This window comes from Peromyscus californicus, unplaced genomic scaffold (assembly GCF_007827085.1).
Source record: "Peromyscus californicus insignis strain IS unplaced genomic scaffold, ASM782708v3 Scaffold_10__1_contigs__length_136768540, whole genome shotgun sequence".
NCBI classification, from domain to species: Eukaryota; Metazoa; Chordata; class Mammalia; order Rodentia; family Cricetidae; genus Peromyscus; species Peromyscus californicus.
The window spans coordinates 132,176,213-132,248,301 of NW_026294391.1; the positions used below are offsets into that span (position 1 = coordinate 132,176,213).

A 72,089-nucleotide genomic window follows, 5' to 3' on the forward strand; every position below is an offset into this window, starting at 1 on the left:
CTGGCTGGCCAGTGTGCTCCAGGGATCATCTCCCCAGCACTGCAGCCTAAAAGCTGATCTTGTTCATTGGTCTAGCACCAAGGAGAATATATCCCCTACTGTCTTCACAGTGGTAGAAGTGGTAGGGGTCAGGGGCATGGTTAGTCCTGCCAGAAATCATCCCATGTCTTTTGGAAGGCAATGAACTATAATAAGAAAGCAAAGGAAACAATGAAGAGTGCTATGACATATCTCAGGCCACATGATTTATACCAGGGTCTTATAAAAGGAAAGTTTGTGTGCTCCCTAAATTCATCAGAAGCCATAACCTCCAGTGTGATGGATTTGGAAATGAGGTCTTTCAGGGGTGATTATGGTCCTGAGGACAGAAGGAGGATGGTAGTGGCATGTGGGCTTTTGATAGCTACTCAACTGCCCTGGTGCCAATGTGACTTTGAAGTTTACTCAGTGGCTTTCTGGACAGCATTCATAGTTATCACAATCATAGGTAAAGACTTGCATTTGGAAAGTCATTTTAGTTCTTTAGTCTTCAGCTGGAGAATAGGATGTTGGAGAAAAGAACACTTTCTTCACAGAACTTAGGACCGCTGGATGAAGCTGTAAGATTGAACAAATCTTAGGGGGAGGCACAAGAAGCCCAGGAGCCTGGAGGACACCTGTGCAGATGACTGATTAACATCACTGTTTAGGATGTGGCTGTTCTTGATGGTAACCTTCTTGAGCAGCCCTGGAATGGCTGAGCACAGTGGCCTTCACACTGTTAGGTAGCTGAGTAATGCAGACACAGTAGAGTTTCCTGGTTTGGCTGTTTTCCTCACTTCATATGCTCAGCCCATACCAGTTGAGGGGAAGTAGAAGCACAGAAAAGTTCTCTAGAGCTTGTGAGCACAGGATTTCACAGCTGGAGCTGACCTGACATGGTGATCCAGGAGCCCCACTGCCCCACCTCTGACACACACCACAGGAATGGCTGCCAAAGCCTCTAAATTGGAGCACTGAAAAGGAAACCCCAGACCCCAGCCTTCCTGAACTCCCCACAAAACAGTAGTCAGTAGCCTGCTGTGGGATGGTCTGTATGTCAAATGTGTTGCTGATTGGTCAATGAATGAATCACTGATTGGTCAGTGGCCAGGCAGGAAGTATAGGCGGGACTAAGAGAGAGGAGAATTGAGAGAACAGGAAGCTGGGTGAGGGAGACACTGCCAGCCGCCATCAGGACAAGGAAGATGTAAAGTACCAGTAAGCCACAAGCCACGTGACAAGGTATAGCTTAATAGAAATGGATTAATTTAAGCTGTAAGAACAGTTAGCAAGAAGCCTGCCATGGCCATACAGTTTGTAACCAATATAAGTCTCTGTGTTTATTTGGTTGGGTCTGAATGGCTGTGGGACTGGCGGGTGAGAGAGATTTGTCCTGACTGTGGGCCAGGCAGGAAAACTCTAGCTACAAATGGCGCCCAACGTGGGGCAAGAGTTTCCACCTAAAACCTGAGAAAAAAGATTCTAAAACGGAGCTAAAAACAGTTCCTAGTTGTCTCTTTCAAGTTAGCAGCAGCCTGCCGGTTTGAGCTACTGGCGGGTTCCTAGCATGCGTGCATGCTCGACCTGCAGTATGGCGGGAATGAGGCCTCTACAAGTGGCACATTAAGCTGTGTGGTGGATTTAGCCTTTGCTAGTACAAAAAAAAAGAGGTTTCTGGGCTACACGCTGCTTGGCTAGAAGCATAGACCCACTATTTCTGAGAGTTGATGGCTCCCAGAGCTGGCGGAAAACATATCACCGCCATGTTGGGAAGCTGAAGTGGGCAGAGCCAGCAGCGCCAGCGCCGTTTCAGGCTTAGAAGGCTGCAGTTTAAAGCAATAGGCTCAAGCTAATATAAAAAAATAAGCCACGTAAAGATGGCTACCACACAGAGAATCTGGATTATGTTCTCTTTGATATTCGTAACTAAAGAAAAACATTTGATTACAAAAGCTGTGAGTTATGCCAAAATGTATATTTTAAAGGTACCTTGACTTCAAAATTTGGATGTAAAGATATGTTACTTTGGAAAGGAGATTCTGCTTTTCTTCCCACAGAAAGCCAGAGGCTATGGATTTGTTTCAGAATAAGATACATCAGGTTTGACCAGCCAAGACCACCTGAAAGGTGACATCAAGGCCCAGATGATCCAACATCCAGAATGGTTTCAAGGCAACTGGCTCAGACGATACAGCCTCACGGACTACTCCATGATTCTAAAATTTTCTTTGTTTCCCTAGAAGATACAGCGCCCCCCTCCAGCAGGAAGTAGTAAGAGAAGCTACGCCCAAATTCCCAAATATACCAAGCTGACTTTGGAGATGTGTAAAGGTTAAAACCTTCCTTTTTAAGAAAAGAAAAGGGGAAGTGCTGTGGGATGGTCTGTATGTCAAATGTGTTGCTGATTGGTCAATGAATAAATCACTGATTGGTCAGTGGCCAGGCAGGAAGTATAGGCGGGACTAAGAGAGAGGAGAATTGAGAGAACAGGAAGCTGGGTGAGGGAGACACTGCCAGCCGCCATCAGGACAAGGAAGATGTAAAGTACCGGTAAGCCACAAGCCACGTGACAAGGTATAGATTAATAGAAATGGATTGATTTAAGCTGTAAGAACAGTTAGCAAGAAGCCTGCCACGGCCATACAGTTTGTAACCAATATAAGTCTCTGTGTTTATTTGGTTGGGTCTGAATGGCTGTGGGACTGGCGGGTGAGAGAGATTTGCCCTGACTGTGGGCCAGGCAGGAAAACTCTAGCTACAGTAGCCCCAAGATTCAAAGCAGGCATCTGTGATCCCTTCTCATGGACTTCTCTGCTCCTAGCAACAGTATCAATATGATTGGCCCTAAGATGAATCACCTTACTATAACCCTGTGAGACCTGGGATGCTAGAGTCAGTTTGAGTTTGTTTATCTTCTCAACATGAGACCAAGTTCAACTCACCTATCTGGGAAAGCTCAGGAGCTTCATTTCTGTGTGGCTTGTGAAGGTGAAAGGAAGAAACACACCAGAGCTTCTAGACAGTCACTCTAACCACACACCTGCTTATTCCCATGTAGACAGGACAAGGCTTGACCTGTATGTTATGCAACATTCCATTCACAGGCTTATAGCTACATATTCAAACATTTATAAACATTCCTCTTCCCCAAATGCATTTTACAATAAAGAAGGAAGAGTGTTATTCAAACTATCAGCCTCAGTCCATATCCTTCCTCAACTCATCACAACACACAACACAGCACCAGCTAATACCCAAAGCTATGTAGCAATTTATTAAAGTGTATCTTGACAACAAAAGGGAAAGTAGCCTTGGAACATTCTAGCATGTGAGTACTGTTCACCCTGACTGAGCTGTGCACATGTTCTGCAGTAATCACCATCTCACCTGCTGTGATCTCAAGTCATCTGAAGACTTGCACCTGAGCCCCTGGTACACTCCAAGGGAACCCTTCACTCCCTGTACCTGCTGGGATTCTAATACTTTCTGATGAATGCTTGTGCTGAGTGTTTGTGCACCCTACTGATAACTCTCACCTCAGGCTCTCTGGCACATGACTTCTGGGTAACTGAAGCAAGAGCCTGCTAGCCTGATGGAGGATTCATTGGTGTGGTCAGAAGCCACACCTTGCCCCAGCTGAATTAGGATGGTGTCTGCTACCCCAATTACACAGCACCACTGAGTGGCCCCTCGACTTTAAACCTCAAACTACACTCACCAATAATAACAGAAGGATACTGGGAGAAGGAGAGTTGGTTTTCTTGGGATCCAGCTTCTCATAGACTGTTCACCCATGCACATACTGGCTGCACTAAAGAGACTCTGGGTTTTAAATGGGTACATGAAATTGGTGGGGAAGGGAAATGTGAGGAGTTTGAGGGGAGGAAGTAGGGCAGCATGATCACAATATATTTTATTCATTTTCAAACATCAAATTAAAAAATAATTCTCAGGTTCAGAGCTAGTGTCAGATTAAATATGCCACAGGCGATGTTAAATGATTGGACTTTTCAGCATTAATGGGTAAGCAAGGCACTGCTGCATGATCATCTATTCTTTTTTTTTTTTTTTTTGGTTTTTCGAGACAGGGTTTCTCTGTGTAGCTTTGCGCCTTTCCTGGAACTCACTCTGTAGACCAGGCTGGCCTCGAACTCACAGAGATCCGCCTGGCTCTGCCTCCCGAGTGCTGGGATTAAAGGCGTGCGCCACCACCACCCGGCGATCATCTATTCTTATTCAGTGCAATCCAAGTTCTCCTTATTGGTCCTATCATTTCCTTTCCTCTGTAGTTGTTTCTTTCCTCCCGTCATACACTCTGCCCTCAGCTTTGATGAACATTGGGTTTGATACAAAAATTCTGCACCTTTTTGCCTTCATGCATTGCCAATATTCTAAACACCACAAAGTTCCTTCCCTCCTGTTTGTGCATCTCCAAGCCTTGCCCACAATGCAGAACTCAGGTGGGAAGGGCCCCTGGCTCTCTTGGAGCATCCTTGACTCTCTTCAGAACCTAATATATGTGCATCATCGCCTTTACTAAACTGCCTCACAATGGGTAGAGGTTGGATCAGATCTTAGGTGTGCCCTTAACTCCCATAACTCAGGGTCTTGCAGAATTTAACTGGCTTTCCAAAAATATTCAAGGCAAATGTCTTCATGAATTCTGTGCTTAGTCGACACCAGAAACATGTTTCACAAAGAAAATCAGTTGCTTGAGACATGAGCAAGTGGGAAATCAAGACTGGCTGGAACCACTGCACAGAAGCTGAGAGGATCTGGCAAGAAAGTATTCCACCTCTACTCAGTCTATCTGGCTCAAGTGTACTTAGTCAGTAAATGGGCAGCCCTTCCTCAGGCTTCCTCTTCCATCAGAGTTCTGGTCCCTGCAATAGCTACAGTCTGATGAAACCAGGGAGGTAATTGGTAGATGAGACAGCTCAACACACTACCAACAGTTTGGTGGCTCTAGTTAGCTTCTGGAAATTCCTCCATGGCACACACAAGTCCTGGCACTGCAGAGAGATGGGGGTGGTAAATGGGTGAGAGATTGACAATGACAGTTAAATGCTAAGACACTTGAAACTTCTGGAGCCATGGATGTTTCCTGCCCAGATGGAGGCTGCGACCGCAAGAGTCAAAGGGTAATTAACCACATAGTCACTTTGTTGATGAAACAAAACCCACAACCCTACAGAATCAAAACATATCAAATGAAGAGAGGCAAAGGTCAGCAGACAGGACATACAAATTGCAGTATTTAGAACGGTGAATTCAAGTGTTTGTATAATCCAAATCCCAGCCTGTGGGGCAGGTAGGTGGGAGAGCAGCTGAAAAAGCATGCAACTGGGAGTGGGGCATGACTTCAGCAAGGAAATAGGCTCTAGTTTTTAGGTTAGAGCCAGTATTATGGGGTGATTTAAACCTGAGACTTTGGCCATATGGTCTGCTAGGCAAGTCTGTGTGGGGTACTTGTTCATAGCAAATTCCCCAAGACAGACAATATGGTTTCCTGGCTTAGTGATGCTCTTCTATTCCACCTTCCTCACCTGCCAATGGCCAGTGTCCACCAATGTCCATCTGAGATTTAGGATAGAGAACCAAGACAATAATTTGACTTTTCACCTGAACCACCTGTGAATCCCTTTGTTGACTCATGGGATTGCAGGGGTGAGGATAACACAGTTGCTTGACAGCAAGGGCTTCTTCTGTACTCTAAAACTCTCCAGGATCCTGGAAACAAGAAATAAATGAACAAATTAGTCATCTCTAAGTAAACCTCCTCCTGAGCGCTTATGAAGGCACGAAACAGGCCTGTGCAGAGATGAGCATGTTAGAAGACTAATCCTTCCTATGTGGTTGCACTTCCCCTCTATTTTCTTGGTCTAGTTGGGTCTTCTTTCTTGGTTCTCTCATCTAATCACTGTACCTTCTTCTCACAGGAACAGCCCTTCCCAGCCTCTCCGTCACCAAGATAATACTCAGATATCTATCTGACTCTTCCCTTTCCTCATATCTATCACCTGGGACATCAGTTCTCAACCTATGGGGTATGACCCCTCTGGGGGTCGAATGACCCTTTCACAGGGTTATGGTAATATTTTATTTGTATTAAAATGTTATTTGTATGTTAATAAATAAGTTGCCTGGGTGTCAGAGCTATTAGCAAGCCATAGGAAAGCTGGGCGGTCGTGGCATATGCTTGTAATCCCAGCACTTGGTAGGCAGAGCTAGGTAAGTCTCTGTGTGTTCAATACCAACCATAGAAGACCTGGAGGTCTGTACAGACAGGCAGTGCCAAGGCAGTCATGTGGTTGGGTTTACAACCAATGAGAAGGCAGAACAGAAAGTCTATATAAAGACTTTAACACAGGAAGTAGCTCTTCTTTCGGAGAGGTAGGACCACCACAGGAGGAATGGTAAGGTTTTAGCTCTTAGCTCTGACCTCTTGGCTTTCTTCTTTGCATTGGTTCTGTGTTTCTTATTTAGTAAGACGGTTGGTTACATCTACATTTGGTGCCCAACGTGACAAGAATCCATTAAAAACCTCTTGGCTTGGCTTGGCGGCAGGTCCGATTTCCTGCCTGGGCAGCCAGGCTCCCTAGCTTGGGCCCAGGTTGGCTTGGTCTCAGGCCGGACTGACCATAGCCCCAAGAAGTTACACGCAGCTGTTGCTACTTGCTTAAAGCTGGTGTTACAAACAACTCAGGCCTGCCCTGCCGAACAGGACCCCTGCCTGTAAAGCCAACACACGTGGTCAGGGCTTAAGGAAGCCGGAGCCCAGGCATGACTCTGCTCAAGCAGGAAAATGTGGCTGGATTTAAGCTTTTAGCCAGAATTTGTGATTTGTGGCTATGATTTCTCTCTCTCTCTCTCTCTCTCTCTCTCTCTCTCTCTCTCTCTCTCTCTCTCTCTCTCTCTTCTCTCTCTCTCTCTGGATTCACACCTCGGACACCAGGTGGCTGTTTTGAAATTCCCTTGGATTTCTACTGTTCTACGCAAACTTGGTAAGTCAATTAAGATATCTATTTAAAAGAGAATTTTTTTCTACATTAAAAAAATGGGCTTTATGTGTACATTGGAAGAAAATTGGGCTTTGTTTGAAATTTCAGGCACTCTGACAATGGAACAACTATATGAGAAGATTAATATTGATCAAATTATGCAGTTTATTACTTTTCTTATCCTCATTTTACTATTTAAAAAGATAGTCAATTTAAGTGCCAGGATAACAGTCTTAGAAAAACCTGTTAAACCTCTAAAAATGAATTATAGAGAAATTCAAATTCAGACAGAAGAAATTAACAGTGAAGTTGTTTCAAAATTGGATCATAAGGTTACAGAAAGAAAGCCTGTTTTCACACAATCACCCTTAATTTATCCGGTCGCCGTACAACAGGTACCTGGTGAAGAGAATGGACAAAATACTTGGATTCCAATTGAAATGCTAGACTTATGAAGATTTAAGGAGACAATAGCATCTTATGGCATGCATTCCCCATATGTAAAGTAAATGTTAAACTCCTGGTCAACTTATAATAGGATTCTACCACAGGACTGGTGGGAGCTGGCCCATGCTGTTCTTGAACCTGGACAAAATCTCCAGTGGAAAATGTGGTTCAAGGAGGAGACTAAAAATATAGAAAAACAATGGAGGGATAAAGGAATACAAGTCTGCCAGGATCAACTAGTTGGAGAAGGTCAATATGCTTCAGCACAAACACAATGTTTATATGATGTCCAAACCCTAATTTTATGTTGAACAGCAGCCTTGAATGCATGGGACAGAGTTGAGGAACCAGGAAAAAAAAACTGAGTCATTTACAAAGGTTATACAGGGCCCAAAAGAATCTTTCACTGATTTCTTACAAAGATTGACGTCAGCAGTACAGAAAATGGTCCCGAATTCAGAGGCTAGTAAGATAATAATCGAATCTTTGGTCTTTGACAATGCAAATGCAGCATGCAAAAGAATAATCAGGCCATTAAAGGCAAGAGATCTGCACCCTTGGAAGATTGGATTAGAGACACGGTGCTGTGGGATGTTCTGTATGACAAATGTGTTGCTGATTAGTCAATAAATAAAACACTGATTAGCCATTGGCTAGGCAGGAAGTGTAGGCGGGACAAGGAGGAGAATAAAGCTGGGAATTGGAAGGCTGAGTCAGAGAGACACTGCCAGCCGCCATGATGAGAAACAGCATGTGAAGATGCCGGTAAGCCACGAGCCATGTGGCAAGGTATAGATTAATGGAAATGGATTAATTTAAGCTGTAAGAACAGTTAGCAAGAAGCCTGCCATGGCCATACAGTTTGTAAGCAATATAAGTCTCTGTGTTTACTTGGTTGGGTCTGAGCGGCTGTGGGACTGGCGGGTGACAGAGATTTGTCCTGACTATGGGCCAGGCAGGAAAACTCTAGTTACAACATGGTTAATGTTGAGGCTCATGACCATGATGATATGTGAGTAGGAGAAGCAATTTCAAAAGGTTTGAGAAATGTTAGATGTTTTGGATGTGGAAAGCAAGGACATTTGAAAAGGGACTGTACACAGGTCATTCCTAGAAACAATGTTTCTTCAAGGAACAATGGCAACAGAATGCCCCTTCCTTCTGGAGTACGCAGGAGGTGTGGTAAGGGAAAACACTGGACCAACGAATGTAGATCAACAAGGGACAGACAGGGTAATCCTTTGCCTCAGACTTTGGGAAACTCCCAGAGGGGCCTCAGGCACCCCCCAATAGCAAATCCAGTTCAAAACATTCCTGAAGTTGTAGAGGAAACCCCTACTCAAAGCAACTAAATAACCAAATGCCTATTGGAATAAATCATGCTGGTCGGGATGATGAAACAGAGAGAATAGGAAATTCAGGAGAAAACATAAAGAAAAAATTTTGGCAAACTTCTATTAATGAACAAAGACCAAAATTAACAATAAAAATAAATGGTGTTTGGTTGTCTGGTCTGGTAGACACAGATGCGGACATTACCATAATTGCACCAGAATTTTGGCATCTATCTTGGACTCTTCAGGAGGTAAATGTTCAACTGTTAGGAATTGGGACATTATCTTGAGTGAAACAGAGTGCAAGATGGCTCGAATGTATAGGTCCAAAAGGACAGAGAGGAAAATTATAACCATATGTGGCTAACATAGCTATGAACTGTGGGGTAGAGACTTGTTGCAACAATGGAATGCTAAGATTAACATCCCTCCAATCTCAGAAACAAATCATAAACTAGTACATGTTTCTGAGAGAAATATTAGAAGATATTATTCTAATGAGTGGTCACCAGCTATCCATGTCATACAAGATAATCTTCCAAAAACACTAACAGCTCTACCTTTAAATTGGTCAACAGACAAGCCTGTATGGGTCCAGCAATGGCCTTTAACAACAGAGAAACTCCAGGCTTTAGAAGAACTGGTAGAACAGTTAAACGCTCAGCATATTGAAGACTCAACCAGCCCTTGGAATTCTCCTGTATTTGTTATTAAAAAGAAATCTGGTAAATGGAGAATGGTAACAGACCTTAGAGCAATTAACAAAGTAATTCAGCCAATGGACTCTCTACAATCTGGAATTCCTTTGACTACTCTGTTACCAAAAGGATGGCCTCTCATAGTTATTGATTTAAAAGACTGTTTCTTTTCAATACCCTGACAAGAAAAAGACAGAGAAAGATTTGCTTTCATAGTGCCTACTTATAATAATTCTCAACCGGTTAAAAGATTTCAATGGAGGGTCCTCCCACAGGGAATGTTGAATAGCCCAACTCTGTGCCAATATTTTGTACAACAGCCATTGGAAGTGATACATAAGAAATTTCCTAAATCTATAATTTATCATTATATGGATGATATTTTACTAGCTGACTCAAATGCAGATACTTTAGAAAGAATGTTTGAAGAAGTAAAGAAAATTTTGCCTTTCTGGGGATTACAAATTGCTCCTGAAAAGATACAAAGAGGAGATTCTATTAATTATTGAGGATATAAAATAGAGCTACAAAAAATTAGACCCCAAAAGGTGCAAATTAGGAGAGATAGACTACAGACCCTTAATGACTTTCAAAGATTATTTGGAGATATTTCTCATCTATGAACTATTGTTGGGGTAAAAAATGATGAACTGCATAATTTGTTCAAAACCTTAGAAGGTGACAAGGACTTCAATAGTCCAAGAGAATTATCACCTGAAGCTGAGAAAGAATTGGCCTTGGTAGAAAAGAAAGTACATGAAGGGCACGTGGATCGTATTGATCCAAAGCTGGATTGCATTTTGGTTATTTTACCTTCTAGGCATTCTCCTACAGGAATATGAATGCAAAGGGAAGATATTATATTGGAATAGATATTTTTACCAAATAAACCAAATAAAAAATTAAAAACTTATGTGGAAAAAATCTCTGACTTGATTTGGAAAGGAAAATTGAGACTTCGTCAATTAGCAGGAATAGACTCAGCAGAAATTGTCGTACCTTTAACCAAGGAGGACATTGAAAAATTATGGATAGAAAGTGAACCTTGGCAAAAAGCTTGCAGTAATTTTTTTGGGAGAAATTAACAGCAAATATCCCAAAAGCAATAGAATTGATCTTATAAAGAGAGTTGATTGGATCTTGCCTCGAATTGTACGGGAAAAACCCATATCTGGAGTTTGTACATTTTATACAGATGCCAACAAACAAGGAAAGGCAGGTTACAAATCAGAAAATTTAAGTAAAGTGGTTCAAAGTCCTTATAATTCAGTTCAAAAATCAGAATTGTATGCTATTCTGTTGGTATTAATGGATTTTTCAGAACCTCTCAATATAGTAACTGACTCTCAGTATGCTGAAAGAGTAGTATTACATATTGAGACTGCAGAATTTTACCCTGATGCTTCAGAATTAGCTTCACTATTTATTCAATTACAAGATACAATCAGGAAATGGAGTCATCCTTTATATATAATTTATATCCGATCCCATACTGGTCTGCCAGGCCCTCTAGCACAAGGCAATGATGAGATTGATACATTATTGATAGGAACTGTGCTGGAGGCCTCAGAATTTAATAAAAAACATCGTGTCAATAGTAAAGGTTTTAAAAAGGATTTTTCCATAACCTGGAAACAAGCCAAAGAAATAGAAAAGAAATGTCCTACTTGTTCCTTCTACAATCAAATGCCATTACCAGCAGGATGTAACCCAAAGGGTACTCAGAGGAATGAAATCTGGCAGATGCATGTGTTTCACTTTGCAGAAATGTGTACACTATACCATGAATACTTATTCAGGATTTCAATGGGCAACTGCTTTGAATTCTGAAAAAGCTGATTCTGTAATCACTCATTTGCTAGAAGTCATGGCCATCATGGGTATACCTGCACAAATTAAAACTGACAATGCTCCATCATATGTCTCTGTTAAAATGAAACAGTTTTTTGCTTATTACAACATAAAGCATATTACAAGTATACCACATAATCCTATAGGTCAAGTTATAGAAAGTTCAAACAGAACTCTAAAGGATATGCTAAATAAACAGAAAGGGGTAACAAAAAACTGTAGCTAGAGTTTTCCTGCCTGGCCCACATTCAGGACAAATCTCTGACACCCGCCAGCCTCACAGCCGCTCAAACCCGACCAAGTAAACACAGAGACTTATATTGCTTACAAACTGTATGGCCATGGCAGGCTTCTTGCTAACTGTTCTTATAGTTTAAATTAATCCATTTCTATTAATCTATACCTTGCCACATGGCTTGTGGCTTACCGGCATCTTCACATGCGGCTTGTCATCATGGCGGCTGGCAGTGTCTCTCTCACCCAGCTTCCTGTTCTCTCAATTCTCCTCTCTGTTAGTCCCGCCTATACTTCCTGCCTGGCCACTGACCAATCAGTGATTTATTCATTGACCATTCAGCAACACATTTGACATACAGACCATCCCACAGCAAAAAAAACCAGAAATAGACCTCATAATGCTCTATTAACTTTGAATTTTCTCAATGCCAATGAGAAAGGAACAACAGCTACAGAGAGACATTGGATAATAGAAAGAACTACAGAATTAAATCAGCCTATATACTTTAAGGATGTGCTGACTTCAGAATGGAAACCAGGATATGTGTTACATTGGGGATGAGGTTTTGCTTTTGTTTCTACAGGAGAAGATAAGCTGTGGGTATCATCAAAATTGATAAAGGTTCGATTTGAACAAGAGATACCTCTTAATTAGAGGAGATGATAGTTCATCAACTAGCATGAACATCCAATTTAAACTAACTTATACCAGTAACACATGACTTTTCATTTCATTAGATAATAGCTTGCCAAAAAGGAACATACCCAAAAAACCTTGGGGAAAGGTTTTTGTTTTTGTCTTTTAGGAGAATGAAGGTTAAGGAATCTGAAGAACACTGGACAAATGAGACAACTGAAGAAAAGGGACAAATCATCTATCCCAGGAAACAGAGTGAAACAGCGTATGGGTATATATTATCTAAAAAATTTCATGTCTTCCTAAATGTTTGTTTCTGCTTTTCCCTAAAGATTTAACACTATTGGTCTTCTAATAGTCCCAGTTCAATTAAAATTTAAAGCTGACTTTAGAGTTGGAGAATGGCTCTCTCCTTCTTTAAACTCAAGCATGTTGTTAAAAGGAAAATGCAAACTCCCCGTATCATGCCAGAAGAAAAGAGCCATCTTCTGTTATGGGACAGGAGAAAAGCCAAATTGATGAAGGGACTATTCTATTACTAATCTTAACTTTTTGATTCTATTCTGATTCTTTAAACTTTTCTTAAAGTATGAATTTTATATCAAATATTACAAGATTAATATACATTCATATATATATACATATACTGTTGCTAGAGTTTTCCTGCCTGGCCCACAGTCAGGGCAAATCTCTCTCACACACCAGTCCCAAGCCGCTCAAACCCGATCAAGTAAACACAGAGACTTATATTGGTTACAAACTGTATGGCCGTGGCAGGCTTCTTGCTAACTGTTCTTACAGCTTAAATTAATCCATTTCTATTAATCTATACCTTGCCACGTGGCTTGTGGCTTACCGGTACTTTACATCTTCCTTATCCTGATGGCGGCTGGCAATGTCTCCTCCACCCAGCTTCCTGTTCTCTCAATTCTCCTCTCTGTTAGTCCCGCCTATACTTCCTGCCTGGCCACTGACCAATCAGTGATTTATTCATTGACCATTCAGCAACACATTTGACATACAGACCATCCCACAGCAAAAAAAACCAGAAATAGACCTCATAATGCTCTATTAACTTTGAATTTTCTCAATGCCAATGAGAAAGGAACAACAGCTACAGAGAGACATTGGATAATAGAAAGAACTACAGAATTAAATCAGCCTATATACTTTAAGGATGTGCTGACTTCAGAATGGAAACCAGGATATGTGTTACATTGGGGATGAGGTTTTGCTTTTGTTTCTACAGGAGAAGATAAGCTGTGGGTATCATCAAAATTGATAAAGGTTCGATTTGAACAAGAGATACCTCTTAAATAGAGGAGATGATAGTTCATCAACTAGCATGAACATCCAATTTAAACTAACTTATACCAGTAACACATGACTTTTCATTTCATTAGATAATAGCTTGCCAAAAAGGAACATACCCAAAAAACCTTGGGGAAAGGTTTTTGTTTTTGTCTTTTAGGAGAATGAAGGTTAAGGAATCTGAAGAACACTGGACAAATGAGACAACTGAAGAAAAGGGACAAATCATCTATCCCAGGAAACAGAGTGAAACAGCGTATGGGTATATATTATCTAAAAAATTTCATGTCTTCCTAAATGTTTGTTTCTGCTTTTCCCTAAAGATTTAACACTATTGGTCTTCTAATAGTCCCAGTTCAATTAAAATTTAAAGCTGACTTTAGAGTTGGAGAATGGCTCTCTCCTTCTTTAAACTCAAGCATGTTGTTAAAAGGAAAATGCAAACTCCCCGTATCATGCCAGAAGAAAAGAGCCATCTTCTGTTATGGGACAGGAGAAAAGCCAAATTGATGAAGGGACTATTCTATTACTAATCTTAACTTTTTGATTCTATTCTGATTCTTTAAACTTTTCTTAAAGTATGAATTTTATATCAAATATTACAAGATTAATATACATTCATATATATATACATATACTGTTGCTAGAGTTTTCCTGCCTGGCCCACAGTCAGGGCAAATCTCTCTCACACACCAGTCCCAAGCCGCTCAAACCCGATCAAGTAAACACAGAGACTTATATTGGTTACAAACTGTATGGCCGTGGCAGGCTTCTTGCTAACTGTTCTTACAGCTTAAATTAATCCATTTCTATTAATCTATACCTTGCCACGTGGCTTGTGGCTTACCGGTACTTTACATCTTCCTTATCCTGATGGCGGCTGGCAATGTCTCCTCCACCCAGCTTCCTGTTCTCTCAATTCTCCTCTCTCTTATTTCCGCCTATACTTCCTGCCTGACCACTGCCAATCAGTGATTTATTCATTGACCAATCAGCAACACATTTGACATACAGACCATCCCACAGCACTTCCCCCTTTCTTTTCTTAAAAAGGAAGGTTTTAACCTTTACATATCTCTAAAGTCAGCTTGGTATATTTGGGAATTTGGGCGTAGATTCTCTTACTACTTCCTGCTGGAGGGGGGCACTGTATCTTCTGGGGAAACAAAGAAAATTTTAGGAACATGGAGTAGTCCGTGAGGCTGTATCATCTGAGCCAGTTGCCTTGAAACGGTTCTGGATGTTGGATCATCTGGGCCATGGTGTCATCGGAGACCTTTCAGGTGGTCTTGGCTGGTCAAACCTGATGTGTCTTAATCTGGAACAAATCCATAGCCTCTGGCTTTCTGTGGAAACAAAAGCAGAGTCTCCTTTCCAAAGTAAAATATCCTTATATCCAAATTTTGAAGTCAAGGTACCTTTAAAATATGCATATTGGTTTAACTCAGCTTCCTTTACAATCAAATATCTCTCTGTAGTTAAGAATCCCAAAGACAACACAATCCAGATTCTCTGTGTGATATCAATCTTTACGGAGCTTATTTTTTATATTAATTTTACTGTCTCTTTAAAGACTTTATTTTTTAAAACTATGTATTTGTTTCTGTAACTGTATATATCACCTTTTTATCTCTTTCAAGCCTACGTATATTTTACACACATTTTAAACTATTACATCTGAATCTGTCTTATTGTGAATCTATTGCCTTAAACTGCAGCAGCTGTGGCTGCTGGCTCCGCCCACCTCAGCTTCCCAACATGGTGGCGGTATGCTTACCACCAGCTCTGGGATCCATCGTGGGTCTATGCTTTTATCCAAGCAGCATGTAGCCCAGAAACCTCTTTTTTATGTTTTGTACTAGTAAAGGCTAAATCCACCACACAGCTTAATGTGCCACTTGTAGAGGCCTCCTTCCTGCCATACTGCAGGTCGAGCGCGCACACTAGGAACCCGCCAGTAGCTCAAACCGGCAGCTGCCGCTCATTTGAGAGAGACAATTAGGAACTGTTTTTAGCTCCGTTTTAGAATCTTTTTTCAGTTTTTAGGTGGAAACTCTTGTCACCACGTTGGACGCCATTTGTTGCTAGAGTTTTCCTGCCTGGCCCACAGTCAGGGCAAATCTCTCTCACCCGCCAGTCCCAAGCCACTCAAACCCAATCAAGTAAACACAGAGACTTATATTGGTTACAAACTGTATGGCCGTGGCAGGCTTCTTGCTAGCTGTTCTTACAGCTTAAATTAATCCATTTCAATTAATCTATACCTTGCCACGTGGCTTGTGGCTTACTGGTACTTTACATCTTCCTTATCCTGATGGCGGCTGGCAGTGTCTCCTCCACCCAGCTTCCTGTTCTCTCAATTCTCCTCTCTGTCAATCCCGCCTATACTTCCTGCCTGGCCACTGCCAATCAGTGATTTATTCATTGACCAACCAGCAACACATTTGACATACAGACCATCCCACAGCATATACATTTTAAACTTTGTTAAGATATGAATGGTCATATAGAGTACTAGCTAATTCTAGAAAGAAAAAAGGCTTCAATTAGCTGCATATATATGTCTTTGTTTTCGAGTCTCTTATCAGTTTTCTGCAGGAAATCACGGCCAGGCCTAACATCAACTGAAATCTCCAGGAAGAGCATGGGGACCCACAACAACAACAATTCCACGTGGACAATAATAATATCACTAAGCTGACAAACATCATCTACAGATCAGCTTTGAACTACAAAGTGCTCAGACCAATTTTGAGAGGGCTAGCTGAAATGATCCAGTCTCAAAGACTACTTGAATAAGAATTTGAGATAAACCCCGAACTTTGACATTATACACAGACTGGATAACAAAGGATATAGTTACCTTTCCTAGAATTTGACAATTAACCTAAAATTTTTCTTTTCAGGATAAAGATACCTTCGCCATACCCAGCAGGAAGCAATTTTAAGAATACGACGCCCACATTCCCAAAGAGGTGGTTGGGGTGGGTGTTTTTTATTTTTGGTCTTTTAATGGGTTTTGGGTCTGGGATAATTTTCATTGATTAGGGTGGTTGGTTACAAGTTGTTGTCAAGGGTTAGGAAAAGGGCTAAGCAAAGGAGATTAGATTTAAGGTTCTTGTTTAAAAGAAAGAAAGAAAGAAAGAAAGAAAGAAAGAAAGAAAGAAAGAAAGAAAGAAAGAAAGAAAGAAAGAATGAAAGAAAGATAGAAAGAAAGAAAAGAAAAATGTAAATACTTTACATTGGATTGGATTGTTTTATATTGTATACAAATTATATATGTTGAAATTGATATTGTTAGAAAATGCTATATGTATATTTCTAATTGTACTTATACCATTCATTTAACAATGTAATGCAATTTTGTGATCCTTGAATGTCATTATTAACAACTATTAGGATATAAAGAAATGAAAGTTAGTAGTTAGACATTATAATAAAACTTGTAGTCATATTAGGTATGTTTTCAAGGTTGAGCAGATATATTTTAGATAGACAGGTCATCTTCAAACCCATTCAGAGATCTACAGAATATAGCATTTAAAATGTTTTAATAACTTAGAAAATATTTCTTTTTTGGTATGACTATGAGACATGTCGGCTCCTGGCAGTACCAATCTACTTCAGAGAGAATATGGGCATTGAAGAAACTGCATATGGAGTTAACTTTCATTGTGGCAAAAGTTAGCCACTGGACAACAAAGTGTCCTCAAATCAACTGCTGACAACAGGACAAAATGGACAGACGACACGAAACAAAGGACTACTGATTCTTGCCAAAACAAGTGTGGTTGTGGCTTTATCCAAAGGCATTGTCTGAGGCGAGAACAATATGGCACCATCCCTGAAGTGGCCTTCGCAATTCGAAAAAGGTACAGTGCCCTTTTCTTCTAAGGCAGCTGAACAGGCAATGGGCCGATGGCTTCTGATATGCAATGGAACAGCAGCTGAAACAGTTATTCTTGAAGAGTAACTAAGCTCACGCCTCTCAGTAGTAGACTGGCATTTAATAGAGGGATGTGGAGAAGAATGGGATGCTGAGATGAAGCCACATACACACGTAGCCAAGAAGAATGGACAGCTGAATTAAAAAAAACATCAACAATTTCCAGAATTTAAAATCCTGAATCATGACATGACACTAGTGGGATTCAGGTGTTTCTGGTATGTAGACTGCTCTCACCCAATGTGAGGTTGAACTGTTGACCTTGTGTACATCCTACTTCACAAATGAGTCTGTCAGATACGCTAAGCCTATAGACTGAAGATGATGCCCCAACACCGTGGAGAAACCTCAGTTGACTGTCCAGGCAGCTGGCTGTTTCTGTCAACTCACAATTTTTTGGACGTTGCTTGCATGTACTTCCTGTTTTTATTTTTGTTAGCTAATATTATTTCCTTCTTGGGTCTCTGAGGGAGTGGAAGATTAGTTAGTTATAGTTGAAGATTACTTAGGATAAAAAGTGAATTAGATACAGTAGGATAGATAATGGAATTATTTTCTCTTAATTTGTCAAATACAAATGGACTATACATTGTTTAGGTATTTATTACTTGTATATATTGTATATAGTTATTGTACTTTTGTGTATAGTTTTTCTTATGTTAGTTATAAGCTTTTTCCTTTTTATTAAAATAGAAAATGGGAAATATGGTGATATTTTATTTGTATTAAAATGTTATTTGTATGTTAATAAATAAAGTTGCCCGGGTGTCAGAGCTATTAGCAAGCCATAGGAAAGCTGGGCGGTGGTGGCATATACTTGTAATCCCAGCACTTGGTAGGCAGAGCTAGGTAACTCTCTGTGTGTTCAGGGATACAGCCAGCATTGGATACATACGCCTTTAATCTGAATACCAACCATAGAAGACCTGGAGGTCTATACAGACAGGCAGTGATGAGGCGGTCCTGTGATTGAGTTTACAACCAACGAGAAGGCAGAACAGAAAGTCTATATAAAGACTTTAACACAGGAAGTAGCTCTTCTTTCAGAGAGGTAGGACCACCGCAGGAGGAAGGGTAAGGTTTTAGCTCTTAGCTCTGACATCTTGGCTTTCTTCTTTGTATTGGTTCTGTGTTTCTCATGTAATAAGACATTTGGTTACATCTACACAGGGGTCACCTAAGATCATTGGAAAACACAGATATTTACATTGTGATTCATAGCAGTAGCAAAATTAAAGTTGTGAAGTAGCAATGAAAATAATTTTATGGTTAGGGTCACTGAAATATGAGGAACTGTATTAAAGGGTCACAGCATTAGGAAGTTTAAAAGGCACTGATCGCTGGGCGGTGGTGGCGCATGCCTTTAATCCCAGCACTCGGGAGGCAGAGCCAGGCGGATCTCTGTGAGTTCGAGGCCAGCCTGGGCTACCAAGTGAGTTCCAGGACAGGCGCAAAGCTACACAGAGAAACCCTGTCTCGAAAAACCAAAAAATAAATAAATAAATAAATAAATAAATAAAAAATAAAAAAAAAAATTAAAAAAATTAAAGGCACTGATCAAGAACATGCCTATTTGTCTCCTCTCCTGAGATGCATGAAGGAACAGATAAAGAATAAATGAATGAGGAGATAAAGGCAAGAGTGAGGAGTAGAGTGTAACATGAATCTTAAAAGGTCTTATTAAGAAAAACAAACCCAGGGCCAGGTATTGGGGTGAATGCTAAAAGATCAGTCAGAACAGGCCACAGCTAACCTCACCTCGCCAACTTCTCAGCCAATTCTGTTTCCTCAAACTGGAAGCCTCTGAGTCGTCATCCGGAATGAATCTCAACTGAACTGCTGCTGAAAGCCTAAAATCTTAACAGCTTCTAGTTCCCGGTTTTCATGCCTTAATATACCTTCCTGCTTCCTGCCATAACTTCCTGGGATTAAAGGCATGTGTCACCATGCCTGACTGTTTCCAGTGTGGCTTTGCATTCACAGAGATACAGATGGATCTCTGCCTTAGGAATGCTAGGATTAAAGGTGTGTGTGTGCCACAATTTTCTGGTCTCTATATCTGGCTAGTGGCTGTTCTGTTCTCTGACCCCAGATAAATTTATTAGGATGCACAATATATTGGGGAACACAATATCACCACAGTAGAGTTTGCATTGTCTCATCTACCTATGTTCATCTTAGGACCGGCAATGAGACATTAGGGAAGATTTGCTAGCTAATTGTTCCCCTTTGACAAGAACACTTTTGGAAGACTCTGAACATTTGATTTTAGGAGTGCCTGAGGTCTGGGCCAGCTCATGATGCTACATATCATGGTCCCAGTCTCAGGGAAAAGGTCTGATGGCTTTTTAAGGCCAGTGTACAAATTAAGTTTCTTCTTCACACCCACTTCCCAGTGTGGGGTGCCCCCCAAAAACTCAGTGTCTGTTTTCTATGGTTACTTTAGTTTTGGAGTCCTGCCCAAAACCCACACATGGACCAGGAGCCCAAGACAGGTGTAAATGAAGAAGGTTTTTCTTATTTCTTGAAGCTTATAGTTTCTTTTGCTCTTCTTGCCTACTGTTATGCCCAAATCGCCCCCAGAGAGACCACCAAAGACCAAGGATATCCAGAATGCAACAGCAAGGTTTATTGGAGGCACACAGTACAAACCGGGCAGGGAACTTGTCCGTAAGCACTTTCCACAGCGAGGCAGGGAGGAATTCCTCTTTCTTTGTGAGGCTAGCTTTTTAAAGGCAAAAACCACAGGCCCTTCAGGCCGGTTGGGGATTTGGCACGGGTACAACTCGGATTGGTTTATGTTTATTTTTGGAGGTCTCTGTTCTCTTTTTCATCCTTATTTGTCTTACTTTGTTTTGTCTGAAGTTATACAGTCCACCCTATGAGTCAGGTCACGCTGTCCCTGAGTCAATCACCACTAAATGGTCAGTCATTTTGACTCTGTGCTTTGGAATTTTCCCAGAAAGGGGCGGGGGTGGACCACCATCAGCTCTGGGAACGTGAAACTGGCCTGAGTTTTACTGTCAAAGAGTCCCCTTAAAAATAAACATGGGGAGGGGTGATGCAGGTCTCATACTACCACACCACACCACACCACAGCACACCACACCACACCACACATCAGCCATTGTGTGGTGTCAGCAATGGCTCCAGCTTAGTATGCATCTCCATGCACCTTGAAGTTCTGAGCATGCTTATAGGGGGCAGCAGGGCCAGAGATGCTCTAGACATAAGAGCCCCAAGCCAGATGGGGCATGGTCAGACTCATTCCTTGTCATCTTTTGCCCCCTAGTGCACAGTTATGGTATTGCAGTTCTTCAGCTCTTCAGCTGCCTCTCTTGTGACCTCTTCTGTTAACATTTCCTGTGTGTTCTCTTTTCAGCCTTTTCAGAATTCTGTTCCCTTACCATAGTCCCTCCTTTCCCCTTCTTGCTTGTGCTCCAGTTGATCAGAAAGAAAGTAGCCAATGTTGGATGAACCCATCTCTCTGCTCTCAGAGTCTCCATACGACAAGAGAGAATCACAAAATTTTATGAACAAATTGCATACCCTATAGGCTCACAAGCTCCAGCAGTGTCACCTAGACACTCTTCCCTGCTCAGGATGTTCATGTTTTGTATCATGCCAGTTTGCTTTCTTCTCCAGATTCCCATGGCTTCTCTTCCTTATATTCAATTTAGAAGTCAGAAGGATGGAACAGAAATTGCCTCAGAATCTCTTCAGTGGGGATTCTTTTCCCTTCCTCTGTACCCAACCTTTCCTCATGCTAAAATAGAAGTTTCCTTCCTAACAGTGATACCGTTATCTATGTTCTGGATCAGATCTCACTCCATCCATTTATAACTCCCCCTGCAGCATCATGAAATCCCCCTTTCTACTTCACCAATCCCATAAGCATGCAAGCTTGGTGTTAATATCCCCCACCTTAAAATATATTATTCCTTGACTTCTGTGTGTTCCCCTCAAGCAAGCACCACAGGTTCCTGCTCCATTTCTAAGCCCTTGTCTTCATCCACTTCTGTCTCCCTGCCAAGAATACTCAAAACACATGTGCTACCTTGGTGCCTACCACTCCATGGAACCAGCTCTTGTCAGAGAGATTGAAAATTAGTAGGTTGCCTAATCTCCTTCTCACTCCCATGTTTTATGGCCCTTGGCAATGCTGATTCATTTGCCAACCATTCCCTCCTCTGGGTTCTTCATTGAGAGGAACAGTCAGCAAGGAAGAGCAACAAGGAGATGCTTGTGAGACACATCTCAATACTGAAGGACTGGGAACTTAGATTTAGCTATATTATTTTACACCCTAGTTGAGCTCTCTTACACACACACACACACACACACACACACACACACACACACACACACACGTAGATGTAATTCTAAATGGTCTTATTAAATAAAAAACACAGAGCCAAATGCAGAGTGAAAAGCCCCGAGATCAGAGAGCAGTAGTCAAGAACTAAGACCACCTTCTTACCACTCGCTGCCACTGCCATCCTTCCCCTGAGAAAGAGACCTACTTCCTGTGTGTCTGTATTTTTATTGACTTTCTGTTCTGCCTTCTCATTGGCTCTAAACCCAACCACATGACTTTCTCGTCACTGCCTGTCTATACTGTTCTGATCCCCAGACAACTTTATTTATTAACATACAAATAAAATCACATTTCAGCACAAATAAAATATCACCACACACACACACACACACACACACACACACACACACACACACACACATAATTTTTACTTAATAAAGACAAATACTTGTAGCCACTTACATTTTAACCCTAAAATATAAATATCTGCATGGCCTTTCAAGTTCTAATCTGCATGGAAGCAAACTTCAACACCTGCCATTATCCTGCATTTTTCAGTGGATAGAACTGCCATCTTTCTAGTCACATTAACTAGAAATGTGGTGTTGTGGGTTTACTAGTATCTTCACAACATGCCTGTGTAAAATACTAAGTGCCAGTATGTGGGAATGTTGCCTTATTTGAAAATCAGGCCACTTTATCTCTACATCATTCCTCTATCCATAGTGTAATTCCTGAAGACACACAGCATATTCATGAAATCTTTGACAGTAGTTGCTATGGAGTCAATATGGTTTTGCTGTCCCCAAAGCTTCATTTTGTTGAAATTTATTTCACATTATGAAGTATAAAGGATGTAAGCCTAATCTGAATATGGTGTTTAGGTGAAGGGACTCATCAGGGTTCAAACTGCTCATGAATATTATGATTTTATAAGGAAGAGACACAGTGTGAATATGTTCAAATGTGACCACTCCCCACCTCTTACCAATTCATCCCTTCACTGCCTTGAGACTCTGACAGCAAGGTCAGCATTCATTTCCTCACCTTTGCATAAAAAATGTGGCCAGAATCAGACATTTTCTTTGTAACTTACGCTTGGTGGTATTTTGTTATCAACAACAGAAAATGGAGCAAGTTCAGTTCCTATCACCCATATTGAGAGGCTCATAGCTGCCTGTAATTCTAGCCCCAGGGAAACTGACACTCTTTTCTAGGGTATACTCTCACATCTGTATGCATGCACACACACACACACACACACACACACACACACACACACACACACACACACCCCTTTTCTTTGCGTTATAAGATTTATTTCATTTATTTAAGTATAAGTGTGTGTGTGTGTGTGTGTGTGTGTGTGTGTGATATGTCATCCTATGTTCCTGAAATGTTGCTATGCAATACAGCATTGATCTGTCCTTCCATGTTCTATTCCCCAATGCCTCTTTGTGTCACCATTCCTGTTGCTTTGGCAGGTAGCATGGACAATGTAAATATGATGGACAAAGGGATCATTCCCATCTTGCACAGAAAATCATGAGATTTTTCTCACAATATTCAGAATAACACATAAATCAGGACTTGTGAATTAGGTGTTTGAGAGGTGAGAAAGATGGAGGAGCAAAGTGGGGTTTTTGTTTTTAATTAATTTTTTAAAAATTTTCTTTTGTGGGAGATGCAAGAAGGGTGAGGCACAGATGTGGAGGGACTGGGAAAGGAGTGGGATTGGGGTGCATGTTATTAAATTCTCAAAGAATCAGTAAAAATTATGTTAAAAGAGGCAAATTACAAATTGTGGGAAGAAGCATAGAGTGGAGTATCTCTTACACCCTCAGAACAATCAACCTGATGGAAACCATGATCTAAGGCTAATCTTTAGAACTGCAACACAACACATTCCTCTCGCACAAAGCCACTATCACAGAGTAAATTGTGAAACTCCCTTTTATATGTCAAAACTGTAACTTCCAATGCTACTGTATTTAGAACAGGATCTTTGAGGAGGTAGTTAAAGTTAAGTGATGTCAGAAGAAAGGGGCCCTAATGCAGTAAGTAGGATGTGCACAGAAGAAAGCCACGTTAGTACAGTAATGTGGTGCTGGCTACAAATCCTAATCAGGAATGATGTTTGTAGACACCATGACCATGGAATTCTGGCTTTCAGCAGTTTCTCAAAAGCACATTACTATTGTTTAAATCACTCAGTCTATGGTATTTTATTACAATGACCCAAACTAACAAATACAGATACTCAGTTGGTGGCACTCGCTTAGGTAACTCGAGAAAAATAACATACCTAGGATATCGCTGGCTACTTCCTTTTCCTCAACTCCCAACAGCCAACCAAAGGGCACATCCTTTTGGCTCTAGCTCCAAATTTCATCTGGAATCCTTCTGTACTGTATCTCCAAAGAACCATCATTATCCTTCACATATGTTGCTGTTGTTTTTACAACATTTCTTTCAGACAGTGTGTCACTGTATAACCCTGGCTGGCCTGGAATTCACTATATAGACCAGGCTGGCCTGGAATTCACAAAGATCCACATACCTCTGCCTCTTCTGGACAACTGGAATTAAAGGCATGTGCTACCATGCCCAGCAACTTTTGTCACTTTTGAAATTTGTCTTCTTACTTTCTTTTATGAGTATTATAGTCCCACTGTCTATATAGCACCAAAGTGATATCCATAAAGCCTGTCATAGCACTCTCTTGTCTGAGACTCTCCATAGCATTGCATCATACTAACTGGATATTGATAATACATAAGAAAGGTGTTATTTTTAAAAAATGGTTTAAATACATCTAATCTTACTAAAAATTTTCTTAATTTATTTATCATATAATATATCATATAAGAAGGCAATCATATAATTTTGAAAAAACTGGCAAAGTTTTAATGTGCATCATTTCCAGTATGTGTGCCTCTTGTTTCTTGTTCAAATTTTACTACATTATTTTAAGTATAGTTCCTTCCCTGATCAAAAAATATCCTAAGCACATAATAGCATATCAGTTTGCACATATATTTTGGTTTTTAATAAATAAATGAATAAATGCACTTAAGCATTTCTGACTATTTAGTGTATCACTGCACTCTGAACTAAAAGTGTTATAAAGTAAAAAAAGAGATTGGTCTTTCCTCTCTCTAGATCTCAGAGAACAAAATAGACAGATGACCATTACATGTTTCTTAAAAAATAAATAAATAAACAGAAAGTCATAAAACTCTAATGGAAGCATGCAGTAGCTTTAAAGTGAAGGTAAACATGATGGAAAGGTCATTTCCAGCTAGCTTTGGTGAGCTTTTCCTGGATTTGGACTCAATATCAATATCACAAGGTAAAGAAGTGAGGTGGACATTAGAGGGAACATTTCAGCGAAGGCCCGGGAGCTTTGAAAGCACTGTGAAGCTGTCTTGCTCTTTGAGTTGGTATGTCTTTGAATTGTCTGTTTTCTCCAACTGTAAAGGCAGTTAGCAAACATCTTTCAAATCCTTGAATGGAAAGATAGGACTTGCTATTTTTAATACAAATGTAGAAACTCACCATGGAAAAACAAAGCAATGCATTTATCTACAATAAAATAACTTGTAGCATGAATCTTAGAGAATCTTATTAATAAAATCAAACCTGAGCCAGGTATTGGGTTGAACACTGGAAGATCATAGAGACAGAACAAACCACAGCTAACCTCACCTGGCCAACTTCTCAGCTGGTCTTGTTTCCTCAGACTGGAAGCTTCTGTGTCCTCATCCCAATGGCTCTCAGCTGAACTGCTGCTCGAAATCCTGAACGCTTAACCAGCCAAATGCTTAACCAGCCAAATGCCTAACCAGCTAAATGCCTAACCAGGTCAAAATGCTTCTTGTTTCTTGTCTTCACGCCTCATATATCTTTCTGCTTTCTACTACCACTCCCTGGGATTAAAGGTTCACTTTCTGGGATTAAAGGTGTGTGTCACCCTCCTGGTATTTCCAATGTGGCCTTGAGCTCACAGAGATCCAGAGAGATTTCTGTCTCTGGAATGCTAGGATTAAAGGCGTGTGCTAACATTTTCTAGCCTAAGTATCTTGTGGCTTTTCTGTTCTCTGACCCCAGGTAAGTTTATTAAGGTACACAATATTTTGGGGAACACAATACCACCACAATAACTAATGAAAATATACCAAAAAAAGAAAACGAAGAAAGTCAAAGAAGGGTGTAACATATGTGCAAAAAAAAAAAAAAATATGAAAAGTCAATAAGGAAAAAACTAGATTATTTAACTTAGGAAGTTTTATCCAAGGGATCCATTTTCCAGTTTTAAGACAGAAATGTATATTTTCTGTGCCTGGAAAATATGAAGTCTCCATACAAAGAAATAGTTTATAACCATTTCAAAAATCTTTCAAATAGGGGAGATATGCTCAAGGTTCAGTGCATACTTATATGAAAATATTCTTGTATAGTATAATAGTATATACAATGAATACAGACTATTAAACAAAAATTGTAAGAACAAAAACAAAATCTTTAAAATAACTAGACTCATTCAATAAAATATTTTTAATTTTATTAGTAGTATTAAATTATATGTATACATGATCTTGTAGTAGGAATGAGGAACTTTGTAATTATTTGCTGATTCTGTGATCATAGTTTCAATAACCAAAGTTGACTAATAAATATTTTAACAAGGTTTATGCCTGTAGATTAATTTTTACAAAAAAAAGCACGTTTCTCATAAACCAGAGATAGCTAAAATGGTAAGCAATCTCATTCACAACTGTAACAAACATAAATATATATATATATATATGCCAATTATATAGAAAATATTTTAAAACTACAAAATTTGTTGAAGGAGTTTAAATAAGACTTGGAAAAATACAAAGGTACATTAAGAGCTCGGTAGGAGAGGGATATATATGATGTTTAAGACAAGTTCTTATTGTATAGTCCTGGTCAGGCAGAAATTTGTTATGTAGATCAGGCAGACCTTGAACTTCGGTGATTCTTTTGTTACTGTAGAAATCACTGGGAGCAAGAGCTGAGAGTGCTTATGGCTCTCAAGTTCATAACAGCTCGACAAAACCTCATGGCTTCAGCAGGCTGCTGGCGTAGGAAGAAACTGGTGAATCCATCATGCTAGATGTTGAAATCTGGAAAGATCCAAGTTCCTAGTCTCACATCCTCTAAAGATCAAAATCCCAAACTTTATAGTCCAGAAAGATTAAGAATCCTGGATGTTATAATCCTGAAAGCTGAAACCTGAAAACTGCAATCCTCACAGGTTTTAAATAACAGCTATATTAGAAGTGTTGACAGCTGAATTTCAGAGAAATAATTACTATGTCTTCTATTTTATATGGAGTAGTTGCCTAATTATTCAATAGGGGACTGCTTATGAAAGTATTATACTTACCTCCATAGAAAGTATTATACTTGCCTTCAAAAAACAAAACAAAACAAAAACAAAAACCTTTTCTGTAAGAGTGAAATGAACCCAATAAGCTGAATGACTGTCCAATGTTTCAAAGTTCATGAAATGGTGAGCAGTTCCCAGTTAAGAATTTTTGAAAGAAGACAGTTGTACATTCACCACTGGATCCACTTATTCCCTTTGATGTGTTGTTGATTGAATGCATGTCTGTGTACCACACACATTTCTGGTGCCCAAGGAAGTCAGAAGAGGGAGTCAGAGCCTTCCTTCCTTTCTTTTCTTTTCCTTCATTATCCCATTATCCCTCCCTCCCTCCCTCTCTCCCTTCCTCCCTCCCTTTCTTCTCATTATCAGTAATGTTTGTGCTAAATGTGTGTCAAAAAAACAGATCAGCACTGCTCACAAGATTGGAAACTTTTTAGTATAGAATGCTCAAGTCCATGTACATTGAGTCACAGAAATTATTCCAAAGCATATACCCAAGGAATGGTCAATCATACCATAAGAGTACGTGTTCAGCTATGTTCATATCAGCAATGTTTGTAATAGCCAGAACATGGAAACAACCTAGATGCCCTTCAACTGAAGAATGGATAAACAAAATGTGGTACATATACACAATGGAATACTACTCAGCAGAGAAAAACAATGACGTCATGAGGTTTGCAGGCAAATGGATGGACCTAGAAAAAATCATCCTGAGTGAGGTAACCCAGACTCAGAAAGACAAACATGGTATGTACTCACTCATAAGTGGATACTAGATGTGGAACAAGGATGACTGGACTACTACTCACATCACCAGGGAGGCTACCTGGAAAACAGGACCCCAAGAAAGACACGGGGATAACCCAATGATGGAGAAATGGATGAGATCTACATGAACAGCCTGGACATGAGTGGGGGTAATGAAGGGTGAGGGTCAAGGGAAAGAGAGCTTGGCGAAGCAGGAGATCCCAGCTGGATCAAGAACAGAGAGGGAGAACAAGGAATAGGAGACCATGGTAAATGAAGACCACATGAGAATAGGAAGAAGCAAAGTGCTAGAGAGGCCCACAGAAATCCACAAAGATACCCCCACAACAGACTGCTGGCAATGGTCGAGATACAGCCCGAACTGACCTACTCCTGGGATGGGATGGCCAAACACCCAAATTGTCGTGCTAGAAACCCCATCCAACTACTGAGGGATCTGAATGCAGAGATCCATGGCTAGGCCCTGGGTGGAGGTCTGGGAGTCCAATTAGCGAGAATGAGGAGGGTTTATATGAGCGAGAATTGTTGAGACCAAGGTTGGATTAAGCACAGGGACAAATAGCCAAACGAATGGAAACACACGAACTATGAACCAATGACTGAGGGGTCACCAACTGGATCAGGCCCTCTGAGTGGGTGAGACAGTTGATTGGCTTGATCTGTTTGAGAGGCACCCAAGCAGTGGGACTGGGTCCTGTGCTCATTGCATGAGTTGGCTGTTTGAAACCTGGGGCTTATACAGCGTCGCTTGGCTCGGCCTGGGAGGAGGGGACTGGACCTGTCTGGACTGAGTCTACCAGGTTGATCTCAGTCTGCGGGAGAGGTTTTGCCCTGAAGGAGGTGGGAACAGGGGTGTGCTGGGGGGAAGGGGAGGGGGACCGGAGGGGGGAGAACAAGGGAATCCGGGGCTGATATGTAGAACTGAATTGTACTGCAAAATAAAAATAAAAAAAAAAAAAGAACAGTGCCTGGCAACCACAGCTGGTTACATTCACAGTGCAAAGGTCCTGTCATGTCCAGGAGACACTGTTTCACAGAAGCCTTTTCTGACCTCTAGTTCCTACAACCTTTCCACCTCCTCTTCACAGATGCTCCCATATATTAATGCACTTCTCAGTTCTCATCAGAGAACCTTCTGTATTAACTGTCATAGTTCACTGCAAAAAGAAGCCTCTGTGATGAGGGCTGGGATGCTGTGGGATGTTCTGTATGTCAAATGTGTTGCTGATTGGTCAATAAATAAATCACTGATTGGTCAGTGGCCAGGCAGGAAGTATAGGCGGGACAAGGAGGAGAATAGAGCTGGGAAGTAGAAGGCTGAGTCAGAGAGACACTGCCAGCAGCCATCAGGATAAGGAAGATGTAAAGTACCGGTAAGCCACAAGCCACGTGGCAAGGTATAGATTAATAGAAATGGTTTAATTTAAGCTGTAAGAACAGTTAGCAAGAAGCCTGCCACGGCCATACAGTTTGTAACCAATATAAGTCTCTGTGTTTATTTGATCGGGTTTAAGCGGCTTGGGACTGGCGGGTGGCAGAGATTTGTCCTGACTGTGGGCCAGGCAGGAAAACTCTAGCTACACTGGGAGCTGCACTTATCTGTGGGTATGAGTGCAGTTAAGACAGTTTGATACTAAACTTGTGCCTGGAATTCTTAACCTGGCCAAGAACCCACGGAACAGGAGGTTGTAGGACCTAAGGAAAAATCCACCACTATTATTTTTGTTTGTTTTTCTGTAGAGTGGACCTTAAGTCTAATTAGAAAGCTACTGGAGGCTAGTGGAAGTATAAACTGTAGAAGAACTTTAGAGATCCCTAGTTTCTTTTGTGCATTTTTCCCAAACTTGACATGTCAAAGGTGCATTATCACAATGTTGGATTAGTATGCAATGATTCCAGGATTTCCACATTAGGGAAAGATTTATCTTTCAGGGCTATTATACAATGGCCAGATTAACCCTTCCCCAAAGCAAGTAAGTATATACTCTGTACTTAATCAACAAAAAGTCACCCATGAAATCATAAAGATAATATTAAGAGAACAAATCATTTATAATTCCATTTTTGTGTGTTTGTATGAAAAATATATGTGTGTTGAAAAAACATATCAAGTAATAGAAACCAACATATCACAGGGTTTGTTTTTATCAGATTATATGTCATGGGGAGGTTTTTTAAAATTCATTTTATTCTTGCATGTGGATATGGTATGTGTGTGTGTGTGTGTGTGTGTGCGTGTGTGTGTGTGTGTGTGTGTGTGTGTGTGTGTGTGTGTGTGTGTATGTGTGTGTGCAAGCATGCATGCCATGGTGCATATATGTAGGTCACAGGACAATTTTGTGACTCTGATTCTCTCCTTCCATATTCATATGGGCTCCAGGGATTGAACTCAGGTCTTCAGGCCTATGTAGCAAGCAACTTTACCCTCTTCCTCATCATGCTGGCTTGGATGATACTTAATGCTATGTGATATAAATATTTCACCTGAATATTTTAATAATTTTTTAAAATTATAATTACATCATTTCCTCCTTCCCTTTCCTCCCTCCAACCCTTCCCATGTACCTCCCTTGCTCTCTCTCAAATTCGCAGCCTCTTTTTCTTTAATTGTGTACATATATATATGTGTGTGTGTGTGTGTGTGTGTGTGTGTGTGTGTGTGTGTGTGTATTCCTAAACACATCAACACAACTTTCTCAATCATGCAATATTATATACATGATCTCAGGATTAACAACTTGGTATTGGATAACCAATTGGGTGATGTTCCCTGGAAATGCAGATACCCATGGAGTCTTATCAACATGGCTACCTAAACAAGATCTGAACATTGATAGTATCAATGGACATGCTAATATGGAAGAGGGAAAGCTTGTGGGGCCCCAACACTAGACAAAGAACTATAGGCAACTAGGAAGTGCTGAGCATGGCCTTCAACTGAATATTTTTCTTTTCTTTCTTTCTTTTTTTTTGGTTGGTTTTTTGAGACAGGGTTTTTCTGTGTAACAGCTTTAACTCTCCTAGAACTAGCTCTGTAGACCAGGCTGGCCTTGAACTCATAGAGATCTGCCTGCCTCTGCCTCCCGAGTGCTGGGATTAAAGGCATGTGCCACCACCGCCCAGCTGAATATTTTTCTAACATGTATTTTGTGACTATTTATGTATTTGCTTGTTTTGAGACGTGGTCTTATGTATCCCAGGCCCCCAGTTCAATTTATTATATAGGTAAGGATAACCTTCAACTTCTGATCTTCCTTTCTCTACCTCTTGAGTGCTAGGATTAAAGGCTTGTTCTACTATATTTGCTTTACAGGGTTCTAGAGATGGAGCTCAGGTTTTCTGGCATACTAGGAAATACTCTACCAAATGAATTGTGTCTCCAGTTCTGTGTCTTTTTAAATGAGAGAAAAAGAAATAAAAATACAACATATTAATTGTTATTAAATTGGCTTTGAATATTAAAAATGAAACAATATATAAGCATTTAAATAGTTTGCTTTGGGTAGAATGATTGTGAATATCTATTTCAAAACATATATAGGTCTTAGGCTATGAGATAGAAAATGAGAAGAAAAAGTCAGAAAGAAGCTGCAGCAGACAGACATGTCAGTTCCTGTGCTCATAGAATTAACAATCTGATATGAACAGATGATAAAAATGTCAAAATGGTTAATGTTCTGGAGAAAAGGAAACAAGTGTTAAGACAGAATGGAGAAGGTAATGCTATTCTGTAGATAGGACATCAGAACAAAAATCAAAAGTCTACAGCAGAGGCACCTGATGAGGTGGATTTGTTGAGCTCATTTCCTGCCCTTTTCTCATGGTAACCTCAGCTCTAGACACAATGAGCTCATATGTATATCCCAGGTCCCTAGTTCCACCACATTACCACAGGTCCATGATCCTAAGAAATATGTATTCTACATTGACTTCACACTTTCCCATTCTCATTGTGTGTGTGTCAGGCTCTGAAGTGAGGGTGAGTTTCATGTGACAATGCTGTTCCTGTAGGGTGAGGGTCACCATTAAAGAAGAGACTCCTAAAAATATATAGGATGTAGACAGGTGTGAGTTCAAAAGTGATTTAGCAGAGATGAAATGTGAGCAAGTGTACTTTCACCACTTTATTCTGCCTGCAGTTTACTTTAAAGGAATGAAATGGACAGAAATGTGATGATAAAAATCAAAGGCTGTTGTATTCTACGTAGAAAAACAAGCACTGCATCACATCTCAACTTGTGGTGGTATTTTACTTGTACTGAAATGTGATTTTAATTGTATGTAAATAAATAAAGTTGCCTGGGGGTCAGAGCTTTTAGAGCCATAGCAAGAGCGTGGCGGTGACGGCACACGCCTTTAAGGACCTGGAGGGCAGTACATACAGGCAGTGACGAGGCAGTCACATGTTTGGCTTTACAACCAATGAGAAGGCAGAACAGCTAGAGTATATAAAGACATACACATAGGAGTAGTTCCTTTTCGGAGAGCTCTCTCTCAGCTGAAGAGGATCACTAAGCAGGAAGGGTGAGGCTCTTAGTTCTGACCTCTTGGCTTTCTTCTCTGAATCGGCTCTGTGTTTCTTATTTAATAAGACTGTTGGTTACATCTACACTCAACTGGCAGCTCAGCTTAATTGGTAGATCATGAAACTGTTCTCACCTTAGATTTTTATGGGATCTGATCTATACTATGCTAATTTACTAATGTGTCATCTGTCTTCTTTGTTGTGACAGCCCTGAAGGCAAAGTCTTCAGTATTCTTGGCCTATTGCTCTGTTCTCATCATCATGAGCATACCTGTTCTTCGTTGGGGCTCATGAGACACATCTGTGAGATACCTTGAACTGACTAATTCTAGGCAGAAGGGACAGGATCAAGGGCTTCTGGGAAGCTACTGCGATTTGACTTTGTTATAGGATTTCTCAAGTCTATTACCAGCCTCCTCACTCTTAAAGTTGCCATTTTTGACCATCAGAAGTTCATTTGGTTTTCCTTGTATTTTGTTTGTTTGATATCCAAGGCAGTCTTGAAGTATTTGTTATACTCCTGTCACAATCTCTAATATGCTGAGATCACAGGTGCTCCTTGATTGAGAGCCCTCAGTTTCTTTCTTCATCATTTTAACTAACAGTCAACATCCCTGGTGATGGTCTGGGAGGCCTTGCATGATTCCTGGCCTACCTTAGAAAATAATAGATGAAATTCTGCTTTGGAGTTACATTTGTACATCTGTCTATCCAGAACAAAATAGTTCCTCACATCCTTCAGGTTTCAGAAATAAGGGTATGTTCTCAGTAGAGACCTCCCTGACTACCTTACTCTGCTTCATTTTTCTCCATAATGCCAGTTATCACTCACTATCTTACATCTTTGACTTTCTGGGGAGGGGGTTGTCTAATGTCCGTGAGGTAGTAGTTTGTGTTTGGTTTATTGTCATCTCTATTCCTAGGTCCTGGAACAGAACCTGGTGCTGTGCGATGTTCTCTGTGCTCTGAATGTGTTGCTCTAATTGGTTAATAAATAAAGTGCTGATTGGCCAGTAGCCAGGCAGGAAGTATAGGCAGGACAAGCAGAAAAGAGAATTCTGGGAAGTGGAAGGCTGAAGCAGAGAGAGACACTGCCAGCTGCCACCATGAGAAACATGATATAAGATACTGGTAAGTCACAAGCCATGTGACAAGGTATAGATTCATAGAAATGGGTTAATTTAAGATATAAGAACTAGATAACAAGAAGCCTGCCATGGCCATACAGTTTATAAGTAATATAAACCTCTGTGTGTTTATTTGGGTCCTAGCAGCTGCAGGATTGGTGGGTGAGAGAGATTTGTCCTGACTGTGGGCCAGGCAGGACCAGGAAATAACTCCAGCTACATTCTGGCATATAGCATCACTAAACAATACAGGATATATGACTTTGGTATATCAGAGAAAAGCCCCAGGGTACAGTGACTTGAACAGAAAAATATATTGTCTTGTGTAGTGGTATTTGCTCTGCCCATGACCTTGGGCTATATGGCCCGAAGGAGGTGGTACTTCTTGCCATTGTATGTGACCTCTTAAAATGAAATGGAGAGGGGTCACGTGGCCCTGTTTCCTTTTTTTAAAGCAGTATTGGGGGAATTTATTTGGGTATAAATCGAGGAAATACACTCACGAATACAGAACCTAGTAGACAGCTGAAGTCATCCTCTGTTCTGACTGGGAGCGAATCCACCTGGCTGTCTTATCACACCAGGAAGTAGGAAGCAGGGGAAAGGGACCTCATGACCCCTCTCCCTTTCCTTTTAAGAGGTCACATACAACAGCAAGAAGCACTGCCTCCTTCAGGTGTACAGCCTAAGGTCATGGGCAGAGCAAATACCACTACAATCTTGTACTTTTCAAAGTTGAAACTCAAGATGTTGAAAAGGCTGGTTCCTTCCTGAGATCTCTCTCCTTGGCTTGTAGATGACAGACTTCTTCCTATACCCTCACATGATCACCTTCTATGTGTGATTGTGTCTTAGCCACCCCTTGTAATAAGGATCCCTCTTACACTGTACTAGTACTAGATCTCATTTTACCTCAGTTCCCTCACTAAAGACCCCATCTCCAAATACAGTCACAGTCTGAAGTAGTGAGATGAGGGCTACCATGTAAAGGACTGGGAGGAGGAACATTTGAGACTACAATCTACTCAGTGAATACTGTGTAGAGGGTGAAGAATGTGCAGAGAAAATGTGAGTCTTTTATGGAGTGACTTCAGTGCTGACTTCAAGATGAAGTGAGACTTGGAAAGGAGGGTCAGGAAGACTTCCAAAAGGGTTCAGTTTTGATGAATGGGTATCAGGAAAATAATTAATGTAGTCGCAAATAGGCATAGGAAGAAATGCAAGGAGGGGTAAGGGAGAGGAAAATTGGAGAGAGGAGGTAATGAAATTGGTGAAATTGAGGGACAAGGAAGGAGAGGGTGGTCAAGGCTTGCAGAAGGAGGAAACAGGTTCCAACTTCATGGTGGTAATTTTATAGCAAATCTTGACTCTAGCTCACCATTTCTGATCTACAAGAATTTAGTAAACATCTATTGTGGATAAGCCTCTGTGCTGGATGCTAGTAATATAGAAGGATGCACTGCCCTTAGGTCCAGGAGAGAGGAGGCACTCAATGCACAGAATGCAAGCCAGAGTTACTATGTCTTAAGCTCACTTGTGAGCACCAGGCCCGCTTTAACTGAACACCTCACTGACCTTCTGGGTTACCCTTTGAAGCAGGCACTGCTAGCCTCATTCCCATTTGGCAGATAAACAAACTGAGATACAGAGACGCCAACTCACTTGCTGAAGATCATGGAGCAATGTGTGGTCCTGCCAAGAGACAGCAGGGCCCTGTCTGGAGGTCCTGCTTGTCTTCCTTTTCCCTCTCTTGCCGTGCACCAAGGCCCATGTTTCCAGTCCCTGTAGACAATGCTGAGAATGCACTGGTCAGTGTGGGATGGGGTGGAAGGCCTTGCAAGACCTCCAGTGCAAATCTCATTGGTACTGTGTGGGCAGAATGAACTAAGTGCCCTGACAGGCGGTGGGAGGAAAGGCATTCTGAGTGGAGAAGGAACTAAAAGTAAGCTGGTGTTGCTGGAGCAAGAAGCTCAAGTGAAGGTGCTGGGAGGACAGTAGATATCATATATGCTTTTTGTGCATATAGGTACACTCCACTCCACTCGGGCCCCTTCTTTGGGGTTGTTTACCCAAGTGCCTGTGGTTGAAATGAGGTCAGGAGCATGCTGATGGGCTAGGAGACTAAGGTTAGTGCTGAAACCGCTTTGGTCATTTTCCCCACTGACCATGACTCCATCCAGCTCTTTCACCATCCAGCCAGAGCATCTGCATACAGTTGTTAGGAGCAACCAAAGGTATTCTCATACCCAGGGCATCTTATTTTTCTCTGTGCAAACTGCCCATGGGCACGGCTTTCCTAGGCTTACATGGGGTAAAGATTACAGAGGCTCTGCCATGGGCAAGGAATGCTCTTGAAGCTTAGAGAAAGGAAGAGGGAGGGCTATGAATTTAGGAGGCAGGTAAGGAACAATGGGGGTGGGTCAGGAAAGAGAGAAGCATAGGGCTAGGAGCAACAAAGAATCAGCCCTGGAAGCTGGAGCATTGGAGGCTCTGGGGCCTCTTCCCATCCCTTGTCTCATAATCTTGGCCTTACTCTGGCTGGTTCCTATTAAATGCAGTGCGTCGGGGGGGGGGGGGGGGGGGGGGGGGGAGGACAGCAACCCTAGGTGCAGGGCTGTGCTGAAAAGTGCTCTCTCCGTTAACCCAGTAAGGCACACTGGGCACCTCCTATGCTTTCCAAGACCCATACCTAACCATCTTGCCTCACTCTGTGGTCAAACCTCAATTCCTAGAATAATGCCATCTCTGCTACCAGGGCTTTGTCCAACCAGGCTGAACCTCCCACAGTACAGACTGAGGTGTATTCTGGCCAACACTCCCTGCAGGCCCACAAGATTGCATCTTCTTTTCTTTCTGCTCCTTTTCAGGATCCCATTTTCCCCTCCTTCTAGCTGCAGGTCTGTGAGGAAAGCAGGATTTTCCCCATTTCTCAGATTTCACAAGAGAATAGCCTGCCATTCCCAGGCAGGGTGGGGGATGTAAGTGAGGAAACAAATGTCACTCATTCACTGGCATGAGAGGGGCCAGAACTGGGCCAGTTCTCTGCTGACCCGAGGAGCCTAACAAGGCAGCTTCCGCCGGCTATCACGCTCCCCTCTCTTCTCCGAAGGCACCAGGGCCTGGCTGGCTGGAATGGCAGGTGAGCCTGGGTGGGGCCCAGGAGGCAGCTCGGACTGTGCCGCTCCAAAATACCTGGAGCGGCAGCTACCGAGCCCGGTCTTCGTAGGGCTGGCGCTCTGAGTCACCACCGGGCCAAGGAGGTGTCCGAGAGTCTCCAGAGAGCCCCAGACCCGCTGGTCAGGCCCCTCTCCTCCCCCCCCTACCCCCCGCAGCACGGGCGCCCGCAGGGGCGGTGCCGGCAGAGTTGGGCGCGGGGAGCGCGGTGCTTGGTGCGCGCCACCGCCCCTCGGCCCAGCTTGCTGGCCTTCCCCACCTAAGCCCTTGGGCGGTTCAGTTGGCCCCACCCCTTCTTCCTCTCCTGGCCCGGAGGCCTGGTGCGCGGGGCAGCGCAACGTTCCGCGGCCTGGCTATTGGGGCAAGCGGTTTTGGCGCTCGAGGGTGGCACGCCAGGCGCGGGGCGCGAGGCCAGAGCTTGCTCGGCAGGGTGCGGGGGAGGGTCCGACGGAAGTCCCTAGAGGAGAGCAGGGACAGGCAGGGGGTTGCCGAGGTAATGGGCAAGGCCTGCGCGCCAGGCTGTGAGGGGCGGGGGCTCCAGGCGCTCTTTGGCTCGGGCCTGGCGGACATTGGGGCGCCAGGGGCGGCGGGAGGGAAGCGGGACAGGGAGGGACTAAGGGAGGAGACCGCTGGGATGGGCTCGGGGCTTGGCCGACAGGGAGCAGGTGGGCGGGGACAGGGGCCCTGCTGGAAGAGGCGCCGCTGAGAGGTGGCGGGCTGCAAGCGCAAACAAGGCGGCAGCCTCCTGGGCCCGGAGAACGGTGAGGCTGTTTGGTTGGATGACCCCAGCCCCGAGGGCATGCTTTGATGTTCAGGACCACTGAGCTAGGCGCTGGGTACTGTTGGGGAGGGAAGATCTGGAAGTCAGGAAGGCCAGGGTGTTTGGAGTCTTGAGTAGACCCTGGCGGAAGAGTGTTGCTGGGCCAGTGTTCTTCACCAGGGCGCTGGTGTCCAGCAAAGGTGGGCGAAGCCAGGCACTTTCAGGGCTGGCATGAGTGGAAGGGGGCAAGAGACCCCAGAGTTTGAGTTTGAGCACAATTTGGGAGTTGCCATATCACTGAGTGGATTGATGAATCATGAGATTTGGAAATCGCAGAACCCTTTCCTGTCAAGTAGTTCTGAGTGATGGAAATCACAGGGGCTAGGATTTGAAGAAGTGATTCTGGAGGCCAAGTCTGGGGACACCAGATGCTCAAGTGGGCCACCAGTCTCTGTGGGAGGGAGGCACTTTGGGAGCTGTGACCCAGAGAGCTGGGATTCAGAGGCCTCAGTCTGGGGTGGGGTTAAGGAAGGTCTTTGTGGTGGCTGGTTCCCTGCCTTCCTTCCTTTCTAGAATGTCAGGATTCAGCTGTGTTCCTGTGGGGAGTGGGTTAAAAATTCCTTCAGCCTACAGTCAGCTGTACAGTATCCACGGGGGGGGGAGGAGGGGGCTGGGGGGACATATACATGCGTGACTGCAGCTGCATTCTCTGTGGAGTCCTCATGCTTCCTCACTGTTGCCATAGCAACTGCCTATTGATGGTGTATTTATAGGGAAGAAGCAGGCGCTACATTTTGGGGCTGGAGGGGAGAAGCCCTCCTGGAAGCAGCAGCAGCAGCAGTGATGATGGCTATAGAACTGCTAATGGGGTGGCCGATGCCATGTGAACTGTCTGGGGGAGAGCCTGGCTTCTTTGAGGCTCAAAATGAACTAATGGCTTTTCCAGGCCAGGATAACACAAACTTGGGGCTGATGTATGTGTGTATGAATGCACGGAAGTCCATGTCTTTGGTTGGGACCAAAGATGGCTGTACATAAAGCTATTATATAATTTTTCCATGTAAATTTTTTTTGAAAACTCTATAGTTCACCAGTAAGCAGTGGGATGTATTTGCTTTCTTATTAGCGAAAGCTTTGCTCATTCTTTTCAAACTCTGATGTGGCATCTTTATTTTTCTTTAACCAAAACACCCTGTTCCTAATGCAATTCTCCCTGCACCTTCATCGTATGGACCCCATAGATCATAATGAGGCCAGGTTTTGTCATTGTGAAAATTGAGGTATTTCAGTGAGAAAGCCCCTTGACACAGTGATAGTACTGTTAGATATGCTGTTAGATTGGTTTACTTTCCCCATCATTTAAAATTTATTCATGATTTTTATCCTTTTTGTTTTCCAGACAGACTAGAAGTCATGTTTTAAATATGCCATAGGAATCAGCTTCTGGAAGAATAAATAGAACACCATACCAAGTTGTGGGGAGAAAAGCATATGTGTGTAACAGCTGGGCTTCCAAAGCACTTGTATTTGGCTATCAGTATTAACACTGAACTTCCTGGCAGCCTAGGCAAAAAGGGTAGCAAAAAGGGTTACAAAACTCATGTGTCTTGTATCCCATTAGTCATAAAACATGAGCTTCTACTTGGGAGGGGAGCTGAGGGATGATTGTTCCCAGATGTTGATGGCTTAGACAGTGCTCCAGAATATGTGTACATGTAGGACCGTGTTAGCAGAGAAAGGCTTTATGACCATACTTCTAGATAGAGACCTCTCCTCTAAGTTACCATTGAAGATTTATTGTATTGCATTGTATTTATTTGTTTGTTGTGGTTCTGAAGATGAAACCCAGAATGTTAGACATTCCTGGCATGTGGTATATTAATAAGCTATACCTCCAGAACTGTGTCTTCATGATGATCTTTTAAATATGTGTTTACTAAGGTTCTCTGTTGCAGTAGTCTTTACTGCAAAGAGAAAAGATGTGCCTGCCTCCAGAAAAGATCCAAACATCTTGTCTCTCTTTCTGGGGAAGATGCACTGAGCAGATTGTCTGTGTTGGGACAGGGATGGTAAGAATATATCTGTTTTGTACATGGTAGGTCTGACCCTGAACAACAGATATCTACAGATTACTATAGGCCAGCCTTAGCCTGTGATGACTGTTGCTGCATTAAGTTTGGTATTTAATAAACATGTTCATCTTTAGAGGTATTTGGGACTCATCTTCACCATCAAATTCAATGCCAGGTCTTGTCTCTATCAATTTGCTTAACCTTGCTTCTACCCAACCCCATCTCTGGCCTTGGTTTCTCATCTGTCTCTGGGGTCCTTTCTGTTCTGAAGGGACAAAGATTCTTTGAAGGGATTGAGGAATAGGGAATGTTAGCCCAGAGATGCTTTCCGTTTGAAAAAAGATGAACCCTTAGGACTTTGAGATTCACAGGAGGCTCTCTCTCTCTCTCTCTCTCTCTCTCTCTCTCTCTCTCTCTCTCTCTCTCTCTCTCTCTCTCTCTCTCTCTCTGTGTGTGTGTGTGTGTGTGTGTGTGTGTGTGAGAGAGAGAGAGAGAGAGAGAGAGAGAGAGAGAGAGAGAGAGAGGGAGGGAGAACAAGGCTCTGCTGGGTTTTGGGGAGCTCTGGAGAAGGTCTTTGAGGAAAAAAGAGAAGCAGCAGGAGGTGAGTGGCTGCATGAGGGTGCTGTGCCTCATAGGATGCTGCTTTGACCTTTTAGCCAGGTTGGTGGGAGGTCACATTCTAGACCCCAGAGGATTTCACCACAACTTTCTTTTCTTCCTTGCCAGGCAAGTGAGACACTGGAGCTGAGGGAGCATCATGGCTGGTGAGTGTTTGTAGAACCATCTGAGTCAGACAGGCTCATGCCAAAGCAACGCATCCATCTTTTCAGCTTTTCTCTCCTTGGGTGGCTCTGAGGTTTACTAATGTAGCACCTCGTAGATCTTGGGGAAGAGGACCTACAGGTCAGACCTATCAACTTGGGCATAGAGGGGAATCACCTGCTGTGAAGAGTAAGCAATCTCACCATTAGTGGTTGCTTTCGTCCTCAAAGCCACAGCTCATGCCTGACTTTACTCCCACCAATGGCAGCCTGGAAGAGGGACCAGTTCTCATGATAAGGGCTCTGGCTTTCCTTTTTCAAGACAGATGCAGAAGCAACTGGATGTTTTCTCACCCAAGACTACAATACATAGAGACTGGTCCTTTTTCCTGTGCCACCTGAAGTTCCTTCTCAGTTGGTCTCATTTTCCTTGGTATGGCAAAGGATCTGGGCCCTGTTGGGACCCTGAGATCCTCCTGGAGAGTACAACCTTGTAGAAAGTCAGCCCTCCTATCCTCATTGCAATAGGCTAGGCCTGGCCTTTGGTTGGAGGCCTGGCTTTAGGTCTTCTGGATTTGCCCTATTTTCCTTCATAACTGGGCCAGTCTGGTTTGTAGGTACTGAATTGTGTCACTGTGGTTCTCTCTTCAGTATTTCTGGAAGCCAAGAATGCCCATGCAGTCCTGAAACGGTTCCCTCGTGCCAATGAGTTCCTGGAGGAGCTTCGTCAGGGCACCATCGAGCGGGAGTGCATGGAAGAGATCTGCAGCTATGAAGAGGTCAAGGAAGTATTTGAGAACAAAGAAAAAACGGCACGTACTGCCCTGGGGCTGGGTTCTGGGAGGAGGTGCAATCTTGGGAATAATAAGAACAGGTTTGAAACAAGGGAAGAACACCACCCCAGCCTACATCCTGCCTGTTGGAGCCCTAAAGGAACATTGGGGTGTCCCCTAGGTCTGTTGCATGATTTGTGTGAACTTCCTCATTGGGGAGCTTTGGCTTTTATCCTGGGTGGATTCCCCAGGCTCTCTGAGAGCACTCTCAGGCCAGTAAGATGACTCAGGGTAGAGAAGGAATCACAAACCTGTCCTTGGTACATGACTTGCTGGAAATCTCAGATGTCCAGAGCATGGATGTTACGTGAGAATTGCCTTGTTGTGTCTGTCTTCCTCAGGAGTGAGTGACCTTTCTTCTTTTGCAGATGGAGTTTTGGAAGGGATACCCAAATGCAGTCTACTCAGTCCGAGATCCCTCACAGAGCTCAGATGCCATGTATGTGGTGGTGCCCCTTCTGGGGGTAGTCTTGCTGATTGTCATTGCCTTGTTCATCATCTGGAGGTGCCAGCTGCAGAAAGCAACTCGTCACCACCCCTCCTATGCTCAGAACCGGTACCTAGCCAGTCGCACCGGGCACAACCTCCCCCGAGTCATGGTATACAGGGGCACTGTGCATAGTCAGGGAGAGTCCTCTGTGCACCGAGAGGCAGGGAATAACCCACAGATAGTCCTGGGGCCCAGCCGGGGAGGCAGAACCACTGTCCGACTGGAGAGCACCCTCTACCTCCCAGAGCTCTCTCTCTCCAGACTGTCCAGCGCTACCCCTCCTCCCTCCTATGAGGAGGTGACTGCACCCCAGGAGGGCAGCAGTGAGGAGGCCAGTGTCTCTTACAGTGACCCTCCCCCAAAGTATGAAGAAATTGTGGCAGCCAGCCCCAGTGCAGACAAGTAGCTGAGCACAGGCCCTGGCCTGTATAAAAGCCTCTTCCAGAGGTAGCCTGCTTCCTTTTGGACTTCTGAAAGACTGTGCCACCACAGAACAGCCTTAGCCTCCTTGTTGCCAAATAATTCCCCAACAGTGGATTTGTAGGAAGTCAGTTGGTAGAGACAGTTGGTGTGTCTGTGTGTGTCGGGGGTAGGGGTGGGGGTGGGGGGCATAGGACAAGTACATGATACCCCAGGGAAAAAGCTACAGACCTGAAAGCCTGGGTCTTCCAGACTCCTACCCCACCCCCAACTATGCCAAGTCCCCACCATCCTGCCCTCTCTTTAGGGACTGGCTTCTCTTATGCCAAAGGAACCATCTCATGGTGTTAATTGTGGCCAGAATGTCCACAGGCTCATCCCTGAGGCTATGGGTATGTGTGGGGACCCCTGTGTTTCTGGAGACCTGGGCCACAGACATGAGGTGGTCAAGCTGGCCCTGCAGTTTCCCCTTTCTCAACAGTTCCATGCTTACTGTTCTCAACACATATTATGAGGACAGAAATAAGGGTTGAACTAGGAACAAAACACAAGTAATAAATAATGAACCATAGATGAAAACAATAGCCCTTTGAAGCCCTCCAGAAGAAATCAATTAAACAGACTTTGGCACAGCCTTCATCCAACACTCATCCCTATGCTCCTGACAAGGAAGAAATCTATGTGTAGATCAGCCTGGTAGGAGGACAGGGCATGAGAAGGATGAGGAAAGGGGGCTGGGTGGCAGAGCTCCTTCTTCCAGACCAATCAAGGGGCCCACTTGAACTCTGCCATCTTGTTTCTGATGTGTACCAGCTGTGCTAAAAACCAGTCCACACTGGCATAACCCATATGTAACCTTAGAGTACTCTGTACGTGGGAAACTGATGTCCCCTTCCCCCATGGAGCCCAGGCCCTCTCCCTGGTTGTTACAGACTGGCACAGAAAGCTCAAGATTCCACTTTTGTGGGGTTGATAAATCCATAGAATAGTTAAAACCATGAGCTCCACCTCCTTGGCACTGTGCTGTCTGGCTTTGAAGTTTTAGGATACTTCCTTTTTTTTTTGTAAATAGGTGCATTGAACTTGAACTTTAGATTGTGATTTCTCCTAATGATGGTGCCCATACAGGGAGAAGTTCCTGAAGTGTCTCTTAAAAATTTTCTTAGTAGGAAAGCCCGTGACCTGGGGTCTAAAGCCCACCTGGGGTTTGCTCTGCCACAGCCAGGTGCTGATCTGTTTTCAGTGAGGCTTTGGAAGATGTTGGGCAGAGGTGACTTGCTCTTTAACTGTCAATGATGAAGTAAAAGACACTGTTGATACCATCTCTACCCGCTCCAGTCTATTCTCCTGGTCTCTGTGCCAAATCATTTTTTCCTCTGTGGTGCTTTAAAAAATGTAGCACATTTTTGTGGGACCCAAAAAGAGTGCGTAGCGTGGGTCTGTTGGCAACTGCAATGGTTTCCAACCCACAGTGTTGACAAGGTTCCTTCTGTCTAAGCAGCTCTCCAAGGCAGACACTGAAACACGTTCCTTGAATGCAGCCCTACCTTGAGGCCCCAGATAACTTCTAGAGGCTGTTCCAGTGAAGGGGACTTTCCTGGGGGTGTGTTTCTAGTCACGGTTATGCTCTTACCCCAGTGAGGCTGCCAGCTTGTAATAACTCCACCCTGTGGTTCCCCTACCTCGTAGGCCCATTGGAGGCTGATGGAGCTAATGCTGGTGAAGTGCTTGAAGCACCTTGGAACCAGTGAAGTTTGCCCTTAGCAGGATCAGGATTCTTTTAGAAATAGGTATTAGCTGTAAGGGACTGGTTTTAGTTGAGGGCTTCAAATGCCTCTGATGTTGAGTGTCAATCTGAGGAGTCAGTCTCGTTCCATTTGATCCTTTATGGGACTTCCTCTCTCCCCAGTTTCCTGACACCAGAAATGCTGCCTAGATGGCATTCCTCCCTCTGTCCCTCCATTTTGAACTTCTTCCCTCCCTCCCTCCCTCCCTCCCTGATTTCTTTCCTTCATGCCTTCCCTCTTCCCTTTTCTTTCCTTCCATTTTTCTTTTTATTCTTTCTCTCCATTGGTCTTCTAGTATTGCGCTCTGGCCCTTCCTAATGAAGGGATTTGGGGCTCCGAAGCCTCCTGCTTTTTCCATGATGGAGATTGGGATCAACCTCATTTAGACATGACAGAGATCCTGGGGAAGCTGGAAGCTCTGGGTCAGCCCAGCCTCTCCAAGCATTTTATTAAGCTGGTGCCTGATTGTGGCCTGGGATATATGAAAAAAGACTTACCCCAATGTGACTCCTCCCCCAGCTAGCAGAGAGTCAGGCATAGGCTCCACTGACCAGAGCCACAGAGAGTATGCCAAGGGATGCCCACTGCCTTTGGCATGTGTTGAGATTTTTCTGTTGAGCTGCCTGGCAGCTAGAGGCTAGGGATACATGGGTAAGAGCAGAAAACCTACTCCCAAGGCCTGTTGAGGGTGATATATAGCCCCAGGAGCTGAGGACCAGATGTAGGGTGAATGAGAAGCAGCTCCTTGCATGTGGCCTGTGGACTCTGGGTCAGGTGCTTCACAGAGCTCTCCAGGTGACTTGTGCCAAGGCCTCTGCAATGGTTTTTCACAGCATAGTGTTTAGTATATATAATGGGCATAATTCCTCAAGGTGCACATTTGGCTTTATGAATGCCCTGTACATATCTTTTCAAACTGTCTTTCTATAGACATTGATTTGATACAATGCTAACAATTCAGTAGTCACATCTGTATTTGTTTGAGACTTGTGTGTGTGTGCGTGTGTATACATGTAGGCATGTTGTCTTTTCTCATTGCTTCTGTGAAATGTTAGCTGGTGTGTAGTTTTATTTTCCCAAGAGGGATCTGCTCTGAAGGGAAAACTGTCATCATCTTGTGGGGCCCGCACTCTATGGGACCCCCTCCCACTCACATGCCTATTCTGTAGGTGTCAGCAGCTGAAGGAAATCTGAGAACTCCTGAGTGTGTGTGTGTGTGTGTGTGTGTGTGTGTGTGTGTGTGTGTGTGTATGTGTGTGTGTGTGTGAGAGAGAGAGAGAGAGAGAGAGAGAGAGAGAGAGAGAGAGAGAGAGAGAGAGAGAAGGGGGAAGGAGAGAATGAATGAGTGTGTGTGTGAGAGAGGTGGGGGTGGGAAGGAGAGAGAATGAATGTGTGTGTGTAGGGGGAAGGAGAAAGAATAAATGAGTGTGTGTGTGTGTGTGTGTGTGTGTGTGTGTGTGTGTGTGTGTGTGTGTGACTATTGACTTTCAGAATGGTGGAGTTAGTTACTTAGATATTTTTCTCTAAAAATGAAAAGGCTTTAAAAATTTCCTTAAAATATGGCTGTCACTTGTTTTCAACCAAAACCTTTTTAAGACGTTTTCAACAATAACGGCAGCCCTGTTAGTCCCCTCCCAGACTGCCCATCACTTTGGGTTTTCAAAATGAAAGCACAAAAGAAAGAGTGGGGCGCACAGTTGCCTGGCATACCCGTGTACAGCTGTGTTGTGCCTTGGCTGATTACAGAGGCGTGATCCCAAGCAGTTGGACCTGGGAAACTGAGGCCTCCTCTGCTAGTTGCCAATCCCACTGCCATTAGTGTGAATTCCTTAGGGTGCTCCAGCAAACAAGCATCTCCCAATTGTTTGGACATTGTCTTGTTGGTAGTCCAAACATTAGGGATTAGAGACAGCAGTGTTTTCTGTTTAAGCAGTTCCAGACAGATGCTTCCCCTCTCCCAGTGGATGGCAACTCCCCAGATCCCAGTCAGAGTTGATGGATATTTTGACAACCAAATGGTACCCCATAAGAAAACTAAGAAAAAAAAAACCCCAACATTTCCACTAGATTGTCTTTTAATTCAAGTGAGAGAAAAATGGCAGAGACAGGCTGGGAGTTCCCAGGAATGTGTCTTTTTAGAACAGTGTGTGTGCTCTGACTGTGTGTTTGCTCACAGTCAAGCCTGAGCTGCTGGGCTGGACTGCTTTTCAGCTTTTCAAGTGCTGAAGCTCCATTTCCAGGCGTCGCTCATTCTGGAACAATCACATCTCCCCCACTAAAGTCTCCTAATACTAATCAGTATAATTAGCTAATTTTAGACTGCTGTAATCACACTGCTTCCAACTACAGTAAAAGCCCATTAATTTGAGCCCACTAATTCAGAACTTAGAGGAAATCCAAATTGAAGATAATTCACAGAAACCACTATTCTTGTTACATAAAAATATTTGAAAGCATCTTCCCTTCAGTCAGTCTTCTGGGGCTTCTTTGTGAAAGGAATTTGGTTTAAAATGGGTACCTTTTTCAAAGGAAAAGCTTGAGGTGCCAAGGATCCCTTCATTGTGCCTTCAGCTTGGAGTTTAGCACTTCTTGTGTGTAAGGCTGTTTCTGTGCAGGGTGATCTCTTGTTCTCTCTTCATTGTGGGGATGCTAGATATTGCAGCCTTTCACTCTGTGTCTGTATTTACCCTGTGAATAACATAGTTTGTGATCTTGACTGCAATTTCAACACCAGTTCATGTTTTTCTAAGTGTTCTTTAAAGCAGATGTTGCACTAGCAGACTGCCTGCTCTCATTCACCCCTAAGTCTTCAAACTTTGGAGCTTCTCCTTTCCCAGGCCGTGGAAGGCAAATTTCTCTCTCTCTCTCAACAAGAATTTCTCTGACAAAAATCTCCAAACAGCACCCCCCCTCAGCTTAATGTCTCAACAGTTGTTTTATTGTACTGCTATCTGACCTCTGAACGTGCCTGCCCTTCTCCAGCTCCCAGTGAGCGTTAAGACTGATATCTAGGATTGGGACCAACCCTCCAGCTGCTTTTTGCCTCCCAACCTGTCTTGCCTCACTGATACCACTTTCCCAGGCCTGAATCCACCTGCTATTTCACTCTGTCATTGTGAATTTGTGACAGTGGCAACCCTGATATGTGCAACTGAGCTTATAGAAATGATTGCTGTGAAATGGATTAATTTTGGTACCATTTGAAACTGTGCTTGTATTCATGTGTTGACCAGTGTCAGCTGGGACATCTGTATATTCAGTCATACGTTGGGATTTCAAATGGAGCCTGGGGGCAACAAACCAACTTGCTCTGACCTTTCTCATGCACGCTCTCTGGCTCCCTTTTTACAATTGTTAAATTTAGCTGTTAACTTTTGTGTCTTTCTGTATAAGAAAACAGTGAGTAAAAATAAAGAACAAATGGCATCCACTTGTACCGTGTTCTGGTCCATCATAGATCCTAGATGACTCCCTGAGTTTCCCAGAATGTGGAAGGCTGGAGGTCAAATTTGTGGAACCAGAAGTCAGATTGCATAGATAAGGAAACAACCCAAACCAGTTTAGGAGCCAGTTGGAAGCAGAGATAGTCTGGATCCTAAAGTTTGTGCCCACAGTGTGTAATATGATCCTCTGTCCCATCCCCCTGTGGGATGAGGCTAGTAAAATCTGACATAGATCTTGTTTAGCAACTTCCTAGTCACCTGATCCCTGGTTAAGTGAAGGCTCTTTGAACAGATCTCAGCACAAGCTGGGCTCAGGTTTTAAAATCTCTAGGAGCTTTCCCCAGAGATAAGTACTTTTGGGCCACAGGCTAGCACCTGCAAGAAAACTAATACACGAAGAGGACCCAGACTTCTGAAGTGTCCATGGTGAGGAGGATACATGGGCTGTTTCTAAATGATCACAGGCAGAATTTATTGAATAGTTAGTTTGTGTCAGGTCCTGTACCTGTGTGAACTGAAACAGTCCTCCCAACATATGGGGTTTCTAATCAACTCTTACTTCACAACTGGGGGAAGCACAGCCTGATTGGGAATGCAATTTGACTAAGGGCTTATGAGGAAGAGGTGTTATGCTCATCTCATGATTGCAGATCTTTCCTCAATTATCTCACCTCATGCTATTCCAGTGACACTATGGGGCCTCCCTCAGAGAAAGGTCTGAGTTTGGCTTTGCTGTTAACTGTCAATTCCTTCAACATGCCCCTGCCTTTCCTATTCTTCTGTTATCCTCAGAAGTGCAGTGATCATATATAACATCTTACCTCTTCCATAGAGCATAGCATGGTATCTGGCTTACAGTAAGTGTTCAATTAAAAGCAAATGTGTTGACTGGTTATATTCTCTAATCAAAGTCTCAGTGCTGAGACTTAGCTTTCTAGGGCGCTATCACAAATGACCAGAATCGGGTGATTTATACAAGAACTTGTTTCATCACAGTTCCAAAGACTGGGGAAGTCAAGATCAACATCTCTGCAGAGTTAACTCCTAAGGCCTGTCTCCTTGGGTTATAGATAGTCCTCTTCTCTTTGTATCTCCATATTGGCTTCTTTCAGTACTTATCTGTATTTTAATCTCTTAAGAAAGAGCAGTCACACTGGCTCAGGAGCACCTTAAAGAGTTCACTTTATTCAATTTATCACTTGCAAGATCTTAACTTCTAATTTGTAAGTCAACATATGAATTGAAGGTACCATTCATCCAAGAACACCCCTGCTCATGACAAGGTGAGTCTTTGTGCTTTTCCCCAAACTTGAAAACACCATACACAAACCAAAAAAAGCAGTAAGGTAAATAGCATAACTTCTCTTCAATGTTGTCAAAGATGAGTCTACCTTTCTAGTTTCAAACCAGACTCTGAACCTGTTCCTTCCCTGATACTTGTGAAAGGACTCAGGACAACTACCAAGGTCCCTATGGGCTGGTAAGGCTGGGGGAGGAGAAGTATAGCCTCTTTGTGGGACATAATATGAAAGCCTATCACCCCCCAAAAAGAAAAAATGTTTGGAACCCCTCCTATGATTTTTCTAGATGAAAAATATTGTTTTCAAGAATCACAAGAGCAGTAACTCCAATAATAACAGTGATTTACTACAGTCTTGCCAAAGAATTCAAACTGTGGGGTTAATTATGTGTATGTCATTAAAACAAGACACTGTCGGGCTTGAGAAATGGCTCAGCAGTTAAGAGCACTAACTGCTCTTCCAGGGGATCCAGATCCAGCTCACAGACCCACATGGTGGCTCACAACCATATGTAACTCCAGTTTCAGAGGACTCTCACCCTTTTCTGGCCTCTGCTGGCACTGCGCACATGTGGTACATATACATGCATTCAGGTAAAACATCCATATAAATAAAATAAATAAGAAAAAGGAGATTGTTTTCTATTAGGCTGGTGGTATGGTACTGGATCCCAGAAAACCAATAGGTAGGGCAGTCAGTGATGATACTTTAAAAGCTGAGAGTATATACAAGGTTAGGTGCTGGTAGAGCATCAATAAGCTAGGATATCCTTGCCTCAAGCCAGTCTACAGGGTTCCAGAAGGTGTACAGTACAGCATGCCAGGGCCCAGCCACCAGTAGCACTGAGCACATTTGGGGGGGTGGTACATAGAAATCCATAATTAAGGTACAGGTTGAATTTAGAATTTAGAGAAGACCAGCAGGGCTTGATATGGAGGCTCTATGAGACAGCATTCTTTAAGGACACCATGACTAGCTCAAATAATTATTAGACAGTGAACATGGGAGTCAAGTCAATGAAATCAGGCAGAAGGATAATATATGAAAAGTCTCAGAGTCTAGCAATCCCTTCCTGTTGTTAAGGCAATAAGAAGCCAGGGTAACATGAGGGAAGTGTTATGCAAGATGAGGTGCAAGGCCGTTTAGGTCATATTTAGAATTGCTCTCTGTGCTAGTGATTATGAGAGGCCATAGAGAAGTGCTTTAAAGAACAAGTGTAATGGTATTTGCTCCACCCATGACCTTGGGCTATATGGCCCAAAGGAGGAGGTACTTCCTGCTGTTGTACATGACCTCTTATAAGGAGCTAGAAAGGGTCATATGCCCCTTCTCCCTGCTCCTGCCTGTGAGGTAGATTCATTCCTGGTCAAATCAGAGGACAATTTCAGCTGTCTACTCCATTCTGTATTCGTAAGTGTATTTTCTTAATTTATATCTTGATAAATTCTGTTACCCATTCAATAGACTCACATGGACTCATCATAATAAGTGGCACCCAACGTGGAGCCCAAACCCATGATCCTGAGATTAAGAGTCCCATGCTCTACTGACTGAGCTAGCCAGGCAGTTTTCCACAGTGAAAATAAGTCTTCCCAATAGCAATCTCTGAAGTCTCCAGAAGGAAGGAAGATGGGGCCCCACAACAACAACTCTACTCGGTTCAGAAAGATGCCATAGTACCTAAGAACATTACTCAATGATCAGCTTTGGACTGAAAACCGTTCAGGACAGTTCTAAGATGAGATGGTCCATCATACTACACTTCTAGCCAGAATCTCCAACAACCTTACACATTACTGAGGCTGGCTGCAGACTCTATGGCTAGCCCTATTGAGACCTAACTATCTAAGATATCTTGCAGGGCCTACAGAGATACCACCGCCCCCTAAACAGCAGGAAGTAATTCTAAGAAAACAACACCCCTCTCCCAAAGGTTTCATTTTTCTCAGGGTTATGGATGGATGGTTATAGGGTTTGAGGTGGAGCAATAAAATCTGGACTCAGTATTCTCTTTTAGAAAAGTAAAAGGGAAATGGATAGGTATAGGATATTAAGGTAGATTATTGTATTTACTAGTAAACTAATTCAGTAAAATATCAGCCTTAGATAATTTGCACTGATATGGATTCTTATATATTGATCCAAATGTAAACTATTCTTATATTGCTATTAAGGATAATTTGTATATTGATACAAATACAAAACTGTATTTGTTGTATTGTACACATGTTCCTACTCCTGTTTGAAATATTTTGTATATTGATACAAGTGTAATATTATATTTATCATACTGTATGTTCTACCTCTGTTTAGGATGTTTTGTATATTGATACAAATTAAGGATATTATTGTCACATTGTGTATTGCACTATACATTTCTTCCTCTGTTTAAGATATTTTGTGTATTGTCACAATTTTGAGGTTATTGTCCTTATATGGTACATCTGCTTATAGACTGTTTACCTTCTTAATGTGAAGCCTTAGTCCTTACGTTGTTTAGGTAGATAAGACTTATAGAACTATAGTCACACATGCTTGCCATTTCTATAGCTATGTTAGGTTGTCCAAATTTACGGAAACATATATCAAATGGATAGGTAATCTTCAAACATTGCATAGACCTAGAGAATATGGCATTTAAATGTTTTGATAACTTATAATTCTGTTGATGTGAGACATGAATGCTCCTGGCAGCACCAATCTGATCCCGAGAGAATGTTGGGTTTCTAAGACATTTCCATTTGGAAGTTTGTATTCTTCTTGGCACAAATTAGTCTGCTGGGCAAAGAACTGCCCTTGCCTCAACTGCTGACAGTATGAATGCTGTCCTTTCAGGATGAGCAGGACACAAGGAAAATTGACTACTGAACCTTACCAAGACAGAGTAAGATGGTCTTTCAAAATTCCTGCTTCTGAAAATGGTCTGTATTGGTGAAACTATTAAGGCCACTCCACATAGTTAAAAGGGAGGTTTATTTTGTGGGGTAACTTACAAGTGAAGGGATAGGCTACAGGGTCTGGGAAAGGTGTGGTGCAGTCCAGCAGTGTTCTCTGGAGAACTCTGCTCGGTCTAGTTCCAGCATCCAGGGTCCAGGAACCAAGAGAGCCCACACATCCGGATCTCGGGTCTTCAGTGTCCTCTCTCAGCCCTGCCTTGTAGGCATGATCATTACCGAAGCCTCAATGGAGGTTAAAACTTTCAGGTCAAAGCTAGAATGGCTACTCACTACAGGTCTATTAGATATTCTAGACCTGTAACCAAATTGGATGTCCCAACAATGCTGAGAAACTTTAGGTGACTGTCCAGGCTGCCAGCTGTCTCTGTATATTCTTGCAAGAATTTTGGAAATAATTTACTTGCATTTTCCATTTTCTCAGGTATTGTTATGTTCCTGCTCAGAATTTTGATGGAGTTGAAGACTAGATAATTACAGTTATAATCTTCTTGTATCTTAGCTAGAACATATTAGTTAGAGTTAGAATCTTGAAGATAAGACAGCTATTGGAGTAATGTCAGTAATTTGCCATTTACCCATGTTCTGGTCATTTCTGGACATTTAGCATGTCTTTCTTGTTTGATGTTATTCTTGTTGGTTGTAGTTTCCTTTTTGTTTATGTTACACCCTTTGTTTTTCCTGGACAATACTTGATAATCATTCTTATTGTATATAGTTTGCATTAAGATTAGAACCTTCTTATTTAGACAAAAAGGGAAATGTAGTGGTATTTGCTCCATCATGACCTTGGGCTACACAGCCCAAAGGAGGCAGTGCTTCCTGCCACTGTACATGACCTCTTATAAAGAGTTGGAGAATGATCACATGCCCTTTCTCCCTGCTCCTGCCAGTGAGGTGGATTCACTCCCAGTCAGATCAGAGGACAACTTCAGCTGTCTACTCCATTCTGTATTTGTGAAGGTATTTCCTCAATATATATCTTAATAAATTCTGTTACCCATTTAATGGACTCATGAGGATTGATCATAATAAGCAAGAAGACCTGTCCAGGTGTGCTCTTATCTGCCATATGAAGAAAAGTCTGGATAGGATCAAAAATCAAATGACCAGGTAAGTAGGCCAGGTGTTTGCAATCATCCTGATAAGGGACAGCAGCTAGAGGAGATAAAGAAAAATATACTATTGATAAGGTTTTACTCTAACTTTGGTAGACATTATGGCCATGTGGCCATTTAAAATGAAGATTATGAAGATTTCAAAACCACAAGAAGGCCTTGGGACCATGAATATGCATTGCTGTCCAAATGAGTTCAGTTTATTCTTTTGTTGGGATCTTTGGTTCACCCTGGGAGAAATACATATTATAATTAGAAGGCAGAACCCTGTAAGGGGACTGATAATTGGAAAAAGGGGAGAAGACATTCAGATTTAGATGGCAGAGCCATTACCTGTGAATGGTTTTCCTGGTGGAGCAACAGGTTGGGAGAAAAACAGACTGGAGTATCATTCTGGGAAAGCTCATCGGTGTGATGTGGAGCATGTGGAGCTCAGGAGTGACTCCTGGGTTAGAACAGGAGAAATCACTGTTGCTCAAGTTACCAGAAAGATAGCAAGTGAAGGCTTGAGGAGAGAAGCCATAGAAGCAGAGGAAACTGAAGAGTTTGATGTTTTAGAAACCAAGGGAGGAGACTATTGCTGAAAGGAAAGGTTGGAGAATAATGTGAAATGCTTTCATGAAGTGAGTAAAGGTGACACCTACAGTTGATTTATTAGACAGATTCAACAAAGGTATCTGATGACTCCAACAAGGGTTGGTTTCAGCTGAATGACAAAACAAATGGGATTAGAATGAGTAGTACAATGCTTAGGAGATGGAAGAGTAGAGATAGTGTACATGCAGGCCTCACTTTCAGAGACCAAGAAAGGCACAAGGAAGAACTCAGACACTGTGGGAAACTTACAGCAATTCACAAGCCCTAAGAATGACCTCTGTGCTAGGAATGAAATGCTTCACATTACATGGCCCTTTATCTTTGTGGGGCAGGGTTATGGAGGCACAGTGAAGACAAGTGGATTCCCCAGTGTGAGAGTCTAAAAAATGTGAGAGTCTAGCAGTGAAACCCAAAGACTGTAAATGATTGGAGGCTCAGTTAGAGGTGTGACTCACTTCTTTCTTCATTTGTCAGCAGGGTGTTGAGATTCAACCTGTCTACTCATCTCCGGTTTCCAAGAATGAAGGGCAGACCAGCACAGAATAGCGGTTGGAGCAAGTTTCCTTAAACTTTAGTGAGCACACTCTTCCCCCAGTACTTCCTAATTGTCTGGCTATCACAGACTATGACTAATGTGCCACTGAATCAGCAAACTGGGTCACATCTGGCCCTCCATGCTAGCCCTCCTCAGCTTTTCCATCTGTAAATTGGAGGGATACTTGGGAGACTATCAACTTTACAGATGGGAGTTGTGACAGGTAATCTTCATTGTTAACTTGACTGGATTTAGGAGCAGAAGAAACATCTCTGGTGTGTCTGTGAATGTACTTCCCAAGTTTAACTGAGGTGAGAATACCCACATTGAATGTATATGACACAACTCTGTGGGTTGGGGATTGGCATCCCAGAATGGAAAAGGAGAAGGAGGAGGAGGAAGAGGAGAAGAAGGAGAAGAAGAAGAAAAGAAGAAGAAGAAGAAGAAGAAGAAGAAGAAGAAGAAGAAGAAGAAGAAGAAGAAGAAGAAGAAGAAACAAGCTAAGCACCAGTATTCATCTCTCTCTGCTAACTGACAGAGGTACAATGTGACCAACAGCCTCACCATCCTGTTGCCATGTCTTCCCCAACTTAATGGACAGTATCCTAGAAAACTGTGAGCCAAAAAATAAACACATCTTTTTGTCATGGCAGTGAGACCAGTAACCAATACAGGAGTGTGTTTGTTGTGAACATCATGTATGAGAAAATGTGTGTAGAGTCTATTCACCTCTTTGACAACATCTCCTTCCAGGTTATTGGGGCAGCTTCTGTTTATCTTTTGGAGCTGTCTAGTGTGAGACTTGGTGCTGTGGGATGTTCTGTATGGCAAATGTGTTGTTCTGATTGGTTAATAAATAAAACACCGATTGCCCAGTAGCCAGGCAGGAAGTATAAGCGGGACAAAAAGAAGAGAATTGGGGGAAGTGGAAGGCTGAAGCAGAGAGACCTGCCAGCTGCTGCCATGACAAGCGAGATGTAAGGTACCGGTAAGCCTTGAGCCATGTGGCAACATATAGATTAATAGAAATGTGTTAATTTAAGATAAAAGAAGTAGATAACAGGAAGCCTGCCATGGCCATACAGTTTATAAGTAATATAAGCATCTGAGTGATTATTTTATACATGAGTTGTGGGACTGTGGGGGTTGGTGGGACCTGGAGAGACACTCTCCAGCTACAACTTGGCACCACTTTTTTCACCTCTTCATTATCTATGGCCATTTTTCTTAGGCTTCTGCTATTTTGACTTTTATGTGCATATCACATTTCAGTCAATGGCCACAGAAACAGTTGAAAACAGAATCATCTTCGTCTGAGAAATCACCACGTGGTCGAGAATTCCACAAGGTCCCCTTACCAAATCTTCTTCCTGGGGACTAGCAAAGAGACTTTCCACCATGAGCTTCAGTGGTTCTTTAGAAACACTTGAAGGGAGGTGGACATTGGGCCACTCTATAGGCAGATGACAGAGCCTCGTCAGGTCTCAAGATCTGCTGTCATTTTTTGGGGGGTGATAAGAATTCCTGGGTCATTAAAGAGGAAAGGAGAAGCTAGACTATGGAGTAGGCAGTGACAGAAGTTGTCAACACTAGGATGTGAGTACCCATCTTCTTGCTCATTATGTCTATTGGCTGAAGACTGGGAAATCAACCAGGAGAAAAATTCACCCTGACCTTGGCAGCTCCTTCAGTTGCTGAACCAGCATCCCTCCCCAGAGGGAGCCATCAGGTACTGTTCAGCAGCGACTTAAAGATGCACCAAGGTGTAGTGTAGGCTTCTTGGCATTAGTTCTATCTCCTGGAATGTAAGCTAAGACCGGCTCTGTCTGAGGCTCCAACTCAACTTTACAGGAATAGCTCATCCCCTCCACTGAATTCATTTATACCCATTGCAGAGAAGGTATTGGTGTGATTGAGCAAAATGTCCCTTTGCTCTCTCTGTTATACTGGCAAAGTTCTAGTCAGCACTCATCACATTCTAAAAGAAGCAGGCATAGCTAAAGTCTCCAAAGATCTATGTACTTTCTGTCTGATTGATGCTGTTTGCCTATAGAACATGGACTCCAAAAGGACAGAGACCTTATCCCTTAGCACTTACCACACAGTTAATTGTAGCAAAAGACAAGCATGCTGAGTGAGTCCAAAAACTAGAAATTGAGGTTGAAATTGAGTGATCTTAGGGCTGTTCCAGGTAGTGCTGTCACATTTTTTCCATTCAAAGTGTTTTATTTACTTATTTAAAAGAGATTTGCACATATTGTGTAAGCTGATGAGGTTTCACAAAGACCACTTCATTCAAGCATACTATGTACTTTGACCTTATTCATCCCTATTATAACTTGAGCTTTAGGGCAGAAGCCCAAGATCTAAGCCTCAGCAAGTTCTGTTTGGTCTCTGGCTCCTAAATATCATTTAGGTAGTAGTGGTGAAAAATAGTGAAAGGAAATTTAATCAAAGGTGTGGGAAGAGAAACAGATAAAGGGCACCATTGACCCCAAATTAATCTTTAGGGTATTGATATGAACTATAGGTTTAAACTGAGGAAGGTCAAGAGTATGCATGATTAACCAATCATACTCAATATACAGACCTGGCTAATGTTGTCTTAGTTCAAATTCTACAAGGTGGTCTTCTAAATTGTTAAACTGTTAATCACTGTCATCATCACATTGGGGACCATTTAAGCTGCTTCGGGATGTAGCCTTGCCATCACAGATGATTGCCTTCATTGGGGGGTGTATGCACAATTGTTTTCATCTTGAGACCAGCTTTTCCTACTAGGCTTTGCTGTTTTTGGAATCCAAAGTGACTGCAGGTTTAGAACAATGACTTATCTCTGTGTCTGCAGCCTTGAGGGAGGATGAATAAGCCAGGATAAGGCGGGTGCTCCTTGAAAGATTAACATCAGTATGTAAACTCAAGCAAAAGTCAGATTCAAAGTAAACAGGATAGACACAAAGAGCAGGCAGTGATGGCAGACTTTCATCCTGCTGTTAGTCACCTTGTGGGTCTAAAAGCCAAAGCTCCTGTGTGTCTGTTACACAGTAACCTTCAGTCCTCACTCCTCTTTTCTAGTCACCTTCCTGTTCCCAAATAGTGTTTCTTCTACTTTCACATCAGTGTGTGTGTGTGTGTGTGTGTGTGTGTGTGTGTGTGTGTGTGTATGTGTGTGCATGTTTTCCATGTGAGAGAGAAAACTTCATATTTGTTTTTCCAAGTCTCATGTATTTCTTTCAACAAAGTAGCACATTATGAAAACCAGATTGCAAGTATCAGTTGCTTTTGTATATATTGATAACAAACATGCTGAAAAACAAAAGAATCCCATTCACAGCAGCCTTAAAAACACCTTACAGATAATTTAACGAGAGAGGCAGAAGCACTTCTATCATGAAAAGCTTAAAATGCTGGAAAGATTGAAGAAGACACTAGAAGTTAGAAAACTTCTCATGCTCATGGATCAAAAGAACCACTACCATGAAAAGGGGTTTCCATTTTTTATTTCCCTCCCTCTGCTCACAAAGACCTTCCTTCTCCAGACCTACTCCAGTTCTTGGCAACTTGACCCTGGGCCCTTTTGTTTGTATATCCTGTCTCTTTAAGGCTTCACTGGGCCCACTTCTCTTTCCTGTCTAGTGGGGGTAGCAGCTTGGGGCTTAAAGTATGACATCAGTACCAGCTGCTTCCAGGAGGCTGCAGAATTGTTTGCTGGTCTATAAACCTCATTAGCAAGCAGAGAGGAAGCTCCCAGCTGCCTAGAAGATATGAACTGGTGGTTTCACTTGCTTGAGTTGAGGGATGCAGCTGTTTAGACAGCCCTGTAGGCAGGCCTTGGAGGGAGGAGGTTATTGTACCTAGTGGCATTTTGGATTTCTCCAAAGATCTTTTGTTACTGAATTATTACATACTGTGATGGTTAACATTGTCAGCTTAACACAACACAGAATCACCTGGGAAGATGGTGTCAATGCAGGATTGTCTGCATTGGGTTGGCCTGTGGGTGGTGTCTAAATTAAATAAATTGATGTAAGAGTGCAAGAGTTAAGCTGAACATGCTTGCTTTCATTTCTCTCTGCTTTTGACTGTGGATATGATGTGACTAGCTGTTTGAATTTCATGAGTTGAATTTTCCCCAATAATGGATTCTAAACTGGAATTGTGAGCCAAATAATCATCCCTTTCTGTCCAAAGTTGCTTTTTGTAGACCCCAAAGAAGGAAATGGTTAAGAGCAGACTGCTCTGCATGGAGAGAGTCTAGTGTCTGTTAGGAAGCCCTGTTTTCTTCCAGTGTACTTCCCTGAAACACTGAAACACAGTTTGAAATTCTGGTTTGGCTCAATCTTCCACATGAAGATAGGGAAATGAAGTTCAGAGAACAAAAAGAAGCAACTTATCCAAGATGCTCCACTGACAAGCCTAGGAGTCACTTCCTGGTAACTTACTAGGTCTGGGCTTCTGTCACCTCCCATCACTCCTGCCAAAGCAGATGGAAATGGGAATCTGAGTAGAGTGCTCAGCTTGTGTAACAGCTAGAATAGACTAATGCCTCAGCGACATTGTTGGGAGCAGGTGATGTGGCAGCCTGAGACCAGACCAACACACACGCACATATGCACGCACACACACAGTTGCAGGGGAGGAGAGAGACAGGAGCATCAGTTTGTGTGGTTAATGCCTTCTCTTTGTAGGAGTTAAATACCTTTCAGGTTTCAGCCTGAAACTTTCACGTAATTAAACTGAATGTGTTTGGTCCCACTGGAGCATCTACTTAAGGAAAATGATGATACATTTCCTGTGAAGGAGCTTGGCTTGAAGGGAGAAAGAGCTTTCACCCCCATCCCTTTGTGCAAATAACACAGCTCATATTTTAATAAAGATTCAAACACTCCAGCAGATAACTCAATAAACAAATGAAAAATAGCTCAGGTTTATTCATAATTAAAGCAATATAAATTAAAGCAACAATGAGATAACATTTTCATATATAATGATGCCCATTTAAAAAGTCCCATAATATGTTTTGTTGATACTGCTGTGAAGAAAAAAAAATTTCCTTGGTGGGTCCTACTTTGTGCAGCCTCTTTGGATGCACTTTTATAATAGTTGGCCAGTACAACTCAAAGTCATCAACACACATGCCTTTGAACCTCACAGTGCCACTTCCTGTTCTATGGGCACATGCAACGAGGAATGCCTAGAAGCACTCAGTCCCACTGTTTTGTAGAAGCAAACAGCTCTGGACACTCATGGTGTTCACAGGTCAGGAGAGAAAGGTAGTGGGCTGAGTTGAAAAGAAATTTGATACTTTTGATGAAGGTGGGGACTCCAGAACATACTGTTCACTTACAAAATAAGTTGACTAATAGCACACTCCTCAGATATATGATTTCATTTATGTGAGGTCTTTGTACACTGCAAACACAGAGACACACCTCTAAGCCAGAAGTGTTCTAATCTCTTCCTTCCCATTTTTAGAGACATCTGTATAACTTCTATGTGAGAATGCCGTGGCTTCTTCTCTGGGAGCCTACCATTGAAGCATCGGCTTTCTGTAGCCTACTTTGTACACTTGGCCATGGTCATCCTTCCAGACCTGGGTATGATGGAAGACTTGGCAGAGATGTAGGCCTTTGAAATTTCAAGGTTAGCAAAATAAACAATGGAAGACTTTCAGAGTTTTTGGATTCCAAGTTTAGCAACATTTCAGATGGAAATTATGAAATCGCTAAAGTTAAGTAAAGGGTAACATGTTAGACATGTACTATGGAATAAATTTAAAGTCATGCAGAGGATTGTGTCTTATCTCCCAGCCATCCTTGGCACCCAATTCAAGAGAAGAAGGTACACAAAGAAAGTAAAATGCTAGTGTTTCTGGATGACCTTAGGGGCCCAGGAATGGGGAACAAAGTCTCCCTACTCTTGCTTTGATTCAGGTGTTGGGTTCCTCTGCCACCAGGGGGCAGTGCCTCCACATACACAAGGACTATTGTTCCTGTTCCCAGGAAGTCCCAGTGGGTCAAGTCCAGTAGGCAGCAGAGGTGAATCTGGGCTAGGAACCTTAGTTCAAGTCAATGTGACAAGTCAGTGCAGCTGACTTCTGAGCTCTCCTCTCAATACAGACCCTGTAGGGAGAGAAGACAATAGCATTGTTCAACCAACACTGAAGTCTTGAGGAGGAAGGGCAGGTCATGGTTGTCAAATAAAATACAGGATATCCATTTACATTTGAATACTGGATTAACATGAATAATGTGAGAGTAAATAGATTGCAAATGTTGCATGGAACACAATACTGATGCTAATAACGATATTTTTCTTATCTAAATTTCAAATTTATTGGTTCGCATGTTTTTATTTGCTCAATCTGGCAACTGGCTCAGCTTCTGGAGCTTCTAGGTTTTACTGAAGGTACTGGGCACTTTCTCTGCTGCTAAGATGTGTTCCTCCACAAAGCTCAGGTTTCATTGTGGCTGTTCCAAGGGAAGAATTGCTCAGACCCTCAGGAATGCGGTAAGGTCCTACTTATTTCTGTCCTGGACAAGTGGGCTGGGGAGGGGGGTGTCACCAAGCCACATTCTCTCTATTAGTCCTGTTTTCTACCCTTCCTTCCTCCTTTTCTTCCCCTCTTCCCCTTGTCTTACTTCTCTCTTCCTCTTATCAGCTGGGCTCAGCTGTGATTGATTCCTTTGACAACTACTCTCCTCTTCTTTCAGTGGCTCTGGAATTTAGAGCCAAAGTTTGACCATTAACAATGACATCAGCCCAAGGTGCTACAAAGGAACATAGCAGACAGGATACACATGCAGATGGTTATGTATGTAGAAATTCATTTAAACAATTCGCTCCTGGGACTGCAGGGAACGTGGCTGGCTGTGAATTTGGGCAATAATTGTTGCTTCAATCCTGGAACAGACATTTTCTTCCTCCTGGAAACCTTAATGTTTGCACTTGATTCTTTCAGTAGATTGGTTGAGTACTAGCACCTGACTCAGTGGAAGCCCCTTTGTTTAAAATCCATGAGGGATAATAATCACAGCTGCAGTATACCTTTGCAGACTTACTGAGAGCTGAGTGTTTGATGGACTCACTGGGGATCAGGACCTGACTAAATTGACACATGCAGTTAGTCTAGTCTGTAGGAAAAACGGAGGCAGAGCCAAAACATACATCAGGGTATACAACCCCAGCATATTCCTCTTGCCACTCCCTGCTTTCTGCCCAGGATTCAGATCAGAGAAGGCCATCTACTTTGCTTGGAGACTCTGCATTGGAGGAGGCAGGATGTTCTGTACAGAGAATCTCCTCTGATAGAATGCTGTACCCTAGATTATTGGCCAGCGCTGGGCTTGTAGAAACCATAATAAGTATGTGAACTGTAACTACTTTGGGCATTTATGGATTAATTGGGATTATGGCATTAGACCTTATGCCAGTCCTTGTCTCTTCCTAGACCATAATGGAGGATGGGTCCACCTACCCATGAAGAGCAAAATTAAGGGAAGATGAATTAGGCCAGCTCCCACAGACAGCACGACTTGGAGCCCTATCTCTTCTCCAAGTTGCTTAAACAGCAGAAGAGAAGGCCATGGGACCCACCAACAAGATACAGTGGGAACACAAGGTACCAATCCAAGGCCTGAGCACAGAGAGGAAAAGCTGCCTCCACCCTCTTGTGCCAGTGTATTTCCCTTGCATTTCTACCCCTGGAAGAGGAGAGTTTCCGAGTGTCTTCTTTGTGCCTTCCATCTTGAGCATCCTTAGAAATGAATACCTGGTAGTGATGGCAGGACGCCCTTCCGTTTTCAAAGAAGAGTTAAAAATGTCCATTTTTGAAGATCTAGGGACTGGAAACATTGAGCAAAGCCAAGAACAGTCAGTGATGCCAGGTGAGAATCCCCTAAAATGCCTCTTGGCTATAGTTAATCATGTGGGTCCACTTCTACTTCTACAACATCCCACAACCTTTGTGTATGCTGTTCATTTAGTCTGGAAGGTTGTCTGTTTTGGGTTTTTCAATGTTGACTTCTGCTTTTCTCCTGCCATGTTAGCCTGTTTTGGTTTTTAATCAGTCATGAACCATTTGCTAATCTGAATTTACACGGATGGATTATTTTCTTATTTGTATTTCCTATTCTCTCTGATATAGAGATACTTGGTATTTGGGATTTCATCTCTTGATCCTTGTTCATTCTACAGAATCCTAGGTCTAGAGCCAGGACTTCACTAAGCACATACTAACCTGTTGAACAGACAAATAAATAGGCTGGGAGTTGGAAGTGAATGGGTATTGAGTGATTTCTGCTGTCTTCAGTACCCAGCAAGTCCTGGTACAACTTTTAACAGTATTCATAGAAGTCTCAGTTTTTCTTTATAGAAATGACAGAACATGGGTCCTGGTCACTGGAGGGATTCCAAAGACGTCCAAGGGCAGAGCAAAAACCTGCTGGATCTGGTTCAAGCCAGTCATTTTGGAATGTGACTGGATCTCGTCTCAAGAAAGGGGTATTGACACATGATGACTATCTTAGGGTGGGGAGTACTTACTTTTGGTACTCCTGTCTTCCTATGGTATATCCAGCTCTGGTTATTGGGAAGTGGAAGCATCCATATGCCAAGAAAGCAAATGAAAGCAGGGTAGACCATTGAAAGGTTGGGGCTGTCCTGTATAATGCTGGGGCTTCAACGCTGGAAATTTACATGCCTAACAAACATGTTGACAGAAGAATACATCTATAGTTGGTCCTCTGCATTCATAGGTCTTGCATCCATTGACTCAACAAACCATAGATGGATGATAGTATCTGGGGGTGGGGGTGGGGTGATTACATCTATAGAGAACATGTACAGGACTTTTACTTGCCATGATCATCTACACAATAAAGTATAAGAGCTACTTAGATAGCATTTATATTTTATTAGGCATTATAAGTAATATAGAAATTATTTCAATTATATAAGAAGATATGCTGGTACTATATTCTAATATTGTGACCTTTTATACAAGGGACTGGAGAATCTGCAGATTTGGGTAACTGCAGGGAGGGGGTTGTTCTAGAAACAGTCTCCATGGACACCAAGGGATGAGTACACAATTCTTTATAAATCTCCATGGTGTTAAATGATGTTTTCTTTTAAATTATTTAAAATCAAATTAAGGCTTTACATTCTTCTTCAGTAGGTAGCTTGGCCTTTCAAGGGATGCCTGCATGTAAAAGTTCTACCAGAGTACAGAGAAGCCTGTCACTGCATTTCCCTTGACACAGCATGCAAGGCTAGAAGCTACCAATAGGAACAGTGTGTATGTGGTGGGGTGGTGGTGGTAGTATAGGAAGATGATATGACATCATGGGAAGTAGCTGGAGAGTTTCTCTCCAGGTCCCACCAAACCCCCACAGTCCCACAGCCCACTTATAAAATAATCACTCAGATGCTTATATTACTTATAAACTGTATGGCCGTGGCAGGCTTCTTGCTATCTAGTTCTTCTATCTTAAATTAACCCATTTCTATTAATCTATACCTTGACACATGGCTCATGGCTCACTGGCATCTTTACATGTTGCTTGTCATGGCAATGGCTGGCAGCAGCTCCTGACTCAGCCCTCCTGTTTCCAGAATTCTCTGCTTGTCCCACCTATACTTCCTGCCTGGCTACTGGCCAATCAGCATTTTATTTATATGGAGTGATATCCACAGCAGTGGGACTCCTTTTGGGGTGCACTGTTGATTCTTGCAAAATGTGGGGCTGAGCATGTGGCTTGGAAGGTGTTTCCTTTCTTTCTGTAGGGACAGCAGGTGCAGGTGCCCCAGATGCCATGAGATCAGAGTCAGGGGGATACCCATCTTCAGGAGCTTCCTGGCAACTTCCAAGGGTGGAGATTCCCTTACAAGTGGTCAGAACTCAACTGTCTTGTTCCTGGCTACTTGGGGGGGGGGGGAGGAGACAAGCAGGGGAGCAGAGCCATAAGGACTGGTGAGCATCTGAGTCAAGAAGCAGTTGTATGTACCTGAAATATTGGGGTACTATTGCTTCCTGGCCATTTGGGAATCTTCATATGCTTTGGTAAACCCTCAGGCTGCTTTACTACACAAGGGAAGGACTGGAGTCTTTATCCAAAAAGCCTCCAGGCTTACCTGATTGCTCTATATCTTTTCTATGACCACTAGCACCTCTGACCCATGTAACCTTTCCTCACAACAGTCTGGAGGCAGATATAGTGGCAGAGATTGGCCTGGAACAGCTCAATGGGCTGGAAATGGAAGTCATGAGAAGGCAGGTGAGCATCTGTTATACAGTTGGAGGAAGCATCATAGTCCCTTGGAGTAGGTGATTTTGGCAGCTGTGAACAAAGTCGCCCCCTGAATTTTCATAGCCTTTGTCATAATATCATATCCTGTAGCAAATGAAATGCGGTCAGGCTCCCCTTTCTCTTCTTCTTGGCTTGAGTACCTTATGTTGGTGCTCACCCTTGACTTTCCTTTATGGTGGAGATGTGGAACAGGAATTGGGGAAGAGAAAAAGAGGTAGAAAGGGGAACAAAGATTCGTTTTGTTTCAAGGTCATACTTTCCCCTTACCCTTATATCTTGCCTTTCTCATAAGAGCGATTCCTGCTCACAAGCCCTGTGTTTAGTCCCTCCACAGATACAAGTGGTTTCTGGGAGGCTGCATGCCCTTGAGGATCAGGATGCCACCTGGCGCCATAAAGAGACTGTGCTCTTTAGTCTGCTGATGTCAGTGTGCATAGCCAACCTGTGGCTTTGAATGCACCAATGAAGTTTCACAGACATCACAGCCCTGCTACATCCATCCCTTCCTCTCATATTCCCTTTGCTTTCAGGGATGCCCTTGCCCACCCCATTCTATCACGCAGCAGCCAACAGGTAGCATTTGGGTCATTTTACCCTTCTGCTCAAGCCTCCTGCCTGGAGATGAACTCACTCAATTGTGAGATTCTAGCTGCTTCGAGGCTAGGAAACCACTGAGTAGCATCACAGATGTGCCTGTGTGGAGATATCACCAGCCCTGACAGAAACACTGGCATAAGCACTACCTAACTTGCCTGCCAATAGAACCAAGCTCTGTGGGCCTGGCCTCTGTAACCCAGCATTACTTCTCTTCCATCCTCTGTGGGCAGGTTTGGCTTTGTATTCCTCCCTTGCTTCCTCCCACACCACTCAAGCCTTTGCTTGGAGAACATGCTCAATAAATACTTCATGACTGTAGCAAAACCTGGCTCCAGAAATTCTTCATCTACACCTCACTTTTGGCAGGACTGGGGAGGTACACTAGGTGATAGCCCACTGGTCCAATACTGTGCCTGCGATTGGGTCCCTGGTGTCCTCCACTGCCTACTATTCTGCACTCTCACTGTCTCTAGCCCAGCAAAGGCTTCACATAGTCCTTCCCATTGATGTCATGTCAATGATTGCTTGTAGGACACATGGATGGTATAGAGACTCAATCAGAGAAAATGTCATGGAAAGGACTAGAAATCTTTACATTTTACCAGGGAAAAAATGAGTTCCTGAGAGGAACTACAGGTCTCTGGGGTTTTCTAGCAAGACAGGGAAAATATTGTGTCTAGGCTAGGTTCTCTGGAGTCCTAAGCTAAGGAGTGGCCTGCTTCCTACTGAATGTCTGAGGATGAGGTCCTGAGAGAGCTCTAGAGGCTACAGTCCTGCCCTTTGTACTCATAGCCCTAAAAGTCACATCTCAGATAGCCCAGTCACTAGGCAGTTTTACCTGGCTGCTACTCCTTTCCCTGGGACCAAGTGGTTGACACACATTTGATAGTTTTAAGGTTGATTGCCCACTGGCTTGGAGTTAACATCTATACTAGCAGAGTCCATATTTGTGTGTGTGAGAGTCATTTATAGAGATGTTTAGCTCATGAGGGCTCTGATGGAATGAATGGGAGAAGGGATCAGTGACAGAAAAGTAACCAAGACAAATCTTTCTGGGTGTGGGAACCTAGAATTTTTACATCACCTTTGTGGCAAGTGGAACTTCCCCAAACAGCCAAATCTATCAAGATTTCTCCATTTGTAGGAGAATATGTGTCATCAAATATGAAGAGAACTGTGTATAGGGGTGGGGGATGAAAAGAGGGGAGAGAGGAGGAGAGAGAAATGGCAAAGAGAGAAGAGGCTTCAGTTCCAAATTCTATTTGGCCATTACCTTGTCACCTCTCTCTCATCTTAATGGTAACTTATACAATGCAAGGCTTCCTCTACTCCAAATATTCTGGGGACTGATGTGCTTCTGAGATGAGAATACATGGCCTGCTGTCAGCTCAGTGGGACCCTAGACATATGGCCTTGGAGCCTCACCCTGCTAGAAGGTGAGAGAAGGCCACTTAAGAGATGCTTGACAGGTTTTCTCTCTGGCCCCAGAGCACAGAGGGTAGTGGGGTGCCAGAGGAAACCATTTATAGAATGAAAAAGACACTGCCTAATCATAAGTGTTTTGTACCAGGAGAGCCAAGAGAACTATCTGCCCTCTAAATGGGCCCTGGAAACTCAGAGCACACCCAAGGGCTAAGAGTAGGGTTGGGAGACTTTGTGGAAGACATTCCCTCCACTCTCTGCAGCCCCCGGGTAGAACGGGGTCTGTAATGAGTCATTTTCTGTCCCACCAGCCAGCTCCCAAATAATGACATGGAGACTTATTAATTATGAAAGCTCAGCCTATAACTTAGGCTTATCCCACTAGCTCCTGTAACTTAAATTGACCTATTTATATTAATCTACATTTTGCCTCCTGGCTTTTTACCTTTCTTTCATTCTTTATGTCTCTATGTCTCGTTGGTTTCTCCTGCATGCCTAGATTCATTTCTCACTTCCTCTTTCTCTGACTGGAAGTCCCGCCTATACCTCCAAAATGCAGAGAATGGTTAAGAGAAACAGGTTGTGGTATTGTGTTCCCCAAAATATTGTGCACACTAATAAACTTATCTGGGGTCAGAGAATAGGACAGCCACAATATTAAACATAGAGGATAGGCAGTGGTAGCACACACCTTTAATCCTAGCATTCCAGAGGCAGAAATCCCTCTGGATCTCTGTGAGTTCAAGGCCACATTGGAAACAGCCAGGCATGGTGACTCACGCCTTTAATCCCAGGGAGTGATGGCAGGTAGCAGAAAGGTATATAAGGCATAAAGACCAGAAACGAGAAGCTTTTGGCCTGGTTAAGCTTTTAGACTCTGAACAATGAATCTCAGTTCAGTTGAGATTCATTCTGGATGAGGACTCAGAGGCTTCCAGTCTGAGGAAACAGGATCAGCTGAGGAACTGGCAAGGTGAGGTAGCTGTGGCTTGTTCTGCTTCTCTGATCTTCCAGCATTCACCCCAATAACTGGCCTCAGGTTTGTTTTTTTTAATAATACTCTGTAAGATTCATGCTACAACAGGTAGATGGAAAAACACATCTGTTCACACAAAGGTAGCATGTGGCACTTCCTGCCACCATCACAGTGATTCCACTGCCTTTGGTGTTGTGAAAAGTGAACCTGGGGTAGAGATGGGCTTATTAACTAGACACCAAGAGGTCATCCATCACATGGTCAGCCTAAAGGCGCCTCTTTCATTCTGTCCCAACTTGGCTCCACAGGGCAACTACAAGGGAGAGAGAGAGCTGAAACTAGGTTGGGCGAAGTCTGCCTTTTGGGGCCTGGGTGCTTCTGTGCCTGTGCAGACAAGACATGTTTTCAGAAAAAGTCTTGTTGAAAATATGTTGTGAAACAAAGGCTCCCTCCTGGGAGCAATTTACCTGAGTTGCAAACAAACAGCCTGGTGGCCCCCCTGGAGGAATACCTCTTGAGCTAGGTGAGCTCAGTTGGAGCCCTTGGATGCTCCCTGACTGCCTCTCTGCCTATCCTGCTATGTGGCAGCTTGGCTGCTTCTGACAAGACTAGGGCTTCTTTCAACTGCCTGCCTCACCTAGGAGGTCTTCCAGATCAAACCTGAACTGCTGCCAAAGCTCCTCTGGTTAATCTCTGCAGCAGCCTGAAAAGTCAACACTGTTTCCTTAAGAGCCACTGGGACAAAATGGCTAATGGCAAGATCCTCTGCTTGTCTCTTCAGCTATGATCTGTCTGGAGCATTTGTCTTCTGATTATATTCCCCTCTATCCAAAACTGTGACTCTCCCCAGTGTGCATGGATATGGAAAGGAGCTCACATCTGGCAACAGGGGAGGAAACTTTTCTAAGACATGCTGCTTATCACCATGAAAGGTTTACCACACCACCTAGGTCTAGGATTAGAGGAACACATAAGCATCTTACTGCTCTAGTAGCTTATGAGTGTGTAGGACGTAGTTTTCACTGCCTTCTGCATCACTGAGGCCCAGCAGAAGGAAAGAACTGGTAGGAAACCTTCCATCAGTATCCTCAGAGCATAATTTCGTCCACAGTTATGCACTTGGGCTTTAAGGAGCACTTTCTATGAAGAAACCTTCTCCACTGAAGTAAGTTCATTTTAACTACCACTTTTCTGTGGTAAATATCCCTATGTGCCATCCATGTTATATTTTCAAAATTTCCAATTATACAAGTCACATATGAATACATTCTCCTGAAAAGGGCAGACATTAGTTAACATAGCCCTCAACTCCTTCTGCCAACCCCTTCCACGTGCCTAAATGTGTGTCCCTGAAAACTCTCCATGCTGTCCTATGCAGAGTTTATATGTATCTGTGTTTATCCTAGGCTTTGATCCCAGAATGTTAGTTAGAACTCTCCTGGCTATCCCCCAAGGGAGGGGTTAGCTATCCAAGCCACCTGTACAGGTGTGGAAACTGGAGGCTTCCAGTAGGACCCTCCCTACAAGTCTGGTTCCTAGTCAAAGCCAGCCCTAAGCAAAGGCTGAAACTCAATACCTCAACTCTTTTTTCTCAGGTTGGCCTCTTAATAGCTGCGGGAAGGAGGGGACAGCAGGTTGTAGGAAGGGAAGGTCCAGGCAGGGAACTAGGAGCAGCTTGGAATCCTGTTCTTTTGAAAAAGAGCCAAAGGGTTACTTGCCCCTTTCAATTCTCAATTCTGGCCCCTGTGAGAGGCCAAGTCCATCAAATTTTCCACTCTGGCTGGCTCCACTCTGGGTTTCTCTCATTTATCCCAGATTTCTCCCTGATTGAGCCCCCAATCAGGTAGGCTGCCTGGAACTCTGTCAACATTTTAAAGCAGTTGTTTGGTGGCCATACGCTTGCAGTTTTCAATCTTCAGACAGAAAGCTTTACACCTGCTCTGTGCAAGAGGGAGTCCCTCAGGGAGCTTGGGAGGGGCCAGACAAACTGCTTCAACAGACAGGCAGTCCACTACTCAGCTGTCGACAGCCTGGGGTGTGTAGGGTCCACACTGAAGACAGCTTCACCAAGGGCACCCTGAACTAGGCTCTTAAACTCACCTAGCTGTGGTTATGTGCTCCATTGGGCCTCTGTTGGCTTCCTGGGCTGGCATCAGGCAATGTGGAGCAGCTTTCTGATTAGGAAGCTGTTGCTGTTTGTTGAAGTCTCAAAGAACCTTCCTTGGCTGGGCAGCAGAAGGAGCAGGAAATCTCTGCAGATTCCAGAGCTCATGAGCTCCCAAGAGCTTGTCTTTGATTGGAGGTGGTGTGGATGGAATAACAGATGTTGACTGTGGCCCTGGGACTCTGCTTCTGAAGCCATCTGACTGGTGAGAAAAGGGGGCTGAAACTTTCCTGTGTCCATTGGCTGATGGCTTCTATGGAGGTCAGGGTTGGAACGAAGGAAAATAAAACCCACAAACCCTAAAGCTGTGATTGCAAGGGCCCTCCGTGTATCGCTCCTCAGTAGGGCAGAGGCAACTGGCTATTTGGGGAAAATTTTGTGCCTTATCAAAGCAACCAAGTGAAATATTGGGTCCTCTAGGAGTGTGGTGGCAGTAAATGTCATAGCAGACTTTCCTTGAGCACTCAAACTTTGCTTTTTAATAGGAAAATGATGAAGAGGATGGCAGAAAGTTTGGCTAGGCATGATTTGTGCAGGAGAGTGGGGAGACATAGATAGCTTGTAAGTACTTGAGAATATGAGGACATGAGGGTTTTGGAAATAAATTCCAATTGCTGGGCTCCAGCCTGTTCTGAGTGGCTTTCTAGAAGGGTCTTCCCTTTGGGCATGGACTGTGTGTAGCTGATGCTAGGTATGTCACCCCACCCTTATCTTTTGCTGTAAATATATGAAGTATGTCTTGGAAAGAGCATAGCAGACACAAGTTTCTGATACCAAAGAATCCACACTAGATGTTCCAACTGCTTACTAAAGGAATGAGCAACTGCATTCGTCCATCAGAACTCTTTTGCAAAGCTGACGTGTTATGCTGAGGGTTTTGTTCATCAAACACAGAGCAAGGCCATGTCAGTTTTGTAGAGGGACTCTCTGGAGCCTGGCCTCAGAACAGCTAATGAAAACATCAAGGGCTTTCACCTGCTGAGTGGGCCCACCTACTGAATACCAGTCACTTACTCTCTTCCTACCTTCAGCTCTTCTGGCTCTCCTCACAGGTGAACCCCAAACAACTATCCTTCCTGGGTCAGAGCAACTTCAGCTCCACCCTCAAAAGTCAACCTCAAGAGCCTGCCACTCTCTTTTCATAATTCTGACCCTAGTTGTCTCCTTGGTACTAATAAGCAACTCTCTGGCTCTATGTGCCTTCCAAGTTAGCCTATGGCTGAATGTGCTTTTAGAGATGAATTGTCAGGCTGTGAATCTGTGCAGTGGGTAGCATAACATTAGTCTAATGAGGTTGTCATGAGGAATAAATAAATTGATTTGAACCAATGGCTTAGCACAAGGTAAATGCATAGTAAGTGTGCTCTTAATCCTGAATCATGAGTTTCCAGCTGCTTGACGGGAGGGCCATTGCTTCCATTTGGTCCCCCATATTGCTTTGTGCCTGCCAACTTTCACTAATGCCCCATGCTTACAGTATAAACGACATAGCACTTGGTACCATCCCTTACTCACCACTCTGGACTTTTCCTATACAATGACTAATTTCTAACTAACTGGGGACTAATTTTTAGCTTAGATGTAGAGTCTGCCTCTATATGTTGTCAGTCATGGAAAAGATCACAAACATTTTGGAAAATCTTTGGCTAGACCTGGTATTAACTTGAACTAAAAGTCAGGTTGAGCGGGATTGTAAGAGAATCTGGGATATATTGTCATCTAAAGGGTCTTATGAACTCCTTCAGAAGACTCATCATGACTACCCTCCCATACTCCATGGTTTATGATTAGCATTTCCATTCTCTGAAATCTGTCTTCTGAGAGTCCATAGAAGCTCATGAAGTTTTAGTCTTTATGCCTCCATCCCTACCTCTATCCTTTGCCTATCTTCCTCCCTCCCTGCTTTACTTCTCCTTTCCTTTCACCAGTGTGCATGCCTGTTTTCTAGGAGGCAGTTCTAGCATTGGGTAGGGTTGTTTGCATGAAGTACTGTACTGAAGTGTACTTTCAATAAGGCTAGTATGGTTTAGATACAGTCTTCACTACTGGACCTGGGAAACTTGGTAGAAAATTGCAGACATAGAGGAAGAGATTGAGCATCCTCTTTATGGGGATGCATGCCAAGCCATCCTCAAGGCTAGCAGTTAAAAGCCTTGAAGTCCAGGCCACTCATAAACCATAAACATCTGCTATTAAAGAGCTGAGGAGTGTGACAAACTCATTGTAACTTGGGACAAGATGTACTATACCTTTTTACAGGCAATTAGAGAAAAATTGTTGATTGAAAGTTGGAAGGGAAACCTGAAGTTTAGCAGAGATGTTTATGTTGTCCTTACAGGACACATGATGCCGTCCTTATGCTTCCCACTTAATGTATATATAATGTACCTTATTTTACAAATTATCTTTAATTTCACATTATCAGTTGATTTGGACAATTTAATTATACTTTGCCTCTGTGAACTTTTCTTCATGGTGTGTGTGTGTGTGTGTGTGTGTGTGTGTGTGTGTAAGTGTCATTGAGCTTATAGTTGTAGATTTATATCTTTAAGTGATCTTATATCTGTGTAGATTTATAGCTTTCACTAAGTTTGGGAAAATGTTCAAATTATCTCTTTAACTCTTTCTCCTCTGGGAACTTTATGGACACCTACAGCAGGCCACTGAGCTTGTTGCACATCTTACTGATACTTGGTTCTTTTCTTGGATTATTATAGCATTGGCATTGCCTT

The 72,089-nt window shown here is 43.0% G+C and overlaps 2 protein-coding genes across 4 annotated transcripts; both read left to right on the forward strand.

Annotated features, from left to right (window-relative positions):
* Positions 1-36,511: 36,511 nt before the first annotated feature.
* On the forward strand, positions 36,512-47,370 carry Prrg3 (proline rich and Gla domain 3). Of its 3 annotated transcripts, none has more exons than XM_052741027.1 (4): positions 36,512-36,782; positions 40,376-40,413; positions 41,062-41,222; positions 41,612-47,370. In XM_052741027.1, exons 2-4 carry the CDS (start codon positions 40,407-40,409, stop codon positions 42,137-42,139), a joined length of 696 nt encoding a protein of 231 aa, XP_052596987.1. In that variant the 5' UTR covers positions 36,512-36,782; positions 40,376-40,406; the 3' UTR covers positions 42,140-47,370. The 3 variants fall into 3 exon arrangements, with proteins under 3 accessions (XP_052596987.1, XP_052596984.1, XP_052596976.1); XM_052741024.1 differs by lacking the exon at positions 36,512-36,782 and adding an exon at positions 37,024-37,310; XM_052741016.1 differs by lacking the exon at positions 36,512-36,782 and adding an exon at positions 37,485-37,578.
* Positions 47,371-61,668: 14,298 nt separating this feature from the next.
* On the forward strand, positions 61,669-64,652 carry Fate1 (fetal and adult testis expressed 1). Its single transcript, XM_052750240.1, has 5 exons — positions 61,669-61,774; positions 62,263-62,390; positions 63,714-63,781; positions 64,090-64,165; positions 64,533-64,652. The coding sequence occupies exons 1-5, from the start codon at positions 61,669-61,671 to the stop codon at positions 64,650-64,652; spliced, it is 498 nt and encodes a 165-aa protein (XP_052606200.1).
* The last annotated feature ends 7,437 nt before the right edge of the window (positions 64,653-72,089 follow it).

Coding starts and splice junctions, on each gene's coding strand:
- Prrg3 (XM_052741027.1), top strand. Junction 41,223..41,611: donor TTGAGAACAAAGAAAAAACG/GCACGTACTGCC, acceptor CTTCTTTTGCAG/ATGGAGTTTTGGAAGGGATA.
- Fate1 (XM_052750240.1), top strand. CDS start 61,669: ATGGCAGGACGCCCTTCCGTTTTCAAAGAAGAGTTAAAAATGTCCATT. Junction 61,775..62,262: donor AGAACAGTCAGTGATGCCAG/GTGAGAATCCCC, acceptor TTTTCTTTATAG/AAATGACAGAACATGGGTCC. Junction 63,782..64,089: donor TGGAGATTCCCTTACAAGTG/GTCAGAACTCAA, acceptor TCCTCACAACAG/TCTGGAGGCAGATATAGTGG.